The sequence below is a fragment of the Urtica dioica genome, chromosome 5 (assembly GCF_054948205.1).
Source record: "Urtica dioica subsp. dioica isolate 48M chromosome 5, U.dioica_male_clone48M_v1_H2, whole genome shotgun sequence".
Taxonomy (NCBI): domain Eukaryota; kingdom Viridiplantae; phylum Streptophyta; class Magnoliopsida; order Rosales; family Urticaceae; genus Urtica; species Urtica dioica.
Window position 1 is genome coordinate 27,088,273 of NC_142760.1, and position 63,859 is coordinate 27,152,131.

A 63,859-nucleotide genomic window follows, 5' to 3' on the forward strand; every position below is an offset into this window, starting at 1 on the left:
ATGCCCAGCATGCGATTCAGTTTGATACGGAGACTATGGATGATAGTTGTTATTGATTCTGAATGTTATCAGACCTCAACCCACTAATCATATGATGCTAATAATGTAACTTCTTATATTATTTAGTAATCATCATCTTCTAGTGGGCAATATTCCTAACAGTTACAACTACGTAACTAATATATGTTTATTAGTTACTTATAGGGAACTAATTACCAAAGTTTAGTTATGTAACTAGAATGTATACGTAACCTTACATGCATTCCAAAAGCTTGTCCGATGTACCCGATAAGCTTTGCATTCTAATACACAGAGAGAGAAGTCATGGTACCAAGAGCTTTCTCTCTTTTTCATAAAACCATTTTGTCATCTTCTCCCTCAAAAGATCAAGGATCTTCGCGATCGGAAACTCCCGAGCTTTGAGAAGTACGGAGTTCAAAGATTCAGCATTGTTGGAGGTCATGATGGAGTACCTTTTTCGGTGAAATGTGCGCGAGCTCACTTCTCATGGCCTACCTCATTCTCAAGGTAGGTTCTGATTCCCGTATCTTCTTCATCAAGCATACCCGTAAACCTTTCCCACTCGACGTGTGTGTACGCCTTGGCGGCACCAGAAAATTTCCATGCCGCTTCTTTCATTCTTTGAATTTATTCTTCACGTTTTTCAGTAGATGGTACATGCAATACCCGTGATCGGATTCGCTGAATACCTTTCCAACAGCCTGAAGTATTCCTTTGTTCCTATCCAACGCAATCACTTGATGTTATCTCTCCCCAATTGCTTTTTTTAACTGCATTAAGAAGTAAACCCACGACTTTGTAGACTTTGAATCACCAACGCAAAAGGCGAGTGGATAAATCTGTTCGTTTGCATCCATCCCGCAGGCGGAAAAGAACGTACCTTCGTAGTAATTCGTCAGAAAAGTTCCGTCGATGATAATTACGGGACGAAGATACTTCCATCCTCCTTTCCACGCGCTAAGAGACATAAAGAAATATCTAAAATGATGGGAACGTACAGTAGTCACAAGGTCGAATGAAGAACCTAGATTGACCGTCTCCATCATGTACCTCAATGTAGGCAGCCTTGTGAACGATCCATCCTTAGTCATATATAATTAAGATTCTAAAGTTTTCTCTCTAGCCCTCCATCTTTTTTTATAATTCATTTGTAATCTGTAATCCTGCTCCATGTGCGCAATGATGTCTTTAGGCCTACACAGTGATAATGTTGGATCTACAAGTCTGTGTTTCACAACCTCCCTTACCAAATACATGGTCGCCTGAGGATGTTGTCCTTGCATGTACTGTACAGCACAAGTGTGCTCAGAGTCTAACCTACAAACATCAGGAATAACAAGTTATATGCATATATACTGTTTTACAGCTATTAGTTACAAACTGGTAACTAATTTACATGTCTTAGTTACATTAATGTAACTAATACACATAATTTAGTAACTAAACCATGGACATAGTTACACTACTCTAATTATTTTTGTAGTATTACCTCCTTATATGGAATAATAGTGTTTTCCTCAGTCTAACTGCATGCATCGTCCACATACAAGAGTCATCACGACAAACCACGTGGAGATACTGTGTAGTAGATGTTCTAACCTTGAACGTAAAATGATTGTTGATTGCATACATGCTCAAATATTTTTGCAACACAGCTTTGTTAGCATACAATCCTCCTTTACATACCCTTATGGGAGAATGTATGTCCATCACGTCCAAGAGCGTTGAATCTGATGATGGAGCTGTTGTCGCTCCTTGAGAAGGCGAAGGACTGCTCAGTTCACCGGGAGCTGGAGGATGGGGCTTGCTCGGTTCGCTGGAGCTGGAGGAGGGGGCTGGCTCGGTTCACCGGCGGCTAGATGAGGGGGCTGGCTCGGTTCACTGGTGGCTTGAGGATGGGGCTGGCTAGTTTCACCGGCGGCTGGAGGAGGATCACTCTCACTTGTGTCAGATATGTTTCCGCCAATGTGGATATCAGATGGTTCACCGGCTGGCAGATGGGACTCTTCAGAGATGTTGTCGAGGATATAAGAATCACGTTTCATCACAGGCGGCAAGAGAGCTGCTCCTGGATCTGAAGTTCCCGAAAAACCACTTTCTCTGGTGTTCGGAGTGGAACCAACATGCGCATAAGAAGTCTTCAATGACCCAAGCTCCAAAACCAAAGACATTATTGATGTATTCGGTTTCTCTTTCCGAATATTTAAATAACATGCGAAACTAATGTCGGAGTCAATTACTATTGGTTTTACCGCCCCTTCTGTTTCGTATTTCACACTCAGAACTTTATGACTGTTTTGATTTAACCTTCCCCTGGAACACGTGAATATAACTTTTGTCAAATCTTCATACTTGGTAGTCAGCGGTATGAGAGCTGCATACGAAACACCGGCCTGGTAATAATCATCTCTGAGTCACTCACTGTTATGCTTGATGAACGTGAATGTATCTCCTTTCATAGCCGCCGCAAAATTATTATTTACAGAAAATTACACTCCTTTCATAACATTGTGGCATGTTAGTTACGTGTACGTAACTAAAAAAGAAAACTAGCGGAATTAGTTACAGAAACATAACTAAACATAAAAAAAATACATTTCTCAGTGACTTGAGTGTAACTAAACTCAATAACGTTTAGTATGGGTTTTGGTATGTCAATCTGAGTCTCAGATTGTTTTTTATCAACAAAATCTAAGACTAATCTGTATTGAATTGGTTGATGCAGATCTGGGCCTGAAATTTATAGGGATCCGGTAGAGATCTCTGGTTTGAACACCAGTCCGGTCATCGGATGGACTTGACGATGATGGGTGATCGAAAAATTTCTTCACGGCGGTTTTATTCACACAGAAGTTAGAGACGTCGGCGAAAAAGGTGGGACAGCGGCGGGAATGATTGAGGCTGAAACTGGGACCGGAAGTGATTTGTTTTTTGGGTTCGAAGAAGAGAGCCGAAGATGATGATGAAGAGGGCTGGGTTCGGTTGAAGACATAAGACGCTCGTAATTATGGACTTAAATGGAGGTTAAAATGGTAATTTTTTCTCCTCCCTCATTTGACCACGTTTATCTCTCCTTTGACTACTCTTAGATGTGCCATTTTTCAAAAAAGATAGTAATGTGTCCAAACACCATAATTTACTCATAGAAATGTCAATCTCCCATTTTTTAAAAGCTCATAACTATGGACTTTGTTTATAGTATGGAATGGATGACTTCGTTCTTTATATCATTTCATGGCTTGAAAATTGATCATTGATAATCTCGACCGAGTTTCGGATTACATAAGTGACAAGAAAGATATGAGACGACATAAATGTATGATGATAGGGGATTAAAGAAAATAGAGGAAGATGACACCTTTTAAGCTTATATCAAATGGAAAAATTTCAATTCATAATAAACATAGTTAAGTAAATAGATAATGAAAAATTGGTATTTTTTTTTAATTAAAGTGATTATAAAGGTGATGATGAAGAGGGCTGGGTTCGGTTGAAGACATAAGACGCTGGGTTCGGTTGAAGAGAGAAGACGCTGGGTTCGGTTGAAGACATAAGACGCTCGTAATTATGGACTTAAATGGAGGTTAAAATGGTAATTTTTTCTCCTCCCTCATTTGACCACGTTTATCTCTCCTTTGACTACTCTTAGATGTGCCATTTTTCAAAAAAGATAGTAATGTGTCCAAACACCATAATTTACTCATAGAAATGTCAATCTCCCATTTTTTAAAAGCTCATAACTATGGACTTTGTTTATAGTATGGAATGGATGACTTCGTTCTTTATATCATTTCATGGCTTGAAAATTGATCTTGATAATCTCGACCGAGTTTCGGATTACATAAGTGACAAGAAAGATATGAGACGACATAAATGTATGATGATAGGGGATTAAAGAAAATAGAGGAAGATGACACCTTTTAAGCTTATATCAAATGGAAAAATTTCAATTCATAATAAACATAGTTAAGTAAATAGATAATGAAAAATTGGTATTTTTTTTAAAATTAAAGTGATTATAAAGGTAATTTTTTATTTAAATTTTGATAACGGGCCTTGGAGGTGATTTCTTGTTATATATACTAAAATGCTATTTTTTAAAACTGCCATAATTTTCAAACATAATATAATTTTTGGGGTTCATAGCAAGATAAATGCCCAATTTTTTGGATTTTATACACTTATACACCACTTAACAACAATGCCGTTAAAGAACACGTGTAGGCTAAATTTTAAAAAATGAGTATACAAATGTATAAATCTGAAAACACTTGGTATTTATATCCTTTAACAACAATCGGGGTGTGTTCACTTCGTTAATAGTGATTGTTAACATCAATTAATTAATCATCCATGATTATTTAACTAAAACTATTTATTTCGTGGAATTCTTCTTGCAGCATAAACCTACGCATGAACGATATTTGTTCGACATCAATTGATCTGATGCATAATAGTTTAACAAAAAATTAGAAAAATAGTCAACTTAAATGTTTGATATTGTTAAATAGCCAATGTTTGGTAAATATTAGGTGAATAACCATAAATGATGACGTGACTTAATATGACAGTGACTATTTACTTAATATTTACGTTTGTAAATATATAAATTGGTTATTTACCTAATATTTATCAAACCTTAGCTATTTAACAATTCTCAACGTTTAAATTGACTATTTTACTAAATTACCCTAATTTAATAGTGATAACCTTGAAATTCAAATACAATATCAAAACTCACCAGAAATTGCATTACTTCAGCATTTTGGCACAATCAATGTTTAATCTAAAAAAAATATACTTGGATCTAACCCATCTCATTTTTAGATGCATTTTGAAACTTAAGTTCTATTGATCGGCTGTAAGATGGATTGATTATGTCAAAAGAGTAAAATAATAAAATTTTGAGATATTAGCTCAATTTACAACCGATAATAAAAATATTATTAAAGAGATTGCGGCATAAATATATAAAATAAATTTACGCTTATATATTCAATCTTTTAAAATCTAGCATCCATCTGTGCTTTTAACGACATAGTTGTTAACATTGACAAACAAATGTAACGTTCGCTATTTATGCTAGCAACAAAGTGGTATATATGCGATGTCTTTCTCTCCCCTCGGGTCTCTGCTGAAGGAAGTTAATTCAAATATAATATAAATTATTTTCAACAACAAAAAAAAGTATCATGCGATTCAAATTGTTTTATTATTATTTTTTAAAATTAAAATCGGTCTAAGGACACTTTTGTTCCTTTTGACCAGATAACAATTTGAGTGGTTAAGTTCTTATTATCAATCTAACTTTGATTGAAATGCGATTTCAGACGACTATTTATCTAGGATATCTACTAGCTTAAATTAGTGTACTTCGTATTTTATTATCTCACATGTATTATCACTAGTCACTAGTTGTAATAGTCGGAATTCTGATAATACCGAACAGACTAAATAAAATACCGATCAAAGATATTTTAAACATGAGAAACGCAATGAAGCATAAGTTAAGCTTCAATGCCGATTAAGTCTAATAAAAGCTTCTCGGCACAATAATAGACGTCAAGATAACGCTTACTTGGCCACGTAAGCACAAAAGAAACCGCAAAATAACTTAATGGAAGTTATTTTGCACGGTTACATAATAACTGACATAGAACGTGGGCCCGATCAACCTACCGTCAGAAGGAAGATATAAAATGAGGAGATGAGGACGAAGTACGGACACACACTGCATTCTATATACAAAAAAACGATATTCTTATTGTAGAACTTCTTGTATTGAGATTCGTCTAGTATAAGAAAAGTCCGGTCTTTATATTCAATTTGTTACAGGTTATACAATCGTCGAGACAATTGTTGAATCTATTTTTAGACATCAACAGTTTGGCGCTAGAAGGAGGGGGGGTCGAACCAATGGCGAGTTCGTCGGCGCAACCAGGGTCAAATGTGGAAGGCAATCCTCAGGGTGACGAACGAGAGCAAATCGAACGCCACAACAGGACGCTTCCTTTGACGACTGACGAAATTGCAGAGATGCTTCCATAATCTTCTCTTCATGAGATCTTTCCACTACAAGAAATATGACATTTAGCTACGAAACTATCAGCGACGATAAAATCGTCGCTAACATAGTATGAAAATTTGGTGGTGAAAATTCCAAAGTTTGGCGGCAAAGACATTTAGCGACGGTTGTTTCGTCCCTAATTATTTTTTTGTCGTCGCTAAGTTCGCGGGAAACTATTTAGCGACGATAATATCGTCGCCAATTGGTTTCATAATCATTTAGCGATGGTAATATCGTCGTTAATGGTTTTCGAATTTTGACGAATTTTGAAGAGGTAAAAATCCCTCCAATAATATTAAATCGAAAAGAATTAGCGACGATATTGCCGTCGCTAAAGATTTAGGTACCAATTAGCGACGATATTGTCGTAGCTAATTATTTTTGAATTTTGACGAAAGTTGACGAGAGAAAAATCCCTCCAATTTTATTAAATCGAAATGAATTAGCGACGATATTGTCGTCGCTAAATAATTATGAAACCAATTAGCGACGAGAATATCGTCGCTAAATGCCCGGTAAAAGGTAAGTTCATTTAGCGACGATATTTAAACATTTAGTGACGATTATATCGTCGCTAAATGTCTTTAAAACCCAGATCGCAGATCCCCCATTTCATTTCACGAGCCGCGCCCTAATTTTTTTTCCTCCGATTCTCTCCCTCCTTCGCCGTCGTCCGCCGCGTGTCGCCGTCCTCCTCCCTCTCCGATTAGTCTCTCTCTCTCCTCACTTCTCTCTCTCTCCTCACTGTTCTCTCTCTCCTCCGATCCACAGATTCCCCGCCGCCGACGCCGTTCCCCGCCGACGCCATTCCGCCGTTCCCCGCCCGCCGACGCCCTTCCCCGCCCGTTAACGCCCTTCCGCCGACGCCCTTCCCCGCCCGCCGACTCCCTATATACACGGTGTGTATATATATATATATGTATATATATATATATTATTAGGTATAAATATTTAAATTAGTTATATATATTTATATTAGGTATAAATATTTAAATTAGGTATAAATATTTATGTAAATTAGAGATATAATTATTTATATACATATATAAAAATATAATTTAGGATTAGATATATAAAAATTAGAGATATAAATATTTACATGTATAAATATAAATATATGTAAATATATGTAAATTAGGATTAGAGATTAATTATGAAATAGAATTTTGTTAGGATTCGTAATTAAAATTGATTAGGTAAAATTATGTAAAAATGAATACAAATTGAAATTGTAATTAATTTTGTTAAAGTTGGTTACGGATTATGTATTTTAAGTAATCGAACCACCGAGGTTCGATATATTGTTAGTTTTAGGATGTTTCTATGCATGTTTTAAAGTTAAAGGCTTGATGCCGGGTTGTTAAGTTTATAGGGGAGGTTCTGCCGAAATTTTGGTAGGATCGTGAAATTATAAAATAAAATCTTAAAACTACTAAATTTTTAAATGTTGGATCTTTAGGTAAAATGAGTTATCCAAATAGGAATTGGATAATAGAGGACCAATGTCTAAGCGTTGAGTTTGCAGCTGGCATGACATAGTTCATGGCAATGGCCCGACAACACGTAAACATCGAAGGACGAGTTAAGTGTCCATGCAAGAGGCGTAACAACGTGTTGATGCAAAAAATTCCTGATATAGAGAATCATCTCTTTATCAGAGGATTTAAGAGGAATTACACGAGGTGGATCTTTCACGGGGAGGAAGAAGATGACGTAATGCAGTATCAGACGGATTACGGAAGAGGAGGTGAGATGTTTGATGCTGTACACGATATCTTAGATCGCAACGACGTAGACGGTGAGGATGACAGTATTAACTCGAATGCAGAATACCAGAGTGGACAGTTCGATGACTTTTCAGCGACCTGAACACAGAATTATGTTTATATGATATATCAAATCGTTAAAACTATCTAACACTTGAAATTTTGTTTACATGCAGAAGAGCGCCGAGACAGACGCTTTCGAGAGCTTGTTTGCGAACTACAAGCGCCAACATCAGTCCGACAAGTCCGAATGGCTGACTCCTGAAGCCTCCGCACGTTATGTAATTTTACATTTATTTTGTCTTATTTTTCAATTAATATATACTAACTAGTTAATTATATCAGGATCGACTGGTTGATAGGTTCAACACGTTGGGAGCGGAGGCTGAGCAACAAGGAGGGAACATTGATATTGCCGTCCTAGAGCAGCAGGCGATCCGCGATATTATGGGTTCGTGGAGTGATCACTTGACCGGCGTCGGACGCTTGGTGCCACAGGGAGTGCGGACGGCGGCTAAAATCGCCGAAGTCTACGGTTTGGAGGCTGGTACTTCGCATCCAGGATATATCTCGTAGAAGGTGTTCACGTCGACCCTCGCCTCGTTCGCCGAGGCAATACAAAGTTAGGTGCCCGGCCTCAACCTGAGCTCGTTTATGCCCCCAATAATCGTAGAGTTCACAGCAGGCTCCTTCGACCCACAGCCAGCAGACTCCGACGGCCGGCGTCCACACTCCGACGCCCGGCGTCAACACTCCGACGGGCGGCCAGCAGACGACTCCCGACGGTAGCCAGACCTCCCACCGTGGCGGTCCGAGTTAGTCAGCTGATGAGCACATTATTCCGCCGAGCCTTGTAAAGTATCAACGCCAGCAGAGCATTTCACGTCGAGGCGGAGGAAAAAAAGGAAGACGACCCAAAGGTCGCAGCTAGTCTTTTACTAGATATTTTGTGTATAGTAGATTATTATTTACATGTATTTTTACATATTTCTCGTTTATCGAAATCGTAACTGGATTTTATATATAAGTTGATTTCGATAATATAATTTGATTTTTATTTGATTTTTCATTATAGAATTTCATAAACGAAAAAATAAAAAAATTAATAATTAGCGACGACAAAGTCGTCGCTAATTATAGTAATGAGTGAAGTTATTAGCGATGACTATTCCGTCGCTAATTCGCGCGCGAAATTTTCCCGCGCGAATCAGCGACGATTAAATCGTCACTAAATATATTTCACAAAATTAAAAAAATGTCTTCATTTATACATTTCGAGACGACATTATCGTCGCTAATGTCGTCGCTAAATATTTAGCGACGATGATTTCGTCGCTAAATATATTTAGGCACGGACATTTAGCAACGATAATTATCTTTGCTAATATCGTCGCTAAATAGATTTAGCGATGATTAAGGTGTTATTACCGACGAAAAAAATCGTCGGTAATGACTCTATTTGTTGTAGTGTTCGTGAGATGCAAGAGCGTCTCACTCTCCTAGAGAAGAAAAATAAGGTTTTGGAAGAACAACTCAAAACCAAAAGGGTCGCCATTCGAAGCGAAATTGTGACCCCAGAGGACGACATATCCCACCATAGAGCAGGGAAAGAAGTCGAATATGCTGAAGAAAGGTCTAAGAAGACCAAAAAACATGCCAGGGACAGGTACGAAAAGGAAAGGTGCAGTGAAAACACTGGCAGTTCCGACTTACCCGCTCGATACTTCGAAGATAGGTTTCAGCCATCTGACGAAGACCCGCAGCCAAAGAAGGCTAGATCGAAAAATTCCCGGACATCACGATTAGAATCGGACACTGAGGAATTAAAGAATACCGACCAGTCCAATTTCCAAAGGCTTGAACGCCGAATAGAGGAAGTTGCATTGGGACAAAAAAGACAATTTAAGGGTGAAGACTTCGCTTCCCCTTTCACCTCAAAGGTGTTAGAACATCTCCCACATCATGGCTTTAAAATGCCGAGCATCCCACCTTATGATGGTAGATCCGATCCAGGAGATCACATTGATACATACAAATCATGGATGGCCTTACAGGGCGCAAGTCCGCAAATAACGTGTCAGGCTTTCTCAATAACACTGTCTGGAACGGCTAAGAAGTGGTATCGAAAGTTAACACCAAACTCAATCACGTCGTGGAAACAGATGTGCGAAATCTTTATGGATCAATTCGTCGGATCTCGGGCAGGAAAGACACCCAAGGAACGATTAATTTCTATTCGGCAGCGGTCAGATGAATCTCTTGAAGATTACATCAACCGTTATTCCGAACAGGCAATCTTAGTGGACGACCTTAATGAAGATTTTAAACTATCGAGTATTACATCAAGACTACGTACTGATTCGGCGTTCTGGTGGTCTCTGCAAAAAACAGGTCCGAAAGATTACAACAAATTTCTCCTAAAGGCTCAAAAATATATTAATGCCGAAGAAGCCAAATTTGCGGCGGAATCATTTGGGAAGTCAAAAGGTTCCACAGCACAAAGGTGATCATTCCGGGCGGGATAATCGGCAAAGGCACGATCAAAATATTGACGCGAAACGCAGGGACGATGGCAGACACTCGAAGATAAATCGAAACCAAATCCCGAGCAAGCCTTTCGCGAGTCAGTATAGTAGCTATCAACCACTGACTATGGGAATTGATCATATCTACGCATTGATCGAACATCAAGAAGAATTCCCGAAGCCTGCAAGGATAAAGAAAGACATTGCGAAAAGAGATCGCACTAAGTATTGCGCTTTCCATCGGGATATCGGTCACAATACTTCCGATTGCTTCAATTTGAAGGAGGATAGAAGCCTTTATTAGGAGAGGAAGGTTGCAAAAATACCGAAGACAAGATTCTGGACAAAGCGGAGAAAAAGATGAAAAACCATACAACGAGATTGCCATAATAGCAGGAGGACCACATATAGCCGGCACGTCCCGAAGGGCACAAAAAAGCTACATCAGAGAAGCGGACACATATTCCTCCTGGGTAATGTTCACATCAAATGCCAGACCAGAAAAATTACCTAAAATTGAAAAGGAAGAAATTAAGTTTTCTGACGAGGATGGAAAATGGGTCCAGTTCCCACACAACGATCCAATTGTAATCAAAGAAACGATCGGAAATCATGTGGTCGGCAGAATACTAATAGATAACGGTAGCTTGGTTGACATTTTGTATGGGGATACCTTTGAGAAGATGGGTTTAAAAACCAGTTTACTCGCTCCATCTCCAACACAACTTTACAGTTTCACCGGGGACGCCGTCATGCCAAACGGCGTAATCTCGCTTCCACTTACCATTGGAGAATGCCAATAGAGCGACAGTCAGCGCTAGTTGGGTTGTGGTGCCTGGTTCATCGGCTTTTAATGCAGTAATCGGAAGGCCAACCTTGCAAGAGGTTGGTGTCATAACATCCGTAAAATTCTTAACTTGCAAATTCCCGACTAAGCATGGCGTGGGAGTAGCGATGGGAGATCAAAAGGTCGCTAGAAGTTTCTATGCGGACTATTTAAAAAGTAGTCAGGATAAATGTGGACATTCAGTTATGATGATTCGAACGATAAAAACGACTTGGACCCTCGTTTACCGAATAAGAATTATGTCGGTCCTGGCGACGACGTGGAGTCGGTCGTTCCAGATGATGCTCAACCCGAGAAGAGTCTACAAATTGGCAAATTCTTAAACAAAGGTATTAAAACTGAACTGATCTCCCTTTTAGCAAAAAATTTAGATGTGTTTGCCTTGAAACAATCAGACATGATAGGGATAAATCCCATTCACGATTTCCATAGACTAAATATTGATCCAAAAGCAAGGCCAATTAGGCAAAAAAGAAGGCTAATGAACGCTGATAGATACACGGCATTAAAAGAAGAAGTTGAAAAACTTATTTCAAATGGGTCAATTAGAGAAACGAAATATCCTATTTGGCTTTCCAATCCCGTGTTAGTTAAAAAACCAAACGGGAAATGGAGAACTTGTGTAGATTTCACCGATTTAAATAAGGCATGTCCAAAAGATTCATTCCCAATGCCCAAAATAGACCAGTTGGTCGACACTACGGCGGGACCTGAACTTTTAAGCTTTATGGACGCCTATTCGGGATACAATCAAATCCCAATGTACGGTCCAGATGAAGACCACACTGCATTTTTAACCGATCGGGGTCTATATTGTTATACCGTAATGCCATTTGGTCTAAAAAATGCAGGAGCTACTTATCAAAGATTAGTCAACTTAATGTTTGCCGACCAATTGGGAAAAACAGTGGAAGCATATATAGATGATTTACTAGTAAAAAGTGAAAAGGCAACCAACCATATTGCGGACTTAAAAGAAGCATTCGACATTTTAAGAAATTTTCGTATGAAACTTAATCCGCTAAAATGCACTTTGGCGTTTCTGCAGGAAAATTTCTCGGATATATAGTTAATGAAAAGGGGATTAAAGCCAATCCGGCCAAAATCCGAGCTCTCATAGACATGAAGCCACAGAGAAGCGTTAAGGAGGTTCAGAAGTTGACTGGATCCATCACGGCGCTGGGAAGATTTATCTCTCAAGCTACTGATAAAAGCGTTAAATTTTTCGATCGCCTCAGAGGCTCAAAAAATTTTGAATGGACCGAAGAATGCAACGAAGACTTCAAAAAATTTAAAGAATATCTGGCATGGCTGCCCCAATTGGTGAAAGTCCAACAAGGGGAATCACTCGACATTTACCTGGCAGTGTCCGAGCATGCTGTAAGTTCGGCCTTAATAAAGAATGAGGGCACAATACAACTGCCGGTATACTACACAAGCCGACGCATGGAAGATGCAGAGACAAGATATCCGGAGATGGAAAAATTAGCTTTAGCCTTAGTTACAGCTTCTCGAAAACTTCGGCATTATTTCATGGCGCACCCAATAAAAGTGCTTACCGATTTCCCCCTTCGCCAAGTGCTCCAAAAGCTGGATACTTTAGGTCGATTAATGAAATGGTCGATAGAAGTCACCCAATACGATATCAGTTATGCACCAAGATCGGCAATCAAAGGGCAGACAGTTGCCGACTTCTTGGCAGAATTCACATACCGACCAATAGAAACTCCCACCTGGGAATTATATGTCGACGGTGCAACAAATATCCAAGGTTCTGGTGCAGGGATTGTCTTGTCAGCCAAAGATGGTTTTCAAGTAAAAATTTCACCACGTTTTAAATTTAAAGCTTCAAATAACGAGGCTGAATATGAAGCTGTTATACATGGGCTAGAACTAACAAAATTTTGCGGAGTTAAAAAAATAATAGTCTACTCGGACTCTCAACTGGTAATTAACCAAATCACAAATGAATTTCAGGTAAGAGGGGCGAGCATGATTTAGTATGCCACCAAAGCACGAGCACTGGCCGAATGTTTTGAGAATGTGGAATTCAAACAAATTCCGAGAGAAAAAAACACTGAAGCCGATGATCTAGCAAAATTGGGAGCAAGTTCAGCCAATGATACTCTGGAACAGCGAATCATAGATATCACCCTTCCAAGCATCAATAATGCCGATGTCAATATGGTTGAAGAAAAGGAGTCTTGGATGGCGCCGATCATTCAATTTCTCAAATTTAACATTCTTCCATCAGACAAAGCTGAAGCCAAAAATCTGAAATACAAGTCTGCTCGATATATCTTGCAAGGCGACTCACTATACAAAAGAGGATTTTCCACTCCCCTCATGAAATGCGTCGATGGCGACGATGCCAGATATGTGATGAAAGAAGTGCATGAAGGGATATGTGGAAACAATAATGGTGGTATGGCTCAAGCTCAGAAAATATTGAGACAAGGTATTTACTGGCCTACTGTAATGGCTGATGCTAAGAAGTATGTTCGCGAATGTGAAACGTGTCAAAAGTTTGCTAATATACCAAGAAAGCCACCTACTAACCTCAACAACATTGTCTGCTCGGTACCATTTGCAGCGTGGGGAATCAACTTGATCGGACCAATGCTGACGGGGAAAGGAAGCTGTAAATACGCAGTCATAGCCATCGACTATTTCACCAAATGGGTGGAAGCCGAACCCCTCGCATGTATCGCCGAAAATAAGGTAGAAGCATTTGTATGGAAAAATATTATCACCCGATTCGGAATTCCGAAGAAAATAATTTCTAATCACGAGACTCAATTTGATTGCAAGCCATTCAAATCATTCTGCGAGAAATATGGGATCAACAAAGCGTTTTCTACGCCGATCAGACCACATGCTAATGGATTAGTAGAAACTGTGAACAAATCCATCAAGGACGGTTTGAAAACAAGGTTGGGAGACTTCAAAGGGGCATGGGTAGACGAATTGCCAGGACTTCATAGGTTTTCTCCGATCAACCCACCTCTCAGAGGAGGGAAGGGGTGAGGAGGAGGAGTGACCGTGCCTTTTGTGTCGACTGCCTATGTACCCGTGTGTGGGATCAGGTCAGAACGTAGTTCAAGGCGTATGTAACGCGGAATGAGGCGTGGAGCCTAGAGGGTGTGTTCGATAGAGGAGACGGATCGCGGAGGAGTCCTCGGCGACGTCTCAGAACTCTGGGATCGAGTGACCCGAGAGAGAATGTGTGTTTTCTCTCTTTAGGAGATGTGGGAGACTCTAAGTCAAGAGTTCCTTGTCGTGGCGAAGATTCCGGACGCGTAGGTGATTTCCAGTCGGAAATGCAGGACGCGTAGGCGATTTCTTGTCAGAAATGGTGGACGCGTCTAGTGTGCTAGACACGTAGGTGATTTTCAGTCGAAAACCGCAGGAGCACTTGTGTGCTCAGGATTGGTCGTTCGATCAAGAGAGGCGGCGCTCGGGAGTCCCCAGGAGCACTTCAGAATCTCTGAGAACGAGAAATCGTGGAGAATCCGCTTCAGGCCAGGGATGGCATCCAGAGAAGCAGAGAGAAGTCTCAAGTTTCTAGAGAATGAATGGGATGGCTTTCCCCTCAATGAGAGAGGGTATTTATAGTAGTTGGAGGGCCTTAAATGGCTTTTATTTCGTCCATGTGGGACTGGAGAGCGCGCTCCCCTCGAGGTGCAGCGCGCCCCGCTAAGAAGTGGAGTGCGGCGCGTGTGTGCGGCGCGAGCGCGTCTTGGCGCGACGCGCCTCCTGACTGGTGCGGTGTGCCATGTGCGATGCGCGCGCGGGCCTCGTTTCCAAGACTGCGTACATGCGCGGCGTGCTTGGTGGCGCGGCGCGTCTCCTGACCGGCGCGGCGCGCCATGCGCCATGCGCACGCGGTGTGCTTGGTGGTGCGGCGCGCCTCCTGACCGGCGCGGCGCGCCTCCTAACCGGTGCGGCACCCCAAGCGCCATGCACGCGCGTAGCGTGCATGGCGCGGCGCGCCCATGGCTGGCGCGGTGCACGACGTGCTGCGTGCGAGCGCCCCGTCTTGTCGGACTCTTGTAGGCCTTAGTGGTCTTCGTTTATCCAGCCCATTGGGCGTTCGGGACTTGAGATTTCGTGAGTTGCGTGGAACGTAAAGTTCATACTCGAGGCATCAAGGTCGACACAAGAATTTGTTAATCGACTCGTGGACACAATGACTCGACTCGAGGAGCAAGACTCGGCTCGTGGAGAATGACTCAACTTGAGGAGCGAGGCTCGACTCGAGGAGAAGGACTCGACTCGAGGAACGAGGCTCGACTCAAGGAGAAAGACTCGACTCAAGGAGCGAGGATCGACTCGACTCAAGGAGCGAGGCTTGACTCGAGGAGAAGGACTCGACTCGAGGAACGAGGCTCGACTCGAGGAGAACGACTCAACTCGAGGAGCGAGGCTCGACTCGAGGAGAGTGACTCGACTCGAGGAGCTGAATGTTTCGACATGAGGGCTTACTAGCGACTCGTGACAGAAGGTTGCCATTCTTCAGGACCTCTGGCTTGACCATCGGCTCTTTGAGCGGCGTGTCTTCTCGGCATTCCGGGTTTTCCAAAAACGACCGACAACATTAGCCCCCCAAGTTCGTCGCTCGGGAGGCTCTCGTCGATGAACTTTTAATTATTACAGCCGGGTGTTTGAGGAAACTTTATTTCCCAGAGCTTCGTCGTCGCGAAGCCTTTGCGATTACAAAGAATATTCTCACAATTGCAAGTGCTCTTTCTCGTTTTTTCGTCTCTCTCCACACAGTGTGTGATCAACACGTGGAGGAGGATCCAAGCGGATAGGAAGCGTAGCTCAACGTGGACGAGGCGGGTGCGATTGCATCCGTCGCTCTAGCCCCGGAGCAAAGGGGACATGCGCGCGCAAGTAGGGCGTGCGCGTGTATAGAGGCGGACCTGCGTATCGCGGCTTGTTCATCTTTTGGTGAAGTCCCGCCAAAGTCTTTCTTCGATGGCGTTTTGTTTGATGATATCTTCAAGCCGGAGTCCATGGGACTCGACGGTGACTAGCAAGGCGACGATTGTGTAATCGTGACCTATTAGAGGAAGATTATGGCGCCCGTCTCGGCCAGCTTGGAAGGCGACTGCACTTTTTCATTTCGCAGAGGCGTGCTCATTCTGAGGTCTCGGAGACAGAGGTTGATGCTGCGGGCCGATGCTTCGCGAAGATGGAGTGGTATCTGGTGGAAGGCTCTGCCGCTACTGAGGGCTTCGACTGCTCTGGGATCGACGCTAGAAGTTCGATCACTCATCGGGCATAAGTCGGTCTCACGGGGGCATCCGTCAACCCGACTTTGGTGGCGCTTCTCCGTTTGCATTTGAAAGATCGACCCTTATTCCCCAGACGTGAGTGCGGGTCTCAGTTGAGGCCTTTGGAGCAGTGTCACTCCAATTATGGCTGACTTTTCTGCCGATGCGGGGGCAGATAGTCTTCGTTGAAGACGTGAAGGGACATCGTAATAAGTAGCGATGTGGAGTTCTTTTGTCATGGTGTTTTTGATGCCCAGAGGGTAAGTTTGCCTCTGTTTGTCTTTTCGCTTTGTTTTGCAAACATCTTGTTTTTGCTAACCTGCTCTTCAAATCGCTTCAGGTGCTTGCTCGTGTAACATGAGGCGAGAAGATTCTACACGACCTCATTCGTCGCGTGGGACTCTTCCAGGAGGAGCTTGCTCGAGCGAAGTCTCAGCTAGCTTAGGCCGAGCGAGGTTCTCGCTCAAAGGAGGAGTTCGCGAGTCTTCGAAAGCAGCTTCCATTAGCTCGTGTGGAATGGAGGCGAGTGTGATCTTGCTCAGTTGGCGGTGGCGATGATGGTTGGAGAGTTGACTATGGGGCTTCGGTTGGAATCAATCTAGGGATTAAGAAAATAATTAACGCTTCGGGAAGCGGCGGAATTTTAAAAATTTTCTTTTACAAGTAAAAACGGTTTTTACTAACCTAGACAAGTGCAAGTACATGTAATTAAAAACTAATATGAGCTAAGAAGATTACTAACCTTTCTTGAAGCTTGAACTTTGAAGAAGCTTTTGGAAAGTTTGCAACCCTCGTCTCCCCTCGCAGCACGTCTCTCTTTCTTTCCTCGGCACCTCGAGCAACCACGAAAGTTTCTATCACTAAATCACTCGAAATAAAGGAATTAGTGAGTGGGCACTTTTAAACACTACGACTTAAGAACGAGTCTTGAAGTCGCAAAGCTAAACACTAGGTCGAGTGAGGACCTAGGTGCCAAAACAAGAAAAATCGAAAATAAACTAGAGAGAGAGAGAAGAGGGGCGGCAACCACAAGTTCTAGAGAGAGAAGCTCTCAATCTCTAACTTATGTGGAATGAATAAAATGAGGGGAATGAGGGTCCTATTTATAGGAGAAGGGTTGGCCTTGGAAAGAAGTAGTTTCCTCTTATTTTCCAAGTCTTTATGAGCAACCCTTTATTTCCCATTCCTATCCAAGTCACACGGCCACATAAGCCTTCATGACACCTTGGATTTGTTTCCTCTTTTATTTTTCTTCTCCCTTGACTTGTCTTGGCCGAAATTCCCATTGCCTTGAATAGGAAATTTGTTTCCTCTTTTTCTTTTGGCAAGTATCTTCATACATTAATGCACAAAAGGAACTCTCTTTCTCTTTGGGTAGTGGGCGCCTATTATGCTCTAGAAAGGCTTTCTAGAAGCTTTTCCATTTGTTCATGACAACATGAAAAAGGCCCATTAAGAATTTTCAATAAAATTCTTATGAAATGAAATTAATTCACAAGGCCCAATGATCAAGTCATGGCCGAGTGACATTAAGTCATCAAATAAACTTGTCAAAAAATTTATTGACATTCATTTCATCCTTTGTCTCAAAAGACAAAAATACCCTTTTAACTATTTTCGTTCTTGTTTTGACTTAGCTTCCAGTTTAACTATTCCTATCGATGTGATTCGTGACAGTGACCTCATGGACCCAAATGAACAAAGCTTGAGCTAAACACTTGGACTCAAAAGTTCACAAACCTTTTCCAAGTTTAGCTTAATGCCAACTGACTCCACTAAAGAGCTGACACTGAAAATCTCTCGGTTCAAATGAATTTATTTTCTACTCAAGAATTCACCTAATTATAATGAGCGGATCCACTGAATATTATCTATGCTACCCTTCATGAATGTCATAAGCTAGTCGGGATTTACTAAATTACCATTTTACCCTTCTAGCTGTTATTTCCTCAACTCCTTTGTCGGTTGTGAATAAGTTAGAAACAATGTATGTGACGAGGAGCTAACAAGTCACATTGTTTCATCCAAAAGAGTCAGGACTCAATTTGGACACTGGCCAGTTCATTTATTCACACTCCAAGGAACAAAGCATGAGGTGACATACATTGCATTTCAGCAATCTTGTACATGAATTCCGTATCTATGAGAACTTCACAAAGTTACTCATGACATTCTCACAACTTAGTACTTCACCAATAGGCCCTGTTCGGAATCACATAGTGAGTCCGAACTCTGACTTTCTCAAATGAGAATACTAAGGTGTGAAATGGCATGTCTCATTTCAGGATTAAGGTAAGCATGATGCAATTCATACATAGTGACTTCGAGACATAAGAGGTTAAATGGTTTGTTCTTATCTTGTCTCTAGAAGTGCACTGGTCAATTCAGTACCTTCGGAAGATACCTAGAAGAACTATAGAGTCTCCAACTCTCAATGCCTCATAACCAGACATCATAGATTCTTCTAACAATCGTACTGAGGTCAATAGTCCTTTGACCCTAAGATTGCGAATATATCGTGTTAAGCAAACTACGAAGAGTTTGTTCATGCAAATCTACATTTGTCTCTTCGTAAGTTGTTAGGTTTGTTTATGGACTAAAAGACTAGGGTTTTATCATAAAGCTTCAGACAAGGAAGATTGAATGAACGTTTCAACTTTTTATTAATGAATAAGCAATTACAAGCAAGAGTCTTCGTAAGACTATATTACATCAAATGTACACAAATAGACACTACTATTCTTCTTGTGGGCACCATTGACAACAGCTTCAAGCTCTATAGGGGGCGACTCGGTCGACAAAAGTTTTCCGGAGCGAGGTCCGTGACCTTTGATGTTAGTTGGACACGCGGACGGATGAAATGGTTATCATACAGGGCCAGCTTTCCATCAAGCGGGCTACCAGCGTTCGTATTCCGATTAGCTATGGCATGTCTCGGTAGATACGTGTTTTTGTCGATAGTTTCGACAAGTCTTCTGCCTTCACAGGGTTTGGCTTTCCTTCCCATAATAACTTCGCTTGTTACCCTTGGGGGTTCGGCCTTAGACATGCGAATTATTGTATGGTTCGCGTTCTTGTTCTCGAGCGATCGTGTCGCTTTCTCGGGGTTAGGACGAGTCTGTCGCGGCTTCAATGATGTGGGTGCCTTGTGTGAGATGGCATGATCTGGGCCTAGTATGGCGGTTCAGGTGCGCCTTGTGACGACTTCGAGTGCGTTGTGATTAGTCATCGTACACAGCGCCTTGTGATGACTTAGAGCGCATCGTGAGAGACGGCTTCGTGCGTCATGTAGGCATCTTAGGCACATAGCGAGGGATGGCTTAGATGCGCCATGTGGAATCTTAGGTGCGCCAATTAGGTGGCTTTGGTACGCCATGTAGGCGTCTTTGGTGCGTCGCGAGGGACGGCTTGGATGCGCCATGTAGGCGTCTTACGTGCGCCATGTAGGCATTTTACGTGCGCCATGTAGGCGTCTGAAGCGCGCCATGTAGGCGTATTTGGTGCGTCACGAGGGACGGCTTGGATGCGCCATGTATGCATCTTACGTGCGCCATGTAGGCATCTCAGGCCTGCATCTCTTGGATGTCTTATGGCGCGCCGCGAAGGCGTTTTAGCCTGCGTCTCTTGGATGTCTTCTGGCGCGCCGCGGAGGCGTCTTAAGCCTGCATCTCATGGATGTCTTACGGCGCGCCGCGGAGGCGTCTTTAGCCTGCATCTCATGGATGTCTTACGGCACGCCGCGGAGGCGTCTTTAGCCTGCATCTCATGGATGTCTTACGGCGCGCCGTGGAGGCGACTTTAGCCTGCATCTCATGGATGTCTTACGGCGCGCCGCAAGGGTGTCTTTAGCCTGCATCTCTTGGGTGTCTTATGGCGCGCCGTGGAGGCGTCTTTAGCTTGCATCTCTTGGACGTCTTATGGTGCGCCGCGGAGGCGTCTTTAGCCTGCATCTCTTGGACGTCTTATGGGGCGCCGTGTAGGCATTTTTAGCCTGTATCTCTTGGACATCTTATGGCGCGCCGCGTAGGCGTCTTTAGCCTACATCTCTTGGATGTCTTATGGCGGGCCACAGAGGCGTCTTTCGTGCGCCACATAGGCGTCTTAGGTGCGTCGCGAGGGACGACTTGGTTGCGCCATGTAGGCGTCTTGGGTGCGCCATGTACGCGTCTTGGGTGCGCCATGTACGCTTCTTAGGTGCGTCGTGAGGGACGACTTGGTTGCTCCATGTAGGCGTCTTACATGCGCCATGTAGGCATCTTGGCATCTTTTGTTCCCGTTTGTGTTGGGGTTGAGAGTTAAATTTTTTTTGGGTGGAGCGTACTTTTTTGGTGATTTCTTTACCGTTGCCTGTGTCACTAGTCCCCCAAGTTTTTGGGTTTACAAGCGTTATTTTGATGACCGAAAAACTTTGATAAAGTGGATTTTGAAAAAAAAACCTCGAACTTTATTAATATTGCAAAAATTTGAAATCCTAAAACGTTGGCTCGTAGGCCTTATTGACTGTTGGAAATCAAAGCAATAAAATGGGGAAAGCACTGGCTACTGGTAGTACTTTCTCAAGTGTTCTATATTCCACGGGTGACAGATCGGGGTCTCGTCCGTGTATTCGATGTAGTAGGTCCCGTCATGTATGACTTGGCGGACTCTGTAGGGTCCCTCCCTGTTTGGGATGAGGACGACAGCACCTTGTACTTGGGTGTCATGCAGATGTCTTCATGGATTTCGCGGAGGACCTTGGTCGACTCGACGCTGTCTCTAAAGTTGGGAGATCATGTTAACCGTCTTTCTAGCAGGTTTTCCATCGATTCCTTGGACGTAGCATGTTCTGGCTTGGGATTGATCTCCAGCCATGATGCCGATTCCATTCTCGGTGGGGAACTTCACCAGTAGGTGGTATGTAGAAGTAATAGCCCTTAGTCGGTTCAGCGTGGGTCGCCCAATGATTACATTGTAGGGCGACTCCTGATCAACCACTAGGAATGGGACCATGTGAACGACTTCAATGCCTCCGGGAGTTCCGAAGGTGACCGGCAGATCGATGATGCCTTCGGTCATGACTCTCTCCCTAGTGAACCCAAATAATGTCGTTTGGGTCGGAGTTGGGCGTAGCCCCCCGAGCTTCATGCGCTCTAGGGTGGTCCTGAAAATTATTTCGGTAGCACTGCCTTTGTCAATGAGAACCCTTTTCACCAGGTTATTAGCCAATTGGGCTTTGAGCACTATCGCGTCATTGTGCGGATGCACAACTCGCTTGGCCTCTTCGTTGGTGAAGCACATTGTCTCGTGGGGCACAGACAAAGGTTCCTTATAGGTAAGGTTGATATGCACAGAGATTCCTTATGATGCCGATTCTATCCTCGTTCCTTAGAAATTTCTTCCGTTGTCGGGCTGAGTCTTCACCTTGTGGACCACCCAGTATGGTGGTTACAACGTGGGGCTGTGAATTTGCGACAACTGTTGCTATGGCTCGGTTCGCAGTAGCCGTTGCTCCTCCTCCTTTGCTTGAGGTGGGGCCCGCAACGCTAATCATACGCAACACGAACTCTTTTAGCTCACCCCGTTGGATCAAAGCCTCAATTTGCCTTTTGAGATTGTGGCACTCGGAGGTCAAGTGACCGTATTCCTGATGGAACTCGCAATATCTAGACCGGTCGCGAGACGTGGGGTCTTTTTTCATTGGAGCCGGGGCGATGAACTTGTCACGCGCCAAAGCTAGGATTTGATCTGGCGTCGTGTTCAACGGCATGAACGACGAGTAGCCCTTAAAGTCTTCCGCAAGTCGCGGCTTTTGGGGCATCGCAGGTCGGCTAGTAGAAGTCTGACCCCATCTGTTTCGCCTTTTACGGGAGTTTCGTTACTCGTTGCTAGGTTCGTGTTGGCGGTGAGAGTTTTGATTATTGCCCTTACGGCTATCGAGGTAATCTTCGACTCCCATGAAGGTCTTGGCTTGAGTCATTAACTCGGCCATGCTAGAAGGGACACGGCCGACGACGGACTTGAAGAAGTTACTTGTGCGCAAGCCTTCAATGATGGCAGTGATTGTGTCTTTGTCGTCAAAGCGGTCGACCTTATTCGATTCTTCAGTGCGGCGCGTAGGTCATCGGGCGCGACGCGGGATGCGCGGCGCGTGGTCTGCCTCGCGCGGCGCGCGACCTGCCCGGCGCGGCGCGCGGCTTGCTGTGCGTGGCTGGCCGGCGCGGCGTGCTGCGCGCGCGGTTTCCCCGAGGGGCGGCGATGCATGGTCCGTCTCGTCGGACTCTTGTGGGCCTTAGCGGTCTTCGGATATCACGCTTGTTACGCGAAATATGAAGGTCTCTACTTGACGAGAGTGACTCAACTCGAGGAGCGAGGCTCAACTCGAGGAGAACGACTCGACTCGAGGCTCGACTCGAGGAGAATGACTCAAGGCTCGACTCGAGGAGAAGGACTCGAGCGCTCGACTCGAGGAGAAGGATTCGAGCGCTCGACTCGAGGAGCGAGGCTCGACTCGAGGAGAACAACTTGAGCGCTCGACTCGAGGAGCGAGGCTCGACTCGAGGGGAACGACTCAAGGCTCGACTCGAGGAGAATTGCTCAACTCAAGGAGCGAGGCTCGACTTTGAGGAGCTGAGAGTTTGGCACGAGGACTTGCCAGTCGACTCATGACGGAATGCTTGCCGCTCATCAGGACCTCCGGCCTGACCATTGGCCCTTTGAGCGGCGCGTCTTCTCGGCGTTCCGGGTTTTCCAAAAATGACCGACAACATTAGCCCCCTAAGTTCAGCGCTCGGGAGGCCCCGGGCGGTGAACTTTTAGATGTTTCCACCGGGTGTTTGAGGAAAATTTATTTCCCAGGGCTTCGCCGTCGCGAAGCCTTTATGATTATAAAGGATATTTTCATAATTGCATGTGCTCTCTTTCGCTTTTCCGTCTCTCTCATCATGATTGTGTGTTCAACACGTGGAGGAGGATCCAAGCGAATATGAGGCGTAGCTCAACGTGGGCGAGGAGGACGCGATCGCATCCATCGCTCTAGCCCCGGAGCAATGGGGACATGCGTGCGCAGGTAGGGCGTGCGCATGCGCAGAGGTGGACCGGCGTGTCACGGCTGGTTGATCTTTGGGCGAAGTCATGCCCAAGTCTTTCTTCGATGCCCAAGTCTTTTTTCAAGCGGAGTTCGTAGGACTCAATGGTGACTAGCAAGGCGACGATTATGTAATCGTGACCTATTAGGGGAAGATCATCGCGTCCATCTCGGCCAGCTTGGAAGGCGACTGCACTTTTGCGTTTTGCAAAGGCGTGCTCATTCCGAGGTCTCGAAGACAGAGGTTGATGCTGCGGGCTGATGCTTCGAGAAGACGGAGTGGCACCTGGTGGAAGGCTCTACCGCACCGGAGGGCTTCGACTGCTCGGGGATCAAACTCAAAGTTCGATCACGCATCGAGCATAAGTCGGTCTCACGGGGCATCCACCATTCCAGCTTTGGTGACGCTTCTCCGTCTGCATTCGGAAGATCGGCCCTTATTCCCCAGGTGTGAGTGCGAGTCTCTGTTAAAGATTCGAAGGGACATCGTAACGAGTAGTGACGTGGACTTCTTTTGTCATGGCATTTTTGACACCCAGAGGGTAAGTTTCCCTCCGTTTGAGTTTGTTTTGTTTTAGTCTCGCTTTGCCTAGCCTGTTCTTCAAATAATTTCAGGTGCTTGCTCGAGGAGCGGGACTCGACTCGAGGAGAATGACTCGACTTCGAGGAGCAAGGCTCGACTCGAGCAGAGTGGCTCGACTCGAGGAGCGATGCTCGACCTGAGGAGAATGACTCGACTCGAGGAGCGAAGCTCGACTCAAGGAGAGTGACTCGACTCGAGGAGCGAGGCTCGACTCGAGGCGAATGACTCGACTCGAGGAGAATGACTCGTCTCGAGGAGAATGACTCGTCTCGAGGAGCAAGGCTCGACTCGAGGATGATGACTCATCTCGAGGAGCAAGGCTCGACTTGAGGAGCAAGGCTCGACTCGAGGAGAGTGACTCGACTCGAGGAGCAAGGCTCGACTCGAGGAGAGTGACTCGACTCGAGAAGCGAGGCTCGACTCGAGGAGAAAGGCTCGACTCGAGGAGAGTGACTCGACTCGAGGAGCGAGGCTCGACTCGGTGAAGAATGACTCATCTTAAGGAGCAAGGCTCGACTCGAGGAGAGTGACTCGACTCGAGGAGAGAGGCTTGACTCGAGGAGAATGACTCGACTCAAGGAGCGAAGCTCGACTCGAGGAGAATGACTCGACTCGAGGAGTGAGTCTCGACTTCGAGGAGAATGACTCGACTCGAGGAGAATGACTCGACTCGAGGAGTAAGGCTCAACTCAAGAAGATACTATACGACTTCATTCGTCGCCTGAGACTCTTCCAGGAAGAGCTTGCTCGAGCGAAGTCTCAGCTAGCTAAGGCCGAGCGAGGTTCTCACTCAGAGGCAGAGTTCGCGAGTCTTTGCGTGTAGCTTCAATTAGCTCGCATGGAATGGGGAGTCTCCCAAGGCGAGTGTGATCGCGTTCGGTTGGCGGTGGCGAAAACGGCATGAACTGCACCTAGTATGGCGGTTCAGGTGCGTCTTGTGGCGGCTCGAAGTGCATTGCGATTAGTCATCATATGCAGCGCCTTGTGGCGACTCAGAGCGCGTCGTGAGGGACGGCTCTGTGTGTCGTTTAAGCGTCTTAGGCACGTCGCGAGGGATGGCCTAGATGTGCCATGTAAGCTTCTTAGGTGCATCATATAGGCGTCTTAAGTGCGCCATGTAGGCGTCATAGGTGTGTCACGAGGGACGACTTGGTTGCGCCATGTAGGCATCTTGGGTGAACCCTTTTGGCGGCTCTGGTGCACCATGTAGGCGTCTTGGGTGCGCCATGTAGGCGGCTTCGGTGCGCCATGTAGGCGTCTTTGGTGCGTCGCGAGGGACGTCTTTGGTGCACCATGTAGGCGTCTTGGGTGCGCCATGTAGTCGTCTTAGGTGCGCCATGTAGGCGTCTTTGGTGCGTCGCGAGGGACGGCTTTGGTGCACCATGTAGGCGCCTTAGGTGCGCCATGTAGGTGTCTTGGGTGCGCCTGTAGTCAATGGTGCCCACAAGAAGAGTTGTAATCTTTATTTTGTACATTTGATGTAATAAAGTCTCATGAAGACTCTTGCTTGTAATTGCCTATCTATTCATTAATAAAGTTGAAACGTTCATTCATTCTTTCTTTGTTTGAAGCTTTATGATAAAACCTTAGTCTTTTAGTCCATAAACAAACTTAACAACTTACGAAGAGACAAATGTAGATTTGCATGAACAAACTCTTCGTAGTTTGCTTAAAACGATATATTCGCAATCTAAGGGTCAAAGGACTATTGACCTCAGTATGATTGTTAGAAGAATCTATGATGTCTGGTTATGAGGCATTGAGAGTTGGGGACTCTATAGTTCTTCTAGGTATCTTCCGAAGATACTGAATTGACCAGTGCACTTCTAGAGACAATATAAGAACAAACCATTTAACCTCTTATGTCTCGAAGTCACTATGTATGAATTGCATCATGCTTACCTTAATCCTGAAATGAGACATGCCATTTCACACCTTAGTATTCTCATTTGAGAAAGTCAAAGTTCGGACTCACTATGTGATTCCGAACAAGGCCTATTGGTGAAGTACTAAGTTGTGAGTCTGTCATGAGTAACTTTGTGAAGTTCTCATAGATATGGAATTCATGTATAAGATTGCTGAAATGCAATGTATGTCACATCATGCTTTGTTCCTTGGAGTGTGAATAAATGAACTGGCCAGTGTCCAAATTGAGTCCTGACTCTTTTGGATGAAACAATGTGACTTGTTAGCTCCTCGTCAATACATTGTTTCTAACTTATTCACAAGCGACAAAGGAGTTGAGGAAATAACAGCTAGAAGGGTAAAATGGTAATTTAGTAAATCCCGACTAGCTGATGACATTCATGAAGGGTAAACATAGATAATATTCAGTGGATCCGCTCATTATAATTAGGTGAATTCTTGAGTAGAAAATAAATTCATTTGAACCGAGAGATTTTCAGTGTCAACTCTTTAGTGGAGTCAGTTGGCATTAAGCTAAACTTGGAAAAGGTTTGTGAACTTTTGAGTCCAAGTGTTTAGCTCAAGCTTTGTTCATTTGGGTCCATGAGGTCACTGTCACGAATCACATCGAGTAGGAATAGTTAAACTGAAAGCTAAGTCAAAACAAGAACGAGACAGTTTTACGAAAATTGTCAAAAGGGTATTTTTGTCTTTTTGGACATAGGACGAAAAAAATGTCAATAAATTTTTTTGACATTGTCATATGATGACAAATGAAATAAATATTACTCAGCCATATTAGTGTAATTGGGCCTTGAGGATTAATTTCATTTCATAGAATTTTACTTGAAAATTCTTAATGGGTTTTTCTTATGTTGTCATGAACAAATGAAGAAACATCTAGAAGCTCCTTCTAGAAGCTCAAATTTCGTCCAACCCAAGGAAAATAAGGCTGAATTTCGTTCATGCCATAGTGGGAAAGAGAGTTTATTTTGTGCATTGATGTATGAAGATACTTGCCAAAAGAAAAAGGGGAAACAAATTTCCTTAAGAAGGAAAGTGCATTTTCGGCCAACTAAGAGGAAATCAAATGAGGAAACAAATCCTAAGCCTTCATGAGGCATGTTGGACGTGCAAGGCAATAGGAAAAGAGGAAACTAGCTTTTGAAGGTAATCCTCCTCCTATAAATAGGAGCCTCATTCCTCACATTTCATTCATCCAAGTTTAAGAGATTTGAGAGACTCTCTCTCTAGAACTTTGGCCGAACTCCTCTCTCTCTCTCTAGTTTATTTTCGATTTTGTTTTGGCACCTAGGTCCTCATTTGACCTAGAGTTTAGCTCTGCGACTTCAAGACTCGTTCTTAAGTCGTAGTGTTTAAAAGTGTCCACTCACTGATTCCTTTTATTTCGAGTGATTTAGTGATAGAAACTATCGTGGTTGCTCGAGGTGCCGAGGAAAGAAAGAGAGACGTGCTGCGAGGAGACGAGCGTTGCAAACTTTCCAAAAGCTTCTACAAAGTTCAAGCTTCAAGAAAGGTTAGTAAACTTCTATACTCATAATAGGTTTTAATTACATGTACTTGCTCTTTGTCTAGGTTAGTAAAAACTGTTTTTACTTGAAAAGAAATTTTTTAAAATTTCGCCGCTTCCCGAAGCGTTTAATCTTTTTCTTAAACCCTAGATCAATTCCAACAGCGCCATGTAGGGGGTTTTGGTGCGCCATGTAGGCGTCTTAAGCGCGTCGCGAGGGACGACTTTGCCTGCATCTCTGGGATGTCTTATGGCGCGCCGCGGAGGCGTCTTAGCCTGCATCTCTGGGATGTCTTATGGCGCGCCGGGGAGGCATCTTCAGCCTGCATCTCTGGAATGTCTTATGGCGCGCCGCGGAGGCGTCTTTAGCCTGCATCTCTTGGATGTCTTATGGCGCGCCGCAGAGGCATCTTTAGCCTGCATCTCTTGGATGTCTTATGGCGCGCCGCGGAGGCATCTTTAGCCTGCATCTCATGGATGTCTGATGGCGCGCCGCGGAGGCATCTTCAGCCTGCATCTCTGGGATGTCTTATGGCGCGCCGCGGAGGCATCTTCAGCCTGCATCTCATGGATGTCTTACGGCGCGCCGCGGAGGCGTCTTAGTTGAACGCTCGTTCCCGTTTATGTTCGGGTGTTTTGTTTTGGTGGAGCGTACTTTCTTTGGGTGGAGCGTACTTTCTTGAGGATTTTGAGTGTACTTAGCGTTGCCTATGTCACTAGCCCCCCGAGTTTTTGGGTTTATAAACGTTATCGAAAAACTTTGATAAAGCGGATTTTGAAAGAAAAACCTCGAACTTTATTAATATTGAAGAAATTTGAAATCCTAAAACATTGGCTCGTAGGCCTTTTTGAATGTTGGAAAGCAAAGAAATAAAATGGGGGGAAGCGCTGGCTACTGGTAGTACTGTCTCAAGTGTTCCGCATTCCACAGGCGACGGATCGGTGTCTCGTCCGTGTATTTGATGTAGTGTGTCTCGCCATGTATGACTTGGCAGACTTTGTGGGGTCCTTCCCTGTTTGGGATGAGGACGTCGGCACCTTGCACTTGGGTGTCATGCAGATGTCTTCATGGATTACGCGGAGGACCTTGGTCGACTCGACGCTATCTCTTATTTTAGAGATCGTGTTAACCATCTTTCTAGCGGTTTTTCCATCAATTCCTTGGATGTAGCATATTCTGGCTTGGGATTTGTTGTCGCTCGTTTTCGGACAACTATTTAGGAGCCCAAAGTGGTTAGACCCTAGGCCAGACCAAGTGGTCTCACTCCGGCTCGAGCGTGTCGGACTTGGTATCCCAAGTCGTCCCTTAGCTGTAGATGAAGCTCACCTCGTCTCGATACCTGAAAAGCAGTAGAGAGCACGTGAACTACAAAGGGGAAACAGATGGGTTGCCTCTGTTTACCTTTCCGACGCTCAACATTAGTAGGGTTGAGGTAGAATGTAGAGGGTTTAAGTGTTTAGAGGCCGAGACTTGAGAGAAACGAGCGAGTTACGAGTTCGACAGCGTTTCAGTACTCAAATTCAGATTACCTGGGTCAAGGGAGGGACCCTTGTATTTATAGGCGACCAAGGGGTGTTTGGGGAACCCCTTGGCCGAGTGAAAAGTCTTGGGTCGGCCATTGGCCGGCTGAAAGCTTCGGCCGGCCATTGGCCGGCTGAAGGTTTCGGCCGACCATTGGCCGGCTGAACTTGGGCCGGCCATTGGCCAGCTAAACTTTGGGCCGACCATTGGCCGGCTGAACTTGGGCCTGGCCATTGGCCGGCCGAACCTGGGCCGGCCATTGGCCGGCTGAACTTTGGGCCGGTCATTGGCCGGCTGAACTTTGGGCCGGCCATTGGCCGGCCGAACTTGGGCCGGCTGAACTTTAGGCCGGCCATTGGCCGGCCGAACTTGGGCCGACCATTGGCCGACTGAACTTTGGGCCGGCCATTGGCCGGCTGAACTTGGGCCGGCCATTGGCCGGCTGAACTTTGGGCCGGCCATCGGCCGGCTGAACTTGGGCCGGCCAGTGGCCGGGAGGCTGCCGGCCGGGAGTCGACCAGACGGGCCTTGGCCGGCCGGGAGTGTGCCGGACGGGACTTGGCCGGGCGGGAGTTGCTGTGCGGTCCTTGGCCGGCCGGGAGAAGGTCACTGGCCGGCCGGCCGGGAGTCGTCGCGACGGTTCCGCCTATGTTGGTCCGAATTGGTTAGCAACACCTCGCCTCCTCGTGGTTCTTTGAATCGTGGCTCGTTTTGACTCTTTTGCCCCTGTCAGTCGTTGACGGGCCGACAACATTAGCCCCCCGAGTTTCTGGTCGAGCGTAGGTCGAGTGGAATCTCAAGAATCACGTCAACATGTGGATTTCAGACGACCACTCTCGTTTTTGTGAGTGTGTCATAGAGCGGCTCTAGCGCATCACGAGGGGCGGCTTTTGTGCGTTGCGAGTGATGACTTTTGTACGTCACGAGGGACGACTTTTGAGCTTCGTGAGGGACGACTTTTGTGCGTTGCGAGGGACGGCTTTTGTGCGTCGCAAGGGACGGCTTTATTGCATCACGAGGGACGGCTTTTGTGTGTCGCAAGGGATGGCTTTTGTGCGTTGTAGAGACGGCTTTATTGCGTCGCGAGGGACGGATTTTGTGCGTCGTGAGGGACGACTTTTCTGCGTCACGAGGGACGGCTTTATTGCATCGCGAGGGACGGCTTTTGTGCGTCGCGAGGGACGGCTTTTGTGCGTCGTAGAGACGGCTTTATTGCGTCGTGAGGGACGGCCTTTGTGCGTCGCGAGGGACGGCTTTATTACGTCGCGAGGGACGACTTTTGAGCGTCGCGAGGGACGGCTTTTGCGCGTCGCGAGGGACGGCTTTATTGCGTCACGAGGGACGGCTTTTGTGCGTCGCGAGTGACGGCTTTTATGCGTCGCGAGGGACGGCTTTTGTGCATCATAGAGATGGCTTTATTGAGTCGCGATGGACGGCTTTGTGCGTCGCGAGGGACGGCTTTTGTGTGTCGCGAGGGATGGCTTTCTTTTTACGTGTCTTATGTTCTCGACATACTATCGTAGTCGATTCGCACGGTTTCATCGGTGCGCGTCTTATTTTCTCGATTTGCCGACGAGGGTGAAATCGATTTGCGCGGCCTGGCAGTGCGCGACTTATTTTCTCGATTCACCAATGAAGGCGCAATCGATTTGTACGTCTCGGAGGTGCGTGGCTTATTTTCTCGACTTACCAATGAAGGCGTAATCGATTTGCACGGCTTTGTCGGTGGTGCGCGGCTTATTTTCTCAACTTACCAATGAAGGCGTAATCGATTTGTACGGCTTTATTGGTGGTGCGCGGCTTATTTTCTCGATTTACCAGTGAAGGCGTGATCGATTTGCACGGCTTTGTTGTGCGCGGCTTATTTTCTCGACCTACCAATGAAGGCGTGATCGATTTGCACGGCTTTGTTGTGCGCGGCTTATTTTCTCGACCTACCAATGAAGGCGTGATCGATTTGCACGGCTTTGTTGTGCGCGGCTTATTTTCTCGACCTACCAATGAAGGTGTGATAGATTTGCACGGCTTGGGCCTCGGGGGGCCTTGGTGCCACATTTGTGTGACCAGGTTTTCCGTGGACGCTGGCTAGACCAGTTTCGTCCGGCGGGCGCAGGCCTTTGAAACCCATATATGACTCGCTGCCTATCGGCGCACGAGCTGGGTGGTGAGCGCGACCATACCACCCTATGAGCTTGGCAACCTTAGGTGCGCGTGTCATGTGATAGGCGGGGTTAGGTGTAGACTTGATCCCCCGGCGAGTGTGGCACCTTAGTGCACTGGTCGCGTTTTCGGGTTTAGTCTCTCGGGTCGAGCCTTGTGCCCTTGTGAGCGTGGCGCCATGGCGCACGTGTCATGTTTAGGGACTCAATTGGCCCATTCTTTCTCTGACGAGAGCGTCGTAGAGCGAATTTTGGTGCACCGTTAGGGGCGACTTAAGCACGTCGTTAGGGATGATTTTTCCTGTTGCTCGTGGGAGAGCATGTAGATTTCTCATCGAGCCTTATGAGTCTATCGTAGATCGGCGAGTCAAGAAGTCGTGTATATTTGACACGACGATTCGTAAGTCGGCTCGCGGGCTCGGGACTCATCTCGAGGACTAACCTCAACTCGAGGAGTCATGTATAGAGTCGGCACGAGGACTTATCAGCCAACCCGTGGACACGGTACTCGACTCGAGGAGTGAACTCAACTCGAGGAGTCATGTAGAGTCGGCACGAGGAGTAGTTAGCCGACTAGTAGACTCGGTACTCGACTCGAGGAGTGAACTCAACTCGAGGAGTCGTGTAGAGTCGGCACGAGGAGTAGTTAGTCGACTCGTGGACTCGGTACTCGACTCGAGGAGTGAACTCAACCCGAGGAGTCATGTGCGTAGAGTCAACACGAGGAGCCATTAGTCGACTCGCGGACTCGGACTTCAACTCGAGGAGCGACCTCAACTCGAGGAGTCATGTGGAGTCGGCACGAGGACTTGTCACCCAGCTCGTGGACTCGGTCTTCAACCCGAGGAGTGAACTCAACTCGAGCAGTCATGTAGAGTCGGCACGAGGAGTAGTTAGTCGACTCGTGGACTTGGTACTCGACTCGAGGAGTTAAGTCAACTCGAGGAGTCATGTAGAGTCGGCACGAGGAGTAGTTAGTCGACTTGTGGACTCGGTACTCGACTCGAGGAGTGAACTCAACTCGGGGAGTTATGTGCGTAGAGTCAACACGAGGAACCATCCGTCGACTCGTGGATTCGGACTTCAACTCGAGGAGCGACCTCAACTCGAGGAGTCATGTGGAGTCAGCACGAGGAGTTGTCAGCCAGCTCGTGGACTCGGTACTCGACTCGAGGAGTGAACTCAACTCGAGGAGTCGTGTGCGTAGAGTCAACACAATGAGCCATCAGTCGAATCGTGGACTCGGACTTCAACTCGAGGAGCAACCTCAACTCGAGGAGTCATGTGGAGTCGGCACGAGGACTTGTTAGCCAGCTCGTGGACTCGGTACTCGACTCGAGGAGTGAACTCAACTCGAGGAGTTATAGGTAGATTGTCTCTCTTTGGGACCTTCGGTCTAACCATCGGCCCCTTGAGACTTTGTTATACTTTTATTACTCTTTTTTTGTTTTTGAGTTGTTGAGTTGTTTTGATTGAGTATTGCTCCTTGTTAGCCCCCCGAGTTTCTTGCGTTTGTGAGACCAAAAGCATGAAACTCTCGTGTAGGGGATATACAATAATATGTCACCATGTGTAGAATAACTCTTTATTGCAATAAGGGGGTCGTTACAGGTTGCCATGGCACTTGGCCTTCTTTGAAAAAGAAAATCATATGTTTGAAATAAAGTGAGCATAAAGTCGAGCGAGTTCGGGCGTGAGTTTAGCGGCGAAAGCTGCGCCAATCGTGGCTGCAAATGGCGAGTGCTTGTTTTTTAGTAGGTGTTTCCTCCCTCTTGACGAGTCGGGTGCTCAACCGGGGTTGTCACCTCGCTAGCGGGTGCGACGAATTCCTTGAGGTCCCCACCTCGAATCAGGGAATCAATTCGCTTCCTAAGTTGGTAGCATTCAGTTGTTGCGTGCCCGTGGTCATGGTGATATTCGCACTGTTTGCTCTTGTCTCGCGTTGCGGGGTCCTTCTTCATCGGAGGTGGGGATCCCAGCTTCTCTCTGTGTAAGCTCAGGATCCTGTCGGGTGTTGCATTGAGAGGGACGAAGGATTGCTTTGGGGCCGGAGAAGGATGGTCATTAGGGACTCGACCATTTCTACGCCTCTTCCTTAGCGAGCCGGGAGCGGTGGCCGGTGCTACGAGTGTGGCGGCACGCTTTTTGTTGGATGCGCGGTCAGCAACGTTGGGTGATTGGTGTCCCAAGGCAGCCTCTCTTGCGGTCTCGCGTCGGGCGTTGAGTTTCTCTCTCAAGTCGCATCCATGAGATTCCCTTCGGGAATTGAGGTGGTCTCTCAAGTCTCCATTGGCCGTCCCTATCACCCTTGGCAAGGATATGTCGTTCAAGCGGTGTCCTTGACAGGCGCCACGACCTTCGGTGTCATCGCCCATCCGGGGGTTTTGGACGCAAATAGTGAGCTCAGAGCATCCCTTTCGAGACCTTGAGATTGAGCGTCGTCGGGGATTGTGCGGTCTTCGACGCCTCGATGTGGTCTCTCGAGGGTGTCCCCTCGAGGGCGTATGTGCGCGCTCACTCTCGTGAGTAACGTGGTCGAGGTTGGTCTCGTTGGTTCTTGGCTTCGCCATGTAGTCGGGGTCTTTCTTGTCATGGTTGACATGGTCCTGGATGCGGTATCCGAGGAGGTCGGCAATGAGTGCGCCATCGATGTCGGGGCGGTCTAGGAGCTTGGCAAGCCCTCGAGCCGCGTCCTCTCGGAGCGTGGCCTCGGGGTCATTTGCCGAGTCTTGGGGCTGGCTCTCGTTGTCACGAGGTTGCCCTCCTAGACGATGCGCTAGGTTTCTGAGGCCGTACCCTGAGCTAGTCGCTCGGGTGCCCACAGAGGTGGCGGGAATTTGACTCATCTCTCGAGAGTCGTAGAAGTAGCAAGAAAGAGGAATGGAAGGGAGAGCGTCGCCAAGGTCGGGAGGTCCCCTCCTTCTAGCGCCAAAATGTTGTCGCTCGTTTTCGGACAACTATTTAGGAGCCCAAAGTGGTTAGACCCAAGGCCAGACCAAGTGCTCTCACTCCGGCTCGAGCGTGTCGGACTTGGTATCCCAAGTCATCCTTTAGCTGTACATGAAGCTTACCTCGTCTCGATACCTGAAAAGCAGTAGAGAGCACGTGAACTACAAAGGGGAAACAGATGGGTTGCCTCTGTTTACTTCTCTGGCGCTCAACATTAGTAGGGTTGAGGTAGAATGTAGAGGGTTTAAGTGTTTAGAGGCCGAGACTTGAGAGAAACGAGCGAGTTATGAGTTCGACAGCGTTTCAGTACTCAAATTCGGATTACCTGGGTCAAGGGAGGGATCCTTGTATTTATTGGCGACCAAGGGGTGTTTGGGGAACCCCTTGGCCGAGTGAAAAGTCTTGGGTCGGCCATTGGCCGGCTGAAAGCTTTGGCCGACCATTGGTCGGCTGAAGGTTTCGGCCGGCCATTGGCCGACTGAACTTTGGGCCGACCATTGGCCGGCTGAACTTGGGCCGGCCATTGGCCGGCCGAACTTGGGCCGGCCATTGGCCGGCTGAAGGTTTGGGCCGGCCATTGGCCGGCCGAACTTGGGCTGGCCATTGGCCGGCCGAACTTGGGCCGGCCATTGGCCGGCCGAACTTTGAGCCGGCCATTGGCCGGCCGAACTTGGGCCGGCCATTGGCCGACTGAACTTTGGGCCGTCCAGTGGCCGGGAGGCTGCCGGCCTGGAGTCGACCAGACGGGCCTTGGCTGGCCGGGAGTGTGCCGGACGGGACTTGGCCGGGCGGGAGTTGCTGTGCGGTCCTTGGCCGGCCGGGAGAAGGTCACTGGCCGGCCGGCCGGGAGTCGTCGCGACGGTTCCGCCTATGTTGGTCTGGATTGGTTAGCAACACCTCGCCTCCTCGTGGTTCTTTGAATCGTGGCTCGTTTTGACTCTTTTGCCCCTGTCAGTCGTTGATGGGCCGACAACAGGATTGATCTCCAGCCATGATGCCGATTCCATCCTTGGTAGGGAACTTCACCAGTAGGTGGTATGTAGAGGTAATAGCCCTTAGTCGGTTCAGCGTAGGTCGTCCAATGATGACATTATATGGCGACTCCTGATCAACCACTAGGAGTGGGACCATGTGAACAACTTCAATGCCTCCGGGAGTTCCGAAGGTGACCGGCAGATCGATGATGCCTTCGGTCATGACTCTCTCTCCAGTGAACCCGAATAACGGCGTTTGGGTCGGGGTTGGGCGTAGTCCCCCGAGCTTCATGTGCTCTAGGGTGGACTTGAAAATTATTTCGGCAGCACTGCCGTTGTCGATGAGAACTCTTTTCACCAAGTTATTAGCCACTTAGGCTTTGAGCACTATCGCGTCATTGTGCGGGTGCACAACTTTCTTGGCCTCTTTGTTGGTGAAGTACATCGTCTCGTGAGGCACGGACGGGGGTTCGTCATACGTAAGGTTGACGTGCATAGTAGCGTCTTCTTGAGCCACGGCCCTTAGGAATTTTTTCTGTTGTCGGGCCGAACCTCCATCTTGCGGACCTCCCAGTATGGTGGTCACCACGTGGAGTTGTGGATTAGCATCGGCAGTAGCCGTGGTTCGGTCGGCAGAAGCGGCTGTTCCTCATCTCTTGCCAGACAGTGGTCTGTTTGGGGTGGGGCCCACAGCGCTGATCATGTGCAACACGAACTCTTTCAACTCACCCCGTTGGATCAATGCCTCGATCTGCCTTTTAAGACTATAGCATTCGGTGGTCAAGTGACCGTATTCCTTATGGAACTCGTAATATTTAGATCGATCGCGAGTCGCGGGACCTTTGCTCATTGGAGCCGGGGGAGTGAATTTGTCACGTGCCAAAGCTAGTATTTGATCCGGCGTCGTGTTCAGTGGCGTGAACGACGAGTTGCCCTTAAAGTCTTCCGCAAGTCGCGGCTTTTGGGGCATCGGAGGTCTGCTATTAGAAGTCTGACCCCCTCTCTTTCGTCTTTTACAGGAGTTGCCTTGCTCGTCGCTAGGCTCGTCTCGGCGGTGAGGGCTTTGATTATTGCCCTTGCGGCCATCGAGGTAATCTTCAACTCCCATGAAGGTCTTGGCTCGAGCCATTAATTCGGCCATGGTAGAAGGGACACGGCCGACGATGGACATAAGGAAGTCACTTGTGCGCAAGCCTTCAATGATGGCAGTGATTGCGTCTTTGTCGTCAAAGCAGTCGACCTTATTCGATTCTTCAGTGAATCGGGCGAGGTATCGTCTAAGAGACTCGCCATTCTCTTGCCTGATTGACCACAGGTACATCTTGGTCTTCTTTTGGACCATAGATGTAGCGAAGCGTGCTAGGAACATGTCCTTCAGGTCTTTGAACGATCAGATGCTTCCCGGCCTTAAGTTCTTGAACCACTCGAAGCCGGGTCCGGCGAGGGTAAGACTAAAAGCTTGGCACATGGCGCCGGGAGCGACACCCTGCATCGTCATCCAGGTTTCATAGTGCTGGATATGGTAAGCGGGATCCGATTTTCCATCATAGGGAGCGAGGTTCGGGAGTTTGAAATTTCCCGTACAAACCTCGGCCAATATCTGAGCCGTGAAAGGCGAGGAATTCTCCTCAACAACCCCATAGGCACTTCCGCCTACTCCATGTTCTCGGAGATCTCGTACTTCATTTCGAAGATTGTGGATCATTGTGACCACATCGAGACCGGTAGTCGGAGTAACTCCCTGTTCGGGGGGAGTCACATGTCGCCTTTCATTTGACCCTTGACCCGTGCGGCGGTTCCCGTTAGTTGGGGCTGCTACGGGGATGTTTGGCCGAGAGCTTAGTCGCTCTCTTAGGTCATCACCACGCTTGTTGCGTTGGGCAGTAAGATGATCCCTAAGATCCGGGCTTGCTGCACGGAGGCGCAGGCTTCGTCTAAGACGGCGCGCTCTTCGTGTGCCCTGACTTTCTGTAACATTCTCCCTTTGACCAAGTCGGTCATGGGCCGAACGTCGGGAGCTCCCTGCTTGGGAGGCCACAGGTGCATTCCCCGTCTTGGGTGAAGGATCCGAAGGACCGGCTTCATTCACAGCGGAGAGTTCCCCGTCCTTTGTGAGAGAAGTCTCGATATCCTCCGAATCATCGGCACCCTCGTAATCTGGGTTGCGGTGGCGACTTTCCTCATTGAGGTTCTCGGGATCTCCATCGAGGATCACCGCGTTATGCGCGGGTTGCTTCACAGCCAGTCGGCTATGGTACCTCGCGTTCTTCGCCTTTAGTTGGCGGATATTCTCCTCCAACTCCATGATGCGGTCGTCCCTGCTATCTGGAGATGGAGATGGTGAGCGGATCGAGCTCTCTTCATGGAGCGACTCTTTGTCACCATGCGCTTAGGAGCGCAAGAAATATTTTTTGGTCCCAGTGACGTTATCGGGGTTGTTAACGCCCTCAGAACGTACGGGTGGCTGACTACTCATCTTTTCTCAAGTCCGAGAAAGTCGAGTTTTCATAAGAAAAGAAGAAGATGGATAGAAGGGATTTCGGGCTGAACAGGTCGGGAAGTGCCATCCTTCTAGCACCAAAATGTTGTCGCACGAAAATGAACAACGATTATATACCTCGGGCGGTTCGATCCAAGGCCGGACCAAGTGATCGCACCCAGGCCAAAAGTGTGAACTCGAAAGTCTCGAGCTAGGCTTTCTCCGATCAACCCACCTCTCAGAGGAGAGAAGGGGTGAGGAGGGGGAGTGACCGTGCCTTATGTGTCGGCTGCCTACGTATTCGTGTGTGGGATCAGGTCAGAACGTAGTTCAAGGCTTATGTAACGCGGAATGAGGCGTGGAGCCTAGAGGGTGTGTTCGATAGAGGAGACGGATCGCGGAGGAGTCCTCGGCGACGTCTCAGAACTCTGGGATCGAGTGACTCGAGAGAGAATGTGTGTTTTCTCTCTTTTGGAGACGTGGAAGACTCTAAGTCAAGAGTTCCTTGTTGTGGCGGAGAATCCGGACACGTAGGCGATTTTCAGTCGGAAATGGTGGACGCGTCTAGTGTGCTAGACGCGTAGGCGATTTTCAGTCGAAAACCGTTAGAGCACTCGTGGGCTCGAGATTAATCGTTCGATCGAGAGAGGCGGCACTCGGGAGTCCCCGGAAGTGCTTCGGAATCTCTTAGAACGAGAAATCGAGGAGAATCCGCTTCAGGCCAAGGATGGCATCCAGAGAAGCAGAGAGAAGTCTCAAGTTCCTTGAGAATGAATGGGATGGATTTCCCCTCAGTGAGAGGAGGTATTTATAGGTGTTTGAGGGCCTTAGGAGGGTCCTTTATCGCCCATGTGGGACTAGGGGCGCGCGCACCGTCAAGCGGAGGCGCACGGCGCGCGGCGTGCAACGTGCGGCGCGCGACGCGTAGGTCATCGGGCGCGGCGCGGGATGCGCGGCGCGCGGTCTGCCTGGCGCGGCGCGCGACCTGTCCGGCACGGTGCGCGGCTTGCTGTGCGTGGCTGGCCGGAGCGGTGTGCTGCGCGCGCGGTTTTCCCGAGGGGCGCGCGGTGCATGGTCCGTCTCGTCGGACTCTTGTGGGCCTTAGCGGTCTTCGGATATCACGCTTGTTACGCGAAATATGAAGGTCTCTACTTGACGAGAGTGACTCAACTCGAGGAGCGAGGCTCAACTCGAGGAGAACGACTCGACTCGAGGAGAATGACTCAAGGCTCGACTCGAGGAGAAGGACTCGAGCGCTCGAATCGAGGAGCGAGGCTCGACTCGAGGAGAACGACTCGAGCGCTCGACTCGAAGAGCGAGGCTCAACTCGAGGAGAATGACTCGAGCGCTCGACTCGAGGGGAACGACTCAAGGCTCGACTCGAGGAGAATTGCTCAACTCAAGGAGCGAGGCTCGACTTTGAGGAGCTGAGAGTTTGGCACGAGGACTTGCCAGTCGACTCATGACGGAAGGCTTGCCGCTCCTCAGGACCTCCGGCCTGACCATTGGCCCTTTGAGCGGCGCGTCTTCTCGGCGTTCCGGGTTTTCCGAAAACGACCGACAACAACATCTTGGTCTTCTTTTGGACCATATGTTGGGAATATTGCCCACTTGAAGATAATGATTACTAAATTCGATAATAAGATTACTTTATTAGCATTATATGATTAGTGGGTTGAGTTCTAAACAATTAGAATCAATAACAACTATCTTCCATAGCCTCTGTATCTAACTGAGTCACGTGCTGGGCACCTGAGTTCGGGCGGTGTGCTAAAACATGGTCGATGACTGATATACGCCTGGAAAGCTATATCTAAAGTCATATATGTGGAACACATAGGTGAAGGCTGATCACTATGTGGGAGCATTCTACACTTGTGGTAAGTGTACGACTTGGACACGTCTTGGTTGTAGATGTGTCGTTTAAGGACCGTTACGACACACTAACCGAGGCCACTATGATGGTCACAGTGAGACTTGATCTAAATCCTGAAGTGATCATGGACACTGGGTTATGTTACTGAGCTTTTTGACTCATTCGCTAAAAGGCTATTCATGCTAATCACAGCTTATGTCTTGGGAGTTTTCTCAGAGCATAATTCGAGTGGGAAATGATTTACAGATACGGAATCCAGCCTTCCTGAAAGAAGGTTAATGTTCACTCACCTAAGGGTTGATTCCAGAACCTATAGATTGCTAGCACTTTCGAAGTAAGTAACGTTCGAAAGAATCTTTCGCTGGGGAAGCAACAATGCTTAGGGCTGATATGTATCAAGAGAAGTATAACGGAAAAATTGACTTCTCTTGACACGGGTTGAACCTGGAGGATCTTGATCACGAACTGACTATATCAGTGGACACTAGTCACGATGAGTAAATATAATTCTAGTATAAAGGAGAGTTCAGTCTTGGCTTACAAGGTGGAGTATTTGACCAAGATTAGACGAATCGATGGACAAAAGAGAAAGGACTATTTCGTCTTTTTCATCGGATTTGTTAAGCTTCTATTACTAGGTCCATAGTCCCCGATTCGGCTCTGATAAAGGCGGATAAGAACTTTCATATAATGATGTTTATCATTATTAATCTCACTTGCTGTAATTGTGATTGACAGCATTAATTCTGGAAAACGGGTATTCGCATAATTAAATAAATATTTATGGTAGAATTGTTTATTTATTATTTGATCAAGTAAATAATCAATTATTAATTATTTGTTTGTTGTTGGACCAAGTAAATAAATAATTAATTGGGTTTTAAGCAATTGGGCCTTGCACAAAATATGAAAATCGGATTTGGGAATTTTTGACACTAGGGTTTGCGCAAATCCCCCCTTGGCCGTGTGCCTAAAATTCGAAATTTATAATATTGGTATTTACCAATATTTTCTCTTTAGTTGTTTAAATAAAGGAGAGAGAAAAATATAAGATATTGTCCTATATTTTCTCCTTATTTAAAGGAAAGTATTTAGGAGAATATTTAGGAGAATAATATATTCTCCTTTATTATCTCACTAAATAAATTATTCTCTATTTAAATAAAAGAATAATATCTCATAGATATTGATCTGATGGATGAGAGAAAAAGTAGGATTCACTAGATGAGATCCAATGGCCTAGATTTAATCCACTAGTGTGAACACAATAAAAGGAAATAAAATATTCTGGAAGATTCCATGAATATCTCCTTTTTACTACTATAAATAGGGGTTCATGAGATGGTAAAAATAAGCAATTATTTTAAGCAATTTTTGAGAGAAATTTCGTGCAACCTAGCCCTCCCTTGGCCGTGCACTTCTGCTTCTCTTCCCCTCTGAAATTCGTTTCCATTCTTAGTAAAATAAGAGAGAGATCTCGAAACACCTAGTTTCGTGATCTAGTGAGATAAAGACTATGCCCACTCATCTTTCTTATTCGTCTCGGAGATTACGTTTCGGAAGACTAAGGTGTCATCCTCGAGTCCTTCATCAAGACGACGCAAGGAGTACGCGATTGGATTGGAGCGTTCTGTAGCTGAACCGAAAATCAATGTAAGTACTCGTTTACTCTTATATCGGTTGCTTGACTTAGATGCTCTCGTGAATTAAATTAATTAAACATAACTAGATCTTGTTAATTATAACCATAATTTAATTAGCTTATGATAAGCGTAATTAATTATTTTTCCGCATTAATATGGTTATATGGTGGAATCATCTCAAACGAGTCGCATCGGAGCGATCGTTCGTGTCCGATGCGAGCTCGATCTACCAACAAGTGGTATCAGAGCTAGATGTTATGATTAATTAATCGATTCGTTCTTGTAATTAATTTAAATATGGTTTGAATGAAATTATATGTGGATGTGAATTTCATGCAATTCAATATATGATATGTGAATTGTGATTCGTGGTTTGATCGTAGAATATTTGATTCTCGCTTTTCTAGATTTTTTGTAAACCCGAAATTCAAAGGGTATAGGTTTTATGTAATTATTATTATTATTGTTGTAATCCGATGGTGCGACGTTCTTGATCACGACGATCGGCGAGAGACGGACACAAAACGAAGAAGCATGACGGACGAAGAAAGCCTCCACGACTACGCCACAAGAAAACTTGTCGCAAAGTTTTGTGACAAGTCTCGGCGGTCCTCTTCGTGCCGGGCCGCGCTCTCGTGGCGGCAGCGGTCCGGTGCAGCCTCAAGTCTAGTCTTGACCTAGGTCAAGATTAGAGGATTCGTCCGGGCCTCAGCCCGGAAACCCTAGTGGGCCCACGGGCCCACTCAATATAAAATAATAAAAAAAAAATTACCGAAAAAAAAATTAAGTTTTTAAATGTTTTATTTAATTAATTATATGGGCTGAGCCCTAATGATTTTTATTTAAAACATTACAAAATAAATGATTATGATATCGATTTATTTTAAATGGGACATTAGAATGAGCCCTTACTTAATTAATTTTTCGATAAAAAAATAGAAAAATTAAATAATTTGATATTGATTTATTTTTCTAAGGGACATAAGAATGGGCCCAATTGAATCCATGGGCCAATATGATTGGGCTCATCTTGATTTACTTTATAGAATCAAATAGGAAACGATCAATCCGAATCAAACCATTCTAGCATGCTCTTGCTTGTTTATTTAATTACTATGCCATGCTTGTATGCTATAACTTAGATCATGTATCGTATGTTAATGGTTGTCATGGACTTTCATTCATTAAAATTGTCTAATTGGATTAGGATAGTTAATTAATGAATGAGTTGAACGGATCGGAGAGCTTTGTCACCAAGCCGATAAGAGGCTAAGCTGAGAGGTACTTAAGAAGACCTAGTGTCTCACCTTCTCTACTGGGAGCTTTTCCGTGATGGAATACTTTTAGGATAATCAAGACTAGATGTCACGAATTCCTAATCACTAAGCTATATCGAAACATCTGTTTTTAAGGGTAGCTTAGAAACACTCGAGTTTTTAATATGACTTAGTTAACTCGAGTGGAACACCTAGATTAAAGTTAATGCTAGGAAAATTAAAATACTGAAAGTATATTGAGTCGTAGGTCTCCAACATTGACACAACACCGTGAGGATGAAAGATCCCCTCGTGACCGGCGGTTTTCTAAACATGGTGGTCAGTTCCATTCGGAAGGGCTTTTCTGATTCCAATACCAAGGTTGTGTCTCTGACGATAGGTGAGAGGGTTGATCTCTGCGTGTACTAGTTACGCTAGTGCGTATGAGCTAGATTTCTTTCACTGAATGTTGGGTTGACTCATGCATGAACCAACCGGTGGTTGCTCATGTGGCCAAAGATTCCTATAAAATTGGTAGTTAGTGAGCATAGTTATGAAGGTGCATGTACTATGATTGCTCACTAATCTGAGATGGTTCTCATTTTCACTAGGTGCACTCCGTTACATCACCAGAGTGAAACGGAATGTGGCTATTAGTCGAATTACCTTGGAATATAAAAACTGGGTTCTTTTGATTAGTATTTTATCCCGTGCATGTTTGCATTATAGTTTTTATTTCCTAAATTATATTGATAGTTGTTTCTTTTCATATTGTTAATAAATATACTTTTATGTTTTTAGTAATCATGTCGAACCCTATTATGGCCCTGTTGTCGAAAGACGTCCTGACTGGAGATAACTTTCCTAAGTGGAAGTCGAATCTCAACATTGTGCTTGTGAGTTAAAGCATTCGCTTTATCCTCACTGAAGACAGACCTCCTCTTCCTGCTCATGGTTCCTCCAAGAACTTGAGGGATGACTATGACAAGTGGACTACTGCCAATAACAAGGCGGTGGCCTACATGCTCGCAAGCATATCTGATGCGTTGCGAACTAAGATGGAAGGGAAGGAGACCGTTGTAGAGATCCTTGACTCGTTGCAACAAATGTTTGGGATGCAAAGCGAGCAAGCCCGCATTGAGCTCACCCGTAAGTGCACTAGCACTAGCATGACTGCGGGAACTCCGGTGAGGGATCATGTCATGAAGATGACTAACTACTTCACCGAAGCTGAACTCCATGGGGCACAGATGGATGAAGTTACTCAGGTGGGAATAATCCTGAATTCCCTTTCGAGTGCCTTCATACAGTTTACGTCCAACTACATCATGAACAAGTTGACGTATGGACTGTCTCAGCTGTTGAATGAACTACAGACTTTCGAGTCTATAACTCGACATGGGAAGAACAAAGGGTCAGCTCTCTATGCTGACAAGAGTTCTTCGCCTAAAACCAAGAAGAAGTTGACTTCTGGTGCTGACTCATCTAAGGCACGTCCGAATACTTCAAAGGGGAAAGGTCCCGCTAAGAAGGAAAGGAAGAACTTCAAGGCTCCGTTTGGAACCCGGAAAATAGGAGGGAAAGGAAAATGAAAATCCCTCCTATTTTACTTAGGTTGTTTGGATTGATGAAAATATGGTAGAAAAAAAATATGATGAAAAATGCGAGGGAAAGTGTATAACTAAAATGAGGATTTCATTTTCCTTCGAAAATCAAATGGAAAATGAGAATCTCTCCACATTTGTCTATGAGAGGATCACATTTGTCTAGGGTAAAAATGTAAAACTTTTTTAAAATGGGCAAAAAATGTAAAAAAAAAAAATTAGGGGGTCTAATTAAAAAAAATTCAGGGGTAAAAATGAAATTTTTTTAAAAAAAATGGGTCAAAAGTGAAAATTTTTTAGGGTAAAAATGTAAAACTTTTTAAAAATGGGCAAAAAATGTAAATAAAAAAATTTAGGGGGTCTAAATGAAAAAAAATTCAGGGTAAAAATGAATTTTTTTTTTAAAAAATGGTTAAAAGTGTAAATTTTTTAGGTTAAAAATGTAATTTTCTAAAATGGGCAAAAAATTTAAATAAACTAGTCTCTTCGTTACTTTCCCGTCAATTTTCTCTCATATTTTCCATGACTTCCAAACACAATTAGAATTTTGACTTTTTCTATTATTTTCTCTCACATTTTCATTTTCTCTATTATTTTCACTCTCTGTTATTTTCCGGGTTCCAATGGAGCCCAAGAGAAGTGGAAAAGGAAAAGAAAAGAAGCGAGAAAGCATTGGTAAATGTCACCACTGCAACACTGAAGGCCATTGGAAGAGGCATTGTCCTTTGTACTTGGCTGAGCTTGAGAAAAACAAGAAAAATGCTGGTATAGTACCTTAAAATTCATGATTAAAGATATCCTAAAAATGTTTTGAGGATAAATATTCATGAGCATACTTCTTTTCTTGTTGCAGAGCAGATCTGATGGAGCACACATGTGTAGACGAGCTTGCTGAACAATGTCGGATTCAAGCCCGAATTGTAGAGAAGCTCATGCTCCGTTTGAAGATCTAATTTTCCGCTAGTTTTATTACTTTCATTTTTGGATTTATTTTTTGAACATGGGATGTGTCATTTAATAATCCGAGGTTTTCTGGATTGTAGCTTTTATGGCTATTCCAGAAAGGATGAATCTTTCTTTCTTTATGTTTTATTACATTATTTATGAACACATGGTTGTGTCTTTAAATATTTCCTTCTATTGAATGCCTTGATTGCTTTTATGATATTTGAATATGCATGAATGCTTATGTCCTTATGAAAAAGATATAGAATATGAAGGTCACGTTTTTCCGTTCATATGCTATATAGAAGCACAATAAATAAATATAAATATTTTCTAAGTTATTATCTCTGTTAGAATTTAATTAGCTTTTATTGATTCATTAAATTCTTATGTTGAATATGTTTTATTGTTTAAGAACTATTTAGAGCTTTGAAAGCGTCTAAATAAATATTACCATTATTCGACAATGACTTGTGCGAATAATAAGTAATAAAGGAGACACAACTAAAAGTTAGTGTTGATGATGAATTAAATTAGTGGGAGCTTCCTTAATTGGAACCTAGTCACTAATATTCGTATTGATTGAGTGAGAGCATCCTTGAATGGAACCTAGTCACTCTAGATTTATTGATTGAGTGGGAGCATCCTTAATTGGAACCTAGCCAGTCTAAAATTCAATAATCGAGTAGGAGCATCCTTAGCTAGAACCTAGCTACTCTTATTCATTGACATAGTGGGAGCATCCATAAATGGAACCTAGCCACTAAATAACCAATATTATTGAGTGGGAATATCCTTAATTGGATTCTAGTCACTATTGTTCAATAAAAGAGTGGGAGCTTTCTTTAATGAAATCTAGCCACTTGTTGTTCAATAAATAGCAACATCCTTCACAGGATTAAACCCATCATTGAAGATGGCATCCTTAACCGGAATGTATATGCTATTATTCAATAATTAAAGTGAAAGAGTTATCAATGATTACCTTGCCACATAAATCAATGAATTGAAAGGAATGATAATTTTGAATTATCTTGTCATTAAAATCAATAACCTAGTGGGAGCATCCTAGAATAGATCCTTGTCACTCTCATCAACAATAAACTTTCCTTAAATGGAAAGAAATGATCTTGAGATATCACTCTCGATCATACTAACTTGTCTGAAAGTTATTAGCCCATATTTAATAGATCTACCCTTTAAGCTATTAGCTTAAAGGAATATAGAGATCTATAAAAGGATTAATGAAATGGTTTAAGCTTTAATAATCTATAAGGTAAGGGATTGAGCCCTTAAGGAGAGACATTATCATCAATGATACTCTTCTTTCTGATACCACGAACCACTTCTTAAGGAGAGACATTATGAACTGTCCTTTGAGGACGAAGTTCCAATAACATAAAGACATGGATCGAAGTAGTTATACTACTAAACCTTTTGAAATATGAAAGGTAGATCCTAAGTACTTAACAAACTAGTCATGATTGTACATGGATGTTTGTTATAATCGATATTTTGATAATGATCGATAAGTATAGCTCCTAAACAAGTGTCATGAATAAAGTCATTACTATTATAGTTCTAGACCTCATTATGACACAAGTAAATTGACTGAGCTAACTGTTTCTAAAATTAAATTTAGAAACGACATGCTCGTTCCATTATGTCTCAAACATACTTATTGATATAAGGTATGAGCTCAATGTTGAGGCTATCAACATTGTCTTTAAAAGGACTAATAATTAGACCTTAGACAATGTCGTATTTCCGAGAATAACTACATGTGTTGTAAACACTGTAATTTCTGAAAATAGTGAGATACTTAGTTATTTAAATATAGTAAATCCTTAAAGTCCTGTGTATATATTGAATATGAACACGACAAACAAGGATGAACTATAAATAACCAAGTAATGGAAATAGGTCAATAAAGTTCTTATTTAAACACGTTCAATAAATCACACTATAGTAAGTGGTGATGAGATCAAACCATGCAATGGTGCAACCTGTTTTGGCACCAAAGGGATGTACACCTTGATAGGGAGACTTGTTATCTTTAGATATAAAGTCTGGTGTATAATCTAAAGGTATGCGAAGTGTTAATTTGTTCTAAAGTAAATTTATTTACTATGGACAATTTGACTTGACCTTAAATGGTAAGTCAAAGATCAATTGCAAAAAATGCATGAACTAGAATAATGGGACATATGTCAGATCGACATAAATGATAGAGTATAGATAGAATGGGAATCCATATTATGGGAATCTCAATCCTGGGTCAAAGTCTAAACCGTCTATAATGATGGCAAAGAATTAAATTGGCTGAAGGAAACTTATCTTCTCTGGTCAAAGTGGGAGATTGTTGGGAATATTGCCCACTTGAAGATAATGATTACTAAATTCTATAATAAGATTACTTTATTAGCATTATATGATTAGTGGGTTGAGTTCTAAACAATTAGAATCAATAACAACTATCTTCCATAGCCTCCGTATCTAACTGAGTCACGTGTTGGGCACCTGAGTTCGGGCGGTGTGTTAAAACATGGTCGATGACTGATATACGCCTGGAAAGCTATATCTAAAGTCATATATGTGGAACACATAGGTGAAGGCTGATCACTATGTGGGAGCATTCTACACTTGTGGTAAGTGTACGACTTGGACACGTCTTGGTTGTAGATGTGTCGTTTAAGGACCGTTACGACACACTAACCGAGGCCACTATGATGGTCACAGTGAGACTTGATCTAAATCCTGAAGTGATCATGGACACTGGGTTATGTTACTGAGCTTTTTGACTCATTCGCTAAAAGGCTATTCATGCTAATCACAGCTTATGTCTTGGGAGTTTTCTCAGAGCATAATTCGAGTGGGAAATGATTTACAGATACGGAATCCAGCCTTCCTGAAAGAAGGTTAATGTTCACTCACCTAAGGGTTGATTCCAGAACCGATAGATTGCTAGCACTTTCGAAGTAAGTAACGTTCGAAAGAATCTTTCGCTGGGGAAACAACAATGCTTAGGGCTGATATGTATCAAGAGAAGTATAACGGAAAAATTGACTTCTCTTGACACGGGTTGAACCTGGAGGATCTTGATCACGAACTGACTATATCAGTGGACACTAGTCACGATGAGTAAATATAATTCTAGTATAAAGGAGAGTTCAGTCTTGGCTTACAAGGTGGAGTATTTGACCAAGATTAGACGAATCGATGGACAAAAGAGAAAGGACTATTTCGTCTTTTTCATCGGATTTGTTAAGCTTCTATTACTAGGTCCATAGTCCCCGATTCGGCTCTGATAAAGGTGGATAAGAACTTTCATATAATAATGTTTATCATTATTAATCTCACTTGCTGTAATTGTGATTGACAGCATTAATTCTGGAAAACGGGTATTCGCATAATTAAATAAATATTTATGGTAGAATTGTTTATTTATTGTTTGATCAAGCAAATAATCAATTATTAATTATTTGTTTGTTGTTAGACCAAGTAAATAAATAATTAATTGGGTTTTAAGCAATTGGGCCTTGCACAAAATATGAAAATCGGATTTGGGAATTTTTGGCACTAGGGTTTGCGCAAATCCCCCCTTGGCCGTGTGCCTAAAATTCGAAATTTATAATATTGGTATTTACCAATATTTTCTCTTTAGTTGTTTAAATAAAGGAGAGAGAAAAGTATAAGATATTGTCCTATATTTTCTCCTTATTTAAAGGAAAGTATTTAGGAGAATATTTAGGAGAATAATATATTCTCCTTTATTATCTCACTAAATAAATTATTCTCAATTTTTGAGAGAAATTTCGTGCAACCTAGCCCTCCCTTGGCCGTGCACTTTTGCTTCTCTTCCCCTCAGAAATTCGTTTCCATTCTTAGTAAAATAAGAGAGAGATCTCGAAACACCTAGTTTCGTGATCTAGTGAGATAAAGACTATGCCCACTCATCTTTCTTATTCGTCTCGGAGATTACGTTTCGGAAGACTAAGGTGTCATCCTCGAGTCCTTCATCAAGACGACGCAAGGAGTGCGCGATTGGATTGGAGCGTTCTGTAGCTGAACCGAAAATCAATGTAAGTACTCGTTTACTCTTATATCGGTTGCTTGACTTATATGCTCTCGTGAATTAAATTAATTAAACATAACTAGATCTTGTTAATTATAACCATAATTTAATTAGCTTATGATCAGCGTAATTAATTATTTTTCCGCATTAATATGGTTATATGGTGGAATCATCTCAAACGAGTCGCATCAGAGCGATCGTTCGTGTCCGATGCGAGCTCGATCCACCAACACCATAGACGTAGCGAAGTGTGCCAGGAATATGTCCTTCAGGTCTTTGAACGATTGGATGCTTCCCGGCCTTAAGTTCTTGAACCACTCAAATCCGGGTCCGGCGAGGGTAAGACTAAAGGCTTGGCACATGACGCCGAGAGCGATACCCTGCATCGTCATCCAGGTTTCATAATACTGGATGTGGTAAGCGGGATCCGCTTTTCCATCATAGGGGGCGAGGTTCGGGAGTTTAAAATTTCCCGTAAATACCTCGGTCAATACCTGAGCCGTGAAAGGCGAGGAATTCTCCTTAACGATCCCATAGGCGTTTCCGCCTACTCCATATTCTAGGAGATCTCGTACTTCATTTCGAAGATTGTGGATCATAGTGATCACATCGAGACCGGTAGTCGGAGTAACTCCCTGTTCGGGAGGAGTCACGTGCCGCCTCTTATTAGACCCTTGACCCGTACAGCGGTTTCCGTTAGTTGGGGCTGTCGGGGGGATGTTTGGCCGAGAGCTTAGTCGCTCTCTTAGGTCATCGCCAAGCTTGTTGTGTTGGGCAGTAAGATGATCCCTGAGATCGGCGCTTGCCGCACGGAGGTAGGCTTCGTCTAAGATGGCGCGCTCTTCGCATGCCCTGAGTTTCCGCAACATTCTCCCTTTGACCAAGTCGGTCACGGGCCAAACGTCGGGAGCTCCCTTCTTGGGAGGCTGTAGGTGCATTCCCCGTCTTGGGTAAAGGATCCAAAGGACCAGCTTCATTCACAGCGGGGAGTTCCTTGTCATTTGTGAGAGAAGTCTCGATATCCTCCGAATCATCAGCACCCTCATAATCTGGGTCGCAGTCGCGACTTCCCTCATTGAGGTTCTCGGGATCCCCGTTGGGGATCACCGCATCATGCGTAGGTCGCTTTGCCAGTTGGCTGTGATACCTCGCGTTCTTCGCCTTCTGTTGGCGGATATTCTCCTCCAACTCAATGATACGGTCGTCCCTACTATTTGGAGATGGAGATGGCGAGCGGGTCGAGCTCTCTTCATGGAGTGACTCTTCGTCACCATGCGCTTTGGAGCGCAAGAAGTATTTTTTGGTCCCAGTGACGTTATCAGGGTTGTTAACGCCCTCAAAACGTATGGGTGGCTGACTACTCATCTTTTCTCGAATACGAGAAAGTCTAATCTCCAAGAAAAAGAAGAAGATGGATAGAAGGGATTTCGGGCTGAACAGGTCGGGAAGTGCCCTCCTTCTAGCGCCAAAATGTTGTCGCACGAAAATGAACAACGATTAATCACCAAGTGATCGCACCCGGGCCAAAAATGTGAACTCGAAAGTCTCGAGCTAGGTTTTCTTCGATCAACCCACCTCTCAGAGGAGGGAAGGGGTGAGGAGGAGGAGTGACCTTGCCTTTTGTGTCGGCTGCCTACGTACCCGTGTGTGGGATCAGGTCAGAACGTAGTTCAAGGCTTATGTAACGCGGAATGAGGCGTGGAGCCTAGAGGGTGTGTTCGATAGAGGAGACGGATCGCGGAGGAGTCCTCGGCGACGTCTCAGAACTCTGGGATCGAGTGACTCGAGAGAGAATGTGTGTTTTCTCTCTTTTGGGGACGTGGGAGACTCTAAGTTAAGAGTTCCTTGTCGTGGCATAGGTGATTTCCAGTCAGAAATGCAGGACGCGTAGGCGATTTCTTGTCAGAAATGGTGGACGCGTCTAGTGTGCTAGACACATAGGCGATTTTCAGTCAAAAATCGTAGGAGCACTCGTGTGCTCGGGATTAGTCGTTCAATCAAGAGAGGCGGCGCTCGGGAGTCCCACGGAGCACTTCAGAATCTCTGAGAACGAGAAATCGTGGAGAATCCGCTTCAGGCCAAGGATGGCATCCAGAGAAGCAGAGAGAAGTCTCAAGTTTCTTGAGAATGAATGGGATGGCTTTCCCCGCAATGAGAGAGGGTATTTATAGTAGTTGGAGGGCCTTTGAAGGCTTTTATTTCGTCCATATGGGATTGGAGAGCGCGCTCCCCTTGAGGTGGAGCGCGCCCCGCCAAGAAGTAGAGTGCGGCGCGTGCGCGCGGCGTGCCTCCTGACCGGCGCGGTGTGCCGTGTGCGATGCGCGCGCGGGCCTCGTTTCCAAGACCGCGTGCGCGCGCGGCGTGCTTGACCTGCGCGGTGCGCCATGCGCCATGTGCGCGCGGTGTGCTTGGTGGCGCGGCGCGCCTCCTGACCGGCGCGGCACGCCAAGCGCCATGCACGCGCGCAACGTGCATGGCGCGGCGCGCCCATGGTTGGCGTGGTGCACGGCGTGCTGCGTCCGAGCGCCCCGTCTTGTCGGACTCTTGTGGGCCTTAGTGGTCTTCGTTTATCCGGCCCATTGGGCGTTTGGGACATGAGATTTCGTGAGTTGCGTGGAACGTAAAATTCATACTCGAGGCATCAAGGTCAACACGAGGATTTTTTAATCGACTCGTGGACACAATGACTCGACTCGAGAAGCAAGACTCGGCTCGTGAAGAATGACTCGACTTGAGGAGCGAGGCTCGACTCGAGGAGAAGGACTTGACTCGAGGAACGAGGCTCGACTCAAGGAGAACGACACGACTTGAGGAGTGAGGCTCGACTCGAGGAGAATGACTCGACTCAAGGAACGAGGCTTGACTCGAGGAAAACGACTTGACTCGAGGAGCGAGGCTCGATTCGAGGAGAAGGACTCGTCGCGAGGAGCGAGGCTCGACTCGAGGAGAACGACTCGACTTGAGGGGCGAGGCTCGACTCGAGGAGAACGACTCAACTCGAGGAGCGAGGCTCGACTCGAGGAGAGTGACTCGACTCGAGGAGCGAGGCTCGACTCGAGGGGAGTGACTCGACTCGAGGAGCTGAATGTTTCGACATGAGGGCTTGCTAACGACTCGTGATAGAAGGCTTGCCACTCTTCAAGACCTCCGGCCTGACCATCGGCCCTTTGAGCGGCGTGTCTTCTCGGCATTCCGGGTTTTCCGAAAACGACCGACAACAAATGTTACGTGTCCTCGAATGCTAATCCAAAAAATGGGTTAACACCCTAACCTTAGTCCATTCTCACTCAAAAAAGTTTAGCAAATAAAGCAGCTAGTCTGAACCAAGCCTCGGCTACTTCATCAAGATTTGACCATCAGATGTATATCGTTGTCACTTCAGGTACTTATCCAACCGTAATACTGTATTATATTATAGAGGAAAGCACAATATTAGATTTTGGATTGTGAGCAGTTTGAACTTTAAACTGAAACTTAAATTACATTTTAAATCAAGCCACTTCATTTTGATTCGTGTAGAGCAATAATAGTATATTATCTTAATGAAATAGTAGGAAATTTATTATCTTAACAAGATTATATATAATCAAGATAAATAAAACTAAATTATGTGCTAACTAATAATACAATTAAAAAAAAAAAAAGATCTATCAATTCCAACGACCCATTTGAATTGTATTCTACGAAGAAATCGCCCGATTAGATTTTGGATTGTGCCATCTCTAGTCCTTTGGTTGACCAGAACTCGTTAGAAAGACTGAACATTGACTCATGAAGTAATACCATCGTAGTTGACACGCTCACTAAAGAAAAATTGTGCCCTATATTAAGACTACTGTGACATTGCATCTTCCCAACGCCATCGTAATTGGAATTCCATGGTTTCTAATTCATGCATTAAATTCTACGCTTACTTAGCTCAATGTGACAATATCAACTGACGTCGGTTCTGTCCAATAGATATTGCATCACATTTAATCCATAACTAATATTTTGTGCATAGCTTTTAGTGTTACATACTTACATTCATCATAATGTATTGGAATATCTGTCATATACGTAAAATATTATGAAGGTTCCTATATGTTATCGTCAACAACATCAATATCATTAAGAAAAGTAAACATGGATATATAAAAAAAATAAAATAAAAAATAATAATAAAAGTAAACATGGAAAAAAAGAGCTACAAACATTTTGTTTTGACTTAATCGTTAGGAAAGGGGAGAGCTTTATCGTCTATATATTTCTACGCATATTAAAATCTTGTAGTTACAACCAAATAGCCATCTCAATCCGTTCTTCCTTAAAAATGCTTCCCATGGCCACAAAACCCACCAAACGAATGATACTGTTTATTTTTCTAGCAAAAGTAATCACCATAACCATTTGCCTTGTATCGACCGGATATTCCACACCGCTTTGCATCGAGAAAGAGAAGCAAGCTCTCCTGAGTTTCAAGCAAGGCCTGAGAGACCCTTTGAAGAAGCTGGAATCGTGGGACGCCACGAGAGATGAAGACTGTTGCAGATGGGAGGGGATTCTCTGCGACAACATGACCGGACATGTCGCCGAGCTCAGCCTCAACAACGGATCATTTACAGGCAAGATCAGCCCTTCCTTGCTAAATCTCACGAACCTCACTCGCTTGGACCTTGGTTCCAATGATTTCGGTGGAATTAACATTCCCACATTCATTGGTTCCCTTGTGAGGTTAACGTCTCTTAATCTTACACGGGGCGGGTTCGGTGGACTCATTCCCCACCACATCGGGAATCTTTCGAGTCTTATCCGCCTTGAGCTCGGCGATGAGTATGATCATAATGCTCAAGATCTTAGCCATGTCCTTTCTAATCACTTAAAAGCTAAGAGCCTTGACTGGCTCTCTGGTCTTTCCTCACTAGAGTACATAAACATGAATTATGTCAACCTGAGTGGGACATCTGATCATTGGCTGTTAGCTTTGAACAGAATTCCTTCTTTGGTAGAACTACACATGTCCAACTGCGAGCTTCGTAGTATCAATTTCCCACCTCATGTCAATCTTACATCTCTTCAAGTCATTGACTTGAGTGAGAATTCTCTTCAAAGTCGACTTCCTTGGGCCATAGGAAACCTGACCTCTCTCGTTAGTTTAAATCTTGGCTTAAACAACTTATCTAGAGGGAATATACCCGAATCCATCAAAACTTTGTGCAAGTTAGAGAAAATTGATTTTTCGTTCAATAACTTAAGCGGGGAAGTGTCAAAGCCTTTGGAAAGATTGTCTGGGGGATGTCTATCCAAAAGCCTTATGTACCTCTCTCTTTCGGGAAACGACATGTCCGGGTTTCTTCCTGTGTCAATTGGAAAACTAGTAGCCTTGAAATATCTAGATATTTCTCAAAACAAATTGAGTGGACCTCTTCCTGAAAGCCTTGGCTCTTTGTCCAATTTAGAGACCCTTCATCTATATCAGAACCAGTTGAGTGGACCTCTTCCGAAAAGTCTCGGTTCTTGGTTCAGATTAAAAGAGATGATTTTTTCAAATAACCAACTCAATGGTTCTCTACCGATTGGTTTTGGTTCTCTCTCAAATTTGGAGTCATTTGACATGTCATCGAACCAATTAGAAGGTGAGGTCTCTGAAATTCATTTTTCCAATCTTACGCGATTGAAATTACTCAAGGCATCTGATAATAAAATCACTCTAAAAGTAAGCCCAGATTGGATTCCTCCCTTTTCTCTCCATGTATTAGAATTGGGATCTTGGAGGCTGGGTCCTCAATTTCCCATGTGGCTCAAGACCCAAACAAATATTTCATATTTGGGCTTATCTAATACTGGAGTATCAGACACCGTCCCTGGTTGGTTTTGGAATTTATCTACTCGCCATCCAAACATTGACCTCTCCAAAAACCAAATGTACGGGCAAATTCCTAACGTGCACGGTGTTCGTGGCATGTGCCTATATGGCAACAAATTCAATGGTTCCTTACCTCGTATCTCATCTTTTATTGAAGTGCTAGATCTTTCCGGAAATTCCTTCTCTGGAGATATGACCCACTTATTATGCCATCCTATGACTGAGACCGGCAAGCTGAGAGTCCTTAATCTTAAAGGTAATCTTTTGTCGGGAAAAATTCCAGACTGTTGGAATTATTGGTCAAAGATGCCTCTACACGTGATAGACTTGAGTAACAACAATCTATCTGGAGAAATTCCAAGTTCAATCGCTCTTTTTCATGATTTGAAGTCACTGCATCTTCGAAATAATAGTTTCTCTGGGGAAATACCCAAGTTTCTTCAAAACTTCCCAAGTTTGACGGGCCTTGATCTTGGTTTAAACAATTTTGTTGGAAACATTCCACACTGGCTTGGACGTCTTCAGAGTCTACACCTTCTCGGGCTTCGTTCAAACCAATTGACTGGTACTATTCCAGTTGAGCTTTGTGCACTAGCCTCCCTTCAAATCCTTGACATTGCTGACAACAAGTTATCTGGAGCAATTCCAAAGTGTTTTAAACGATTGATGGCCATGACGACCCAAGCCAAGAGTGCAGCATTCAATTTTGGAAACATATACGCTGACTTTAACGGTGCAAAGATAACAGACACTGGTAATCTGGTAACAAAGGGACAAGAACTCGAGTATGGAATCATCATTTCCTTGGTTGCAGGGCTAGATCTCTCAAGTAACAAATTATCCGGAGATATCCCCGAAGAAATCATGGATCTTGAAGGCTTAAAATCTCTCAACCTCTCAAGAAACAGCTTTAGAGGGTGCATTCCAGTTGGGATTGGAAAGTTGGTGCGTCTGGAATCTCTTGATCTCTCGAGGAACCAATTGTCAGGCCCGATTCCGCCGAGTTTGTCAAGCTTGACGTTCTTGGCTTACTTAGACTTGTCCCACAACAAGTTGTCTGGGAGAATTCCCACAGGCACTCAAGTACAAGGCTTTAACGCTTCAAATTTCGTTGGGAATCGACTATGCGGGCCTCCATTGACAAAGGATTGTGGAGAAGGTGATCGCAATACAACGGGTAGAAGCGCAGTTATTGATGACAGAGCAAGTAAGGACGAAGAGGATTACTGGTTTCGATTGGGCATAGCAGTTGGTTTCGGAGTGGGCTTTTTGGGAATCATACTTCCTTTGTTCTGCAGCAGAATTTGGAGAATGGCTTACTTTTGGTTTTTCCAGGAGTACTTGTGGTACAAGATTGTGGATAGCCTGAACTACATCTTCAAATGTTAGTTCATTAGTCTATTAGTCAATACATGTAATAATAAAATATGGAACAATACTTCTTTTTTCTTTTTATTTCTCTTTTAACTTTTTTAGTAGGCAACCTTGCTGCATGTTTATTGTTGCTGGTGTGTTTCTATATTTTACTTTTTTGGGCTTCCCAGTTGAGGTTAGAGGTTATTGAAATTAGGCATGGATGTTCTCCTTGTGTAATTAATAATTGTAAACCAACATTTTTATATAATAAAAAAAGAAGTAGTTTTGTTGGGAGTGGTGACCATAACGATAGTGGATTTTATCTCTCAAGGGTTTTTGGCTATTGAAAATAGGGTCCATTAAGAAAAGGAATTTTTGTATGAACTGACCATTTCAAATTTAGTGTTGAGAAAAATAGTCAAAGTTTCATAAGTTAGTGAATTTTAGCTACTTATAATATAAAAACTACTAATATACCATTAATTATTTTCAAATTAATTAATCTAAGTTTCCAAAATTTTAATCCACTGTACTTTTTCCATTTATCTACTATTCAATAAATCAGAAGAAGAAAAAAAAGAAGAAGATGCCTAAAACTTTAATCTCGCTTTCAAAAAATTCAATCTACTCTTCGATAAACTAAAAGTAGAAAAAGAAGAAGAAGAATAAGATGTCAAAAAATTTAATCATGCTTTCAAAAAATTTAATCAACTCTTCGATAAACCAAAAGTAGAAAAGGAAGAAGAAGATGTCAAAAAATTTAATCTTGCTTTCAAAAAATTTAATCTACTCTTCGATAAATCAAAAGTAGAAAATGAAGAAGAATAAGATGTCAAAAAATTTAATCATGCTTTCAAAAATTTCAATTCACCGTGCGATAAATAAGAAGAAAAAGAAGAAGAAGAAGATGTAGAAAAACTCGACGACAATCTCCAATGGCGATCGAGCACGAACAACTTGTTTCACGACTGATACGAAGAAATCGATAATGATTGTTATGAGAGATTTTTCCCATATATATATATATATAAAAAAAAAACATTTTAGGCCCAACTCAAACGAGGACAAAGCATCTCTTCGGCCTCACGAGCTCGACCTCGGCCTCACGAGCCCGACCTCGGCCTCACGAGCTCGACCTCAGCCCCCAGACGAACTCGACCTCCCGGCGAGCTCGACCTCCAGGAGGAAGTCCAACCCAAAGATTGTGAAGGCAATCCCAGCCCTGCCAAGGGCCGAAAAGGAAAAATCCCTGCCATGCCGAGGGCCAAAAAGGAAAAGTACCAGCCCATGATTTCCCACAACTCAAAAGGGGTATAGCAGCCCCCACGTACCAAAAGGCACGGCCACACACCAATGAGCTCAGCTTATTTGTTTCTGGGACCCGCCAATAAACCATAATATCATCCCAACACCAATCTTTCCACATCAATGAGCTCAGCTTATTTGTTTTCTGGGACCCGCCAATAAACCATAATATCATCCCAACACCAATCTTTCCCCACCAAGAGCATTTTCTTTATCATTCTTGAAGCCATCTCGGCTGGGCCCTACCAAATCCCTCAACACGCAACCTCCAACTACTATAAATACCCCCTCTCATTGAGGGGAAAGATAGGCCGATTCCTTCTGAGGAGAAACTTGAGACTTCTCTCTGCTTCTCTTGATGCCATCCTTGGCCTGAAGTGAATTCTCCTCGATTTCTCATTCCCAGAGATTCCGAAGCCACGAACGCAGGCGACCCGGCGCTCGTGATCCAGCCTCGAAGCCCGCCGAAGCCTCAACTCCCGCCGGCACTGCAGACCCGTTCGGCCCCACCGCGTGCAAGCCGACTCTGGTGCTCGCCGAAGCTTTCATCTCAACCGACGCCGCAGATCCGGCCGACCCGGCGCTCGCGATCCAGCCTCGACGCCTGCCGAAGCCTCAACTCCCGCTGGCGCTGCAGATCTGTTCGGCCCCGGCGCGCGTAAGCCGACTCTGGTGCCCGCTGAAGCTTTCATCCCAACCGACGCTGCAGATCCAGCCGACCCGGCGCTCGCGATCCAGCCACGACACTCGCCCTGAACTACGTCATGACCTGATCCCGACTAAAGGGTACGTAGGCAACCAACCTTTGGCGCGGTCGCACCCCCATTCACCCTCCAGATTCCTCATTTGGAGGTGTTTGGACGAACTCAAGGGACATTCACAGCTAAGGGACGACTCGGATTATCGAGTCCGACACGCTCGAGTCGAGGCGAGACCACTTGGTCCGGCCTTGGGTCTAACCGTCTTCGACTCCTAAATCGTTGTCCGAAAAACGGCGACAACAATGATGATGATGATGACGACGATACATAACGACTTCTTGACCTCGAATCGAGGCAATGAAGCTCTTTTCAGCAAGATCATGAGATCTTCATTTGTGAGAACAGAGATGAGAGAGTCAAGATCGTGATTCAGAAGCTGATATTTGAGCGCGACGACGAAGCAATCTCGAGGCTTGAGTTGAGGTGAGAGACCAGTGACGAGAGGTTCGTAACGGAGGTCGGGTTCAGGGAAACGATTCTGCACAACCAGCCTCCCACGACTCCCCAACCTCCTGCATCGCAACCAGGTGGGACTGATCAGCAGACACCAGGTTCCACGCCGAGTTCTACGCCTGGTTCTATGGATTTCTTGTGAGACCGTCCTTACGGAAGCGGTGGAGCGAGCGGCAGCGCGTCAGGCAGCGGTGGACGAGGACGCGGAAGCGGTTCTCGAAGTTCTGGCAACTTATTCGGTAGAGGGAATTCTACTATCGATAAGTTTTATAGGAAAAAAAATTAGGAATTTATTTTTCCGCTTTTTTAGAATGAATTTGTATTTTTAATTAAGAATTCTATTTTCAGAATATTATTTCTAATTAATTTAAAATTTTGTTAATTAATTTTTATTTAATTCTAAATTAATTTTTATTTAATTCTAAATGAATTTTGTTAATTAATTTTTATTTAATTCGGTCATTTTTTTAATTAAAAAACATATTGGGTGCGACATTGTCGCACCGAATATTGTGGCGGGAACGGTATTGGGTGCGACAATGTCGCACCCGATATGAATTTACCCGCCAAGTTTATTAAATTTGGTAGGAAAACGGCTTCTGTATTTGGTGCGACATGTCGCACCTGAAAGTGTCGCACCTAAAGGGGTACTTATTAGGTGCGACATGTCGCACCCAATACCTTCTGCGACGGGTTATCCGGTGCGATGCTGTCGCACCCAATGTCGCACCTAATAAACTTTTAGGTGCGACATTTTAAGCATTGGGTGCGACATTCGTCACACCGGATAACGTATTTTGTCCTAGTGATTTGGTACGATGTGCCCGCCATAGCTGCACATTACCTGGAGCTTCAAAGGTACATCCATGGAGATTTCTAGGGTTTGGGGTCAGGGAAGAACAGAGGTGAGCAGAGGTGAGAAGGAAAAGAGTTAACAATGGGGATATTTTTGGGGTTTATAAAATTTTGGCTACTTTTCCTCAATTTGTAAAAGTTGGGCTATTTTGCTAAACCCAAACTTTAAAATGGCTAGATAGCCGCATCATCCTTAAGAAAATAGCCAACTTAAACGTTTGACATTGCTAAATAGCCAATGTTTCATAAATCTTAGGTAAATAGCCACAAAGATGACGTGGCCCTATTATAAAATTTTATGCTTTCCAGGTTTGTCCCTCCTTTTTATTTCCGAATTTTCATTTAAATTTTGATTATTAATTCAGTAATTTATTTAAGACATTTTTTTAATAAATTTGAATTTCAAATTCTCTCTTATATTTCCAAATATATAGAAAGCAGTTATTTCTACATTATTACGTGGATTCCTGATAGCATATCAATGCCCAAAATATGCGCAACACTTATTTTTCTGATTTTGTATTCTTTAAAATCGCAGTTCACATTTATACGTATTTACAGATATATACAGAATATTTACAATTATTGACACATTTTTAACAGATATTATTACATTTATTCTACGTTTTTATTTATATACTTTTGTGAGTCATTCATTTAAATTTGAATTGTATTATGTGTTTAAATTTAGAATTATTTAGTTGACTTAATCATTTTCAGAGGGGCAATTTATCAAATTCATTTAAATAGCCAACATTTGAGCGGTAATGATATGTATGAGTATTCCTGTAAAACCGCGCTTATAAATAAAATGTTGTGGCTATTTACCTAAGATATAACAAACGTTGGATATTTAGCAATGTCAAACGTTTAAGTTGGCTATTTTCTTAATTATATGTTGAAAATAACCATATCCTAATGTAAACTTATTTTTACTTGTGATTGAAAGACAGGTACTTTTAGTTGTTGGTTACTTTACTTTGATTTCATTGATGTGCTAATTCGTATAATTAAATGCGACCATTTATTAATTGTTGTCGGTCGTTCTCGAAAAACGCAAAACATTAAGGCCCAATGGGCCGGGTCACTAAAAAACCCCATCAAGGCCGGCGAAGGCTAAGGCCCACACAAAACGGCCCGAAAGTCTGAGCCCAAGCTCACACACAAAGCAGAGCTCACCATCGCACGCTCCTCAAAATAAGCGCGCGCTTGGCATGCATGAACATGGTGCGGCGCATGCTCCAGATTTTCCGCATGCCCAAAATCCACGACGCGCTCCCCGATGTGCGTGTAAAGGCCTCCTAGGCCTCCACATTCACTATAAATACCCTTCCTCAGAGAGGGTGAGAGAGACATTCATTCCTCCTCAAGATTACTCGCTCTCAGAGTTCTGAAATGCTGCCGGAGACTTTCTGCGCACGATTTCCTTTGATCGAGCACTTAATCTCATGCGCCCAGCTGCGTCCGGGACTCTCTATTGAGAATCTCCCTCATTTCCAACGCATACGGCTGCACCCGAAATTCTTTACTGAGAATCTCCTTTATCTCCAAGAGAAAACACATATTCTCTATCGGGTCACTCGATTCTAGAGTCTTCAGACGTCGCCAGGGACTCATCCGTGCTCCGTTTCCTCTGTCGAGCACACCCTTCAGGCTCCGCACCTCAAATAGCGTATACACACTCATTGAACTACGTTATGACTTGATCTTGTTGTGCGTAGGTATGTAGGCAACTAATAAGAGGCACAATCACACCTCCCATTCACCCCCTTCTGTCCTCAGAGAACGCCTCCGATTGGAGGAACCACAACTCGAGTCTTTCGAGTTCCCACACTTGGTTCGGGTGCGACCACTCGGTCTGTCTTTGGGTTGAATGGCCCGAATCTTTAAATCATTTTTTATTTTTGTGCGACAACATTAATCATGTTTGAAACTTATATCCAAATCTAACCATATATTTTTTTTCTACAAAATCATATCCGATAAAAAGAATTTAATCATGTTTTTATAGTCATATACAAATTTAGACTCAATCAAAACTAAGAAGAAATCTGAAAGTTGTTAATTACTGTGTCATAAAATATGAAATTTTATTTTTAAGACTTCTCTCTAAATTTTCAAGCTATGCTAAAAAAAGGAAACATTTTGAATAATTATTTTCAGTGCATATACAATAATCATTTGCTGAATATATACTTATCATAGTTAGTTAAAATATAATTTAGGAGAATTTGTTTAGGAACATTTGTTTAAGAGGATAATTATCATCATAGTTAGTTAAAATATAGTTTAGGAGCATTTCGTTAGGGACATTTGTTTAAGAGGATTATTATACACGGCATAAATTTAGTTTCAGCTCAGTTTCAACTTAAAACAATTTGTGAAACACGTGACCGTGGGATCATACGTGGTTACTTAAGTCACACGTCATTTGTGCTATTGGTTTATAAATATGATCTCGTTGTAATCAATTTATTGTACTTGATATATTAGAAATCATCAAAGATATAACGAGACAGAGAATTCGAGAGAAAACACACTTGAGAGAAGAAACTGGTTTCATTTTGTCTCTTTTGAGAATTGGGCTTGTCATGAGTGACCAACCTAGGATAATGCTTATGTGACTTTCTTATTTTTAGTTAATGTAGTGACATTATGTTCGATGTGATATGTTGTTTGCACTGAAAGTTATTACAATTTTAGATAACTTTCATCAAGGGCATTGGTCAGAACAACATCTGCATCGGACCAAAAGAATCATAGGGGTAGAGAAAACACTATATAAGTAAATGTCTATTTGTGTATAGGATAAAACCAAAAACGTTCATATGATTCAATATTCCAAACAAAAATTATGGAGTGGAGTTAAAATGCTTCACTGATAAATAATTAACATTATACATCATTTCGTTGTTTTATATTTCCATGTCCGATTTAAAAGGATGTATGCTAGTTCTCCTTTTATATTCTTCAATTTTACTTAATTTTGGCTTCCTATTATGTAAATCACAACTTTACGAATTCGATGACATTGATGATATATGGCAATTTCAAAGGCATTAATCATTGGAAAAATTTATGCTCATGTTTTTACTTCTCCAAATAGCGTGTCTATGAGTGCAAATCTCTACTTGTACTTCTTAAGGAGACCATGTGTAAATCAGCAAAAAAAAGTAACCCTCAAGATCAATGAAAAAGAAGTAAAAGGCCTTGTTATCTTTTTAAGCATTGCCATTATAAATTTGTGATGTGCGAGACTAAATAAGAATTATGAGTTATGAAAACCAACTTTTAGGTTGTCTGAGACTATTGCCTGGTCATGACAAGCTACGTTCGTATTCAAGTCCGTGTTGGAGATTGAACTATAATCATCAAGCCAATCAAGACTTCTTTTCTTTCTTGGTTTCTCAATAGTAAAAAAAAAAAAAAACACCCCGTCGTTCAACTCATGCCAAGTTACAATAGATGAATCTCCAACTAAAAGGAGAAGGGTATAAAAACACACGCACATGATTAAGCATGAGAGCACAAATAGTATTGCTCGACACATCATACCTTAAGCATTGATAACTTTGACACGTCCACAAATGCCGGTTGATTTTGACGTGTTCGATTTGTTATGTATTGAAATTCTGTTTAGTCAGAAACAAGATGTCGCACACACATAGTCAATGTATGCGATAATATATGTTGTCAATGATGCCCACAAGAAGAGTAGTAGTGTCTTTATTTTGTACATTTGATGTAATAAAGTCTCACGAAAACTCTTGCTTGTAATTGCTTATTCATTAATAAAAAGTTGAAACGTTCATTCATTATTCCTTGTCTGTTTGAAGCTTTATGATAAAATATTAGTCTTTAGTCCATAAACAAACTTAACAACTTACGAAGAGACAAATGTAGATTTGCATGAACAAACACTTCGTAGTTTGCTTAAAACGATATATTCGCTAACTAAGGGTCAAATGACTATTGACCCCAGTACGATTGTTAGGAGAATCTATGATGTCTGGTTATGGGGCATTGAGAGTTGGAGACTTTATAGTTCTTCTAGGTATCTTCCGAAGGTACTGAATTGACCAGTGCACTTCTAGAAACAAAATAAGAACAAACCATTTAACCTCTTATGTCTCGAAGTCACTACGTATGAATTGCATCGTGCTTACCTTAATCCTGAAATGAGACATGTCATTTCACAGCGTACGTATTCTCATT

At 44.2% G+C, this 63,859-nt stretch overlaps 1 protein-coding gene across 1 annotated transcript; it reads left to right on the forward strand.

Moving 5' to 3' along the window:
- The first annotated feature begins 11,395 nt into the window (after positions 1–11,395).
- On the forward strand, positions 11,396–56,459 carry LOC149397691 (receptor-like protein EIX2). Its single transcript, XM_089614314.1, has 4 exons — positions 11,396–11,555; positions 12,275–13,041; positions 13,363–14,210; positions 53,342–56,459. Exons 1-4 carry the CDS (start codon positions 11,396–11,398, stop codon positions 56,301–56,303), a joined length of 4,737 nt encoding a protein of 1,578 aa, XP_089470440.1. The 3' UTR covers positions 56,304–56,459.
- Positions 56,460–63,859: the final 7,400 nt, after the last annotated feature.

Coding starts and splice junctions, on each gene's coding strand:
- LOC149397691 (XM_089614314.1), top strand. CDS start 11,396: ATGTGGACATTCAGTTATGATGATTCGAACGATAAAAACGACTTGGAC. Junction 11,556..12,274: donor TGGCAAATTCTTAAACAAAG/GTATTAAAACTG, acceptor GCGTTTCTGCAG/GAAAATTTCTCGGATATATA. Junction 14,211..53,341: donor GAATTGCCAGGACTTCATAG/GTTTTCTCCGAT, acceptor AAAATCTTGTAG/TTACAACCAAATAGCCATCT.